This window comes from Gordionus sp. m RMFG-2023, chromosome 1, assembly GCF_954871325.1.
Source record: "Gordionus sp. m RMFG-2023 chromosome 1, tfGorSpeb1-WG-v2, whole genome shotgun sequence".
Taxonomy (NCBI): Eukaryota; Metazoa; Nematomorpha; class Gordioida; order Chordodea; family Parachordodidae; genus Gordionus; species Gordionus sp. m RMFG-2023.
The window spans coordinates 12,652,118-12,724,206 of NC_088775.1; the positions used below are offsets into that span (position 1 = coordinate 12,652,118).

Here is a 72,089-nt window from a genome sequence, read left to right on the forward strand (position 1 = left end):
GCTAGTTCTAAGAACGTTTTTCTCCAAGTTACAAATTGTAATCATAATAATTTATATAATAAAAAAAATTTAAGATATTCAATAACTAACTCACAATTTGTCTAATTTAGGGCAAAATAAATTAATAAGATCCAAAAGATGTTTAAAAGTAGGTAGAAAAATTGCTAAATGGGTATTAAGTTATTATTATGAATTCAATAAAAAACATGAGTAACTCCATAAAATACAAAAGTATTAGGACACTTGTATCTTTATATATTAGCTGTCGGCTTAGCCTAACTCTCACTTATATCAAAAAAATATTATAGGTGGATATGATCAAATAGAAATAAAAATACCCATTGCCCTTTCCGTTATGTTTATAAGTATGATTTTAACCGTATTGGTTCATGTTGTTGTTTATAAGTTATGGAATCACAAGAAGAACAAGTTTTTCTTTTAAATTTTTACATATGCCTACTTTTAAAATTGTATTATTTAAAATTGTCGCCTGTATTTAATTTTTAAAAGCTAAAATTATATAGTCACTCGATATACAAATACTATAATTTGCTATTGAAACAATTATATTTAAATTTTGCAATTTTTAGTAATTATAAAACTATTTCCTAAAAAGGATAAAAATTTTCCTTTCATATTTACAATTATCCATTTGATTAATTTATATATTTTTTTTGGTAAAGTGTTGTTCCTAGTGAAAATAATATTGAAATTGTCGAAAAAATCTTGACTCAAGATATGGAAGAAATATATCCATATCACGATTTACCTGAAGAAAAAGGACCACAGAATGATATGAAGGCCGACTGAGAATTCGGAATGCGTCTAAAAAATTCTTATCATGTGTGAAGGTCCTTACAAAAAATTATCATTTTTTATCAATTTTTGATTGAAATTCAAAAGGGCCCTGATGATTATCTTTTTTTTATTTTGAATACATCCCTTTAGAGCAACAATCAAAATGAGATAAAAAATATATGTATATTTATCGTGGAATTTAAATTTCGATTTGAAATTTTTATTTAAATTAGAAAGTAATTTTGTAAAATCAAGCCCAAAAAAAATATTAAATTAATTTAAAAAATTTAAATTTTTAAAATTTAAAAATACATATTTTAATATTAGAATTGTAGATGAGTAATTTGCTTTGACTCTAATTCATAAAAACAAACAAATATAATTTTGCGCGACATTATATAAAATTACATAAAATGATAAAAAAAATTGCAAAAAAATGGTATGCATATTGCAATTAATTTTCAAACTTTTAAATTATTGACATCAAAAAATATATTATAATGAACACCTCTATTGTAATGTCATGTATTATACATAACTTATATTGATACAGTATTTATTTAAAATTTGTAACTTTGTTGTACTTCCTAAAATTCTTCATTTCTATTTAAACAAACACAAAAAATATTATTTATTTATTCGAAGCAATAAAAAAGAGGGGCGCACAATATTTTTAAAACATTTTATCATAATTTCTGATGCTAAAAAAATGATAGTTAAAATTTTGACCAATTTATTTTTTTCTATAATATAAATAGGTAATACTTTAGAATGATATATAAATGATTTCATTGAATCAGGGGAGGAAGAAAAGTGATAAAAATAATTATATTTAGCAAACTTTTTTTATATATTAGACATTTAATAAAATTTGTCAATTTATAAATTATCAGACCAAAAAAATATATGCATATTATATTTAAAAATTACGATTCATATTCTGAACAAAGAATTCTTTTATATTATATAATATAATAAAATGTACATTTATAAATTTGTAATTATGATAGCTATCAAAAATTAATAAAAATATTTTAAGTTTAATAATAAAGAATGATAAAAATCGTCATTTTTGAAAAGTTTTAATAGTTTTCTACTGTTTTTTTAATAAATATTTGATCTTTCTAGACTGATAACCATTAGGAGTGTAAATTTACCCAGGAAAATATGAAAAGTAAAGTTTCTGGAAAATTTGGGGAAAATAACCGGAATCAAAGAAAAAATAGGAAAAATTCCTTTAAAAAAAATTCTACCAAATATTAAATTTTTTTTTCAAACTTCATAAAAATTAAGTTGACTTAATTATATCATGAATATAAATCTAATTTTAATTATTTTTGTCAGTATCTTCTTTTGAGGAAACTCCAAGTCAGATCTTGAACTATTTAACAATTAGCCAATCCTAGAGATTTCTGCGTAAAATGAATGTCCGCTCTTATGTAAGTAACAGGATCTCATTTTGAGATTTTAAATAAATATTTTAAATGTAATTTAGTAATTATATTTACGGTTGTTTCTGAAGATATTTTTGGATATTAATTTTTATTAACACAAATACTATTTATGGTTAAAGTAGCACTAGGACTCTTTGAATTAGTAGATTTATCATCAAGACTATCTTATAACATGAAAGCTCTTCTAATTTCATAAAATAAACAAAAAATTAAAAATTATTTCTAATATTGTGATCTTAAAAAAAAGTAAGGTTAAACGGCTCAATTTTTAAAAACAGTTAACCCAATATTTTTGCTATAAAATTTTGTGTTTGCCTGGAGATTTTACTTATAGATTGCAGAAAGGTTTGGCCATTTATTTAACGAAATCTAGAAGTTTTCGTAATATTTTTTTGCTATATTATTGATTAAAAATCGAGCCATTTATCAACACTACAAAAATGTTACCGTAAGAATTTTATATAAATTAAATTTAAAGAACCCGTTGCCCTTTTGAATATTCTGTAAAGTTTGATCATGTATCTTACTTTACAAATAAATACTAATTCTCCCGCAATTTGAAAATTTTGACCTGGCAACCCTGCTCTAATACAACTTTACATTTAGAGAGATGTGTAAATTTTGGTACTATTTTTTTTACATGAACACCTTTTGAAAAAAAAGTATAATTCTCCAGCGAATTCAAAATACTCGCGCCTCCTCACCATTTTAATTAGAAACGAATAAGGCAGGTTTTATTCATGAACTGCCTCTAGAATTGGGATAAGAAACTTCTGTAAATTTATTATATATAAACTAAAAATGCGATTTACATTTATTTAATAGATTTATAAAATTATTGATATAAGCGTTTTTATGAATAAAAATACAAAATACCCATATATCCTCATCACCCGTGTACGTTTCTATTATGATTTTATTTTTACGATAATTATTATAGATTTTCTTATAAATAATTATAAATTTTTTTAATATTATAATATGTACATTTATTACCTTATTTAACTGTACTTGTATCTTTGTGATTCGGAGTAATACAGACTTAAAATATGATTTCTTAAAACTTATTTACCCTCTTAGGGGGCCCGTTAAATTTATTATATTGGATAATTATTATTACAAAGAAGTTTAGTTTTTTTTTTCACGAACAACCTACTCAATAAGTTCTTAAAAAAATATATATATTTCAAGAAATTTAAAATTCCAATATATCTCACATTTCCTCCATTCACATATCCAATAATATACATTTTATTTAAAGAACCAATTGGGTTTTAATTTAATATTGATACAAACAATAAATTCTTAAAAAAATATAAATTTCAATACATATTCACATTTCCTCACATCTATTCACATATCTAATAATATAAGAAAAGTATTTTATTCAATTTTTTTTGAATATTCACAATTTAATAGTTTATTTGCCGTTTCTCTAATGTGTTGCTTTATATTAATCAACTCTTTTATGTATAAAATTTGAATTTAGAATACATATTTATAATGTATATAATATTGTACGTGTAATACGATTAGGCTTGATAATAAAAAAATATAGTATGCAATACACGAATCTACCCCTCGAATCTAGTTGGGTAGAGCTATGATAGTATTTCCATGAGTGAAAAGATCAATAGAGTACAGGCTTTGATTATGAAGCCCCAAACCGAGCTTTGATTTTATACTATTATAATCGATTAAATTTAATTATGTCAATCGATAAAGGAGCTAAGAAATTTTTTCGGGATCTTATACGAGATTCACATATATTTCAATAGTGGTTAAAGATGCAGTGCTCAAAGCATATCAGAGTGATATTGATCAAGAAAATAACTTGGTTCTATTATATAATTTGTTTGGTTTTAAGATGTTTATTTTATATATTTATAGAAGCTGGCTATCATCAAATAAACAATGTAAATTTATTTATATTTTATGATTGAAAAAATCGAAAGGATTTAGAGATCTTACCCCTTTGATCATGGCTTACTATGGTTTTTAAAATAGGAAATTTTTATTTTATCACTTTGTGTTTTGGATAAAATATTGTTCATAACAAGCTTGGCTTGTACAAAATTAACAGGGTTTGCAATAAATAAAATTTATTTGCAAAAAGGATTATGATTTATTGTCTTGTATCATTTTTTAATCTTATCAGATAATGACACTAAATTTTTGTGAGTTTTTTCAAGGCATTTTAGTAAAATGCCTTTTTTACAAATGGGATAAATAAATCTTCTTATTTTTAAAGTTCAAGGCTTCAAACATTACAATCCAAAAATGGAAATAATTCCATTGTTGAGCATTATATTATTTTATTTTAACTTTACAACATCTATGTTTAATGCTGCACTTGATTTGTTAATAAGACAGTTTATGTAATGGTGACTCGATGTAATATTTAAATCAAACCTCATTTTTACACCAAAACAAAAGGCGAAAGCGACCATTGTTTCAAGATGATATCGAGGATATATGTGAATTTTAGTATTTTAATTCTAGTCAAGTTTTTGAAGAAATGATGTTGGAAATATTAATATGATGACTATAAAGTGGGATATAATTTCCAACCCTGTAGGTTAAAATAATTTATTAACAAACCAATAAAATATATGTTATAAAGATAAATAAGAAAATATTATCCTCAAAAATCATGCAAAATGATCTAAAAAAATAAATAGAATATATAAAAAAAACCACTTTTTATAATCTTGTATAAAAAAATAAGTTAAAAAATAATAATGCAAAAATATTATATAAAAAAATAAATATAGAAAATCACCTTTAAATTCTTGAAACAACCAGGAATTCATTTTTAAAGATTTTTCCTGGCCACCTTTCGAAACAAATTTTTTTTAATGTCCCGATAAGCCCAACCGAAATTCTAAAATAATAATATATTTCGCAAAATTGATGATTATTATAGTTAAATATTTAAACCAATCCCGAATTATATTTAAAAAATTATAGGTCAGATACAGCCCAGAATGATTTTAAAAAAAAATAAGCTATTACCTTTTGAGTATTTGCAATGTAAATACAGGTGTCCTTTACTAATGACTATTCTTGCATACACTGCAGATGTGTGGGGTGATTATATTTTTCTTAGGACAAAGGCTAATTGAAATCCGGGGTTCTATCGGTGATAGATTATGGCCCAGGTGTTAAATTGGAATAGCATCTAGCCATAAGTAACCATTATAATTATGGACAAATTGAAGGTTGGTAAGTTCCTCGAGTATTTTATTAAATAGTGTTAATTTTGTAAAAATTAATTAAAATACATGGTAAGTTTTTTAAAATCTTTCAGAGACATCAATAGTATATATGTCATCTAATAAATATTTGTCATTTAAAGCTGCCGACATTATTTACATAAAAATTCAAGCTTCTAAGTGTTATTCATAGTTCTAACTTAAGAGGTAATTATCCGGTTTCTTAGAAATATAGTTGGATCTTTTTAAATAAGAAAAATCAACTTAAAAATTTCTAATACCAACATCGTCAAAACTTATTTCAGACTTTGATATTTGATTGTAGTTAATTTTGGGATATTAAATTTGCATCGAAATCTTTACATAGGGTAAAATTTAGAATATTATTTTGATCAGAGAAACTTTATTGTAAAGAAATTAGTAAAAATTATTATGAGCAATTACGAAATAATAATAAGATATTTCAATAAAATACATTTTTTCAATTCCCAAGGTATATTTGTTTAAATTAATCAAAATAAATATTTATTACCTTTGACTATCAATGTTTGAAATATAACTTCTAAAAGGAAGTTTTTTTGGAAATTGTGTTACAAGAAAAAATCAATATTCAACATCAAGCTCTTATAGCGATCTAAAATATTCTATTTAGAGTGTTGTTTTCTTGGAGATATATCAGAATGACCTGCGATATTTTACATTATTGGATTCATTATGACAGATGATTTTTTTTTTGCTTTGAAATAAATTATTTAATTACAAAAAATTTTTTTGCAATAATTTTTAAAATGATATGGATTTGGCTGATGTTATGAGAACCGCTAATATTTTTATATTAATACTTAAAAAACAAAATGATAATATCGACAAGAATTTTATAAGATTTGCGTAATTGATTCGTAAGCTCTTTCATCTAGACAAACAAATCGTTCAACTATTGAGGTGGACTTAATTGAGGATTACTATAAAATAACAAATTTTTCCATTTTTGGATATATTTTTTATTCAAATTAACGAACCATTTATGATATTTTAAAACTTGATTTACATATACCATTTTCTAGAAATCCCATTGTTGATATATTAAATCCTGGTTTTAAAAAAATGACTGTTTAACTTAATTTTAAAGGATATAAATGTTTCCGAAGACTAATCAATTTACAAATTTAAATCTTAGTATGAAAGATTAATTTTCATATCAAATTCTTGAGAACCAATGAAAACATTGGATACTTTATAATATATTTTTCAGTTTTTTCCAATATATTAGAATTACTCAATTGCAAAGAAGATTATTTTATTTATAAAATATATTTTGATTAACTTAAATTGCCAGATAATATATTTTTAAAGATAATGTATTGGAAAATAATAATTGCAAGAATTCCTTTTAAAAGGTAAATATTTATTACATTTTATATAGATTTAATTAAATTTTTATACATATACATATACAACAACATAGGCGTAGCCAGGATTTTCCTAAGGGGGGGGGGGAATTAAAAGGGGCGGGCCTTCGGCCGGATAGTCATAAAATAATTTTACAATATAGGAGGTTAATTTTAATAAAAAAATAAGCATGGAACAAATATGAAATATCTAGTTTATATAAAATATAATAAATTACTTGTATATACATTAATATAAAAGCATAGTAATAATTTATTCCAAACATGTATAAGTAATTTATTTATAAAAATAAGTAGACATATAGTTGACATTCCTTTTATTATATAGAATTAGTTACAAAATACTAGGTAAAATTTTACTTTTACAGACATATTTGACAGTTAGAGAATATATTACAGTTAATATTTTAACAAATTTTACTAATCTATGCTCTTGATAATAAATATTGCAACAATTTGCATTCAATTATTTAACGCCATCTATTTATTTTAAATAAAAAATGATATTAAAAATTTAACTTCATATTATTCATCCCACAATATCTTTAAAAGATATTTTCTGATGTCCTTATCAATATTTTTTACTCACTTTATAAAAAATTATATTTGAGATATTATATTATTTAGTAATTTTATGGATATATTATTAATAATTATAATACATTCACTTTTGTCTTAAGACTTATCTTTGGCTTATATTCCATTTCTTAAAAAGCATTCTTTGTTCACTTTTTTTATATACAAATGCTTTTTTCCAAAAATGTATAAATTATGATGAATAGTTTTATAAAATAATATCAACTTTTACATTCTTTCTTTCAAATTATTGTTTGATATATGCATATATTTTTGTTGTTCAGGGAGTGGAGGAAAGACTAAGGGGGATATTTTTAATTAGTTTAAAATGACATTCACAAAAAGTGATAAATTTTTGAAGGGGGGGGGGTTACCCTCGCCCCCCCCCTGGCTATGCCTATGTACAACAAGAAAATTTTTTTGCCCCTATCCCCCCCCCTTCCCATTATTCCTATCTGGTAACAAAGTTTTGTTGGCGTCCTTGCGAAAAAAATCCTACGCCATTACGCGAAATATCTCGCACAATTAATACTCTAGGCCATCGTGAACCAAAGTGATGAATGAATGAAATAATTTTAGTCATTTAAATAAATTATTAAATTTTCCTTTCAGATAATTATTTAGAGTAATATATTGTATAAATTCTTGGGTAAGTGAACTGGAGGGGAGAGGGGGGGGGGGTATTAACACAAAGTTATATTGTCAGGACAAATTTTTAAAGGAGGAGGATATTTTCACTTGTTATCCCATTACCTAGGGCAGTGGCCCCTACACTTTCTGAGCGAATGAAGCAGAATACCCACCTGAAAAGTACCTCTCCCCCTCTAAAAAATGATAATTATTTTATGACACCCATAAATTTAAAAAAAAAAATTTTATTGCATGAATTTTTAATATATAATATAAATAAAATGTAAAAAATATATAATTTATAAATATTATTTTTAAATTAATAATTTAGATAAATTAGAGGAAGAGAAAGCGAAAGAATTTATAATTTCATCAATATTTAATTGTTTAAATAAATTTTTTTCCATTGATAATATGGTTAAATTATTGAGAAATGAATCTTTCATGGTACTATGAAGTCTTGTTTTAATTAATTTAATTTTACTCATCACTCTTTCGGCAGTACATGAGGTTGTAGGAATGGTTAATAAATAATTATATGAAATTCTTAAATTAGGGAAAGCAGAAAAATTTAAAAGTAGACGATAAGGTAAAATAAATGAATAGTTTTTCCAATCTGAATCGTAAGTCCCTGAATTATCATCATCATGAGAAGAAGCTAAATAATGTATTGGTAAAAATATTTTAATTAAATATATTTACAATTCTCAGAATCTGACAAATCTTTAGATTCTTGAACATCTAGGTCATGAGTAATAGTATTTCGGCCATCTTATAAATATTTCTAAACTTCAACATTTCTTCAAAAATTTGAAGTAAAATTCACAAATATCCTCGATTTCTTTAATAATTGATTTTTCTGCCATTCCCTTTGGCGTAAAAAATGATATTTGATGTAAAAATATAATCGAATCATCATTAAATCTTTCGTTAAACTGCATATGTTATATTCATTAAAATTTAATAAAGCTAAAAAATTAATATTTATTACCAGTAGAGAGATAATAGAAATTTCTTGTTCTACTTTATCAAATCTCAGCTCTGTGTCTGCCTGTAAAAAATATAGCAGAGATAAAAAATAAGAGTAATTAAATGACCTCAGGTTCACTAATTTCAAGATCATTATCAGAATCATCAGACACTATGTTTTCTTCTAACACATTTTCTTTATTATTAGGACACTTTTAAAAGATAATTATATTAATTAAAAATATTTATTATACCAACAGCATTAAATTACCAATTTTTACTTCTTTTTCCATATAAATAACTAAATATTTAATAAAAAAATTACTTAGCTATTTGTCCAATTTTGAGTAACATTCTTAAAAGCTAGTATTTCAAAGCTTTTCTTTATATCTTTAAAATTAAACCCACCATGTCTTTTTCTAATGTGATCTATCCATTTATCATCTCTTATATTATGCAATCAATTTTTAATTAAGCATTTGTATTTTTTTGCTTAATATTTTTAGGCATATTTTAAAATTGGAAAAATAATTTATGACATAAAATCTCGGATAACAACCAAATTTACTAAACATCGATCAAAATTTCCGTCAATATATATTAAAATAAATATTAAGTTGGGGAAGGGGGGTCTTATTATTACATTTATAAACCAGAAATCACTTGATCATGATGGATGTAACAAAACAGTAAAAGAATTAAATAATAAAGAAAATTATAAAAAAAACCCCCACCCAAATTTACTGAAGCAGTTGCTTAGGACCCCCCCCTTCCCCCCATCCGTTATAGGGGCCACTGACGTAGGGCCTCTGCATTGTCTCCAGAGATTCACAAGGTTTTATAAATTTAACAATAACTTACTATTATATTAAGTTTACCGTGAATTTGGGCATTTTTTTATTTTTACTATTAAAATTTGTTATATAACTGGCATACTCCTTTCAAGCTTTTGTTTTTCTTATAATATGCTATTCTTATCTTTTTAAACATTAATTGACATTCATACACTATTTAAAACATATGCCTTGTCTGTCAAATTTGATATGGAGGTGACGGTTAAACAGGATTTAAACGCCGGATTTTATATTAATTTAGGCTCTGAAATGAAGCCGGACCTTAATATTGACCAAAAATTGCATTTGATAACTCGCAATTTGCAGGTAATCAATCTATTTTATATTATTTTTATAACCATAAGTAATATAGGTTTATATATTTTTAAACAGTAAATTTTGTTATTTTGATTCAAATTTATTGCATCATGCCTTAGTTTTATATTTGATAACAAATTATATGGTTTATATATAATAAAAATTCAATTTATAATTATTTTAAGTTATTTGAATTCATATTCAACTTGTTTTTGATTGAATACATTATATATACTGATTAAATTAATTAATAAGTTTTATTAATTTTAATTATATCATAAAAAAATAACTAATTATAGATAGAAATATTTATTATCTTTCTTATTCATAAAATTTACAATTTATTAAACTAAATGTTTGTATTCTCAATTTTTCTTTAAAATCACTATTTATTTTTATACTTTAAAAATCCATGGAAAAGTTCTAAAATAATTAATAAATTTTATAAAATTTTATCTTATTAGTAAAAAAGGATAAAGCAGAATTTGTATCAGGGTTTTTTCTAGACATGTTAGAATTTTTAAAGGGATTGGATTGGATCCATGTTTAGTCACATAGTCCTAAAGATAAGTTGGCTTGATTTTTTGTAATGTTATCAATTCAGATTTAATTAGCTATTAGATCATAAATACATTATTCTATTTTATTTGTATTTTAACAGTATGAATAGCATAATTATTTATTTAAAATATGAATAATGTAAAAAATATTCACTGAATAATAGGCTTTTTTTATTGATCCAAAATTTTATATGACTATGAAGAACCGAATTTGAAGGAAGAAAGATTTATATATTTTTTCTGTATAATGAATTATTTGAGCCATCATTTTGTAGGGTACTTGATCCACAAATTTCTATGATACAATTCTGTTATTCATATAACCAATCTGATATTTATATTGATTTTTATTTTCTCTCCATCATTTAAACCTATATATTAGAAAATAAATGTTTTATATGCAAAAAAAATAACAAATACCAAACTATGAGCAAAATAAGGAATTAAAATATTCTCATACCTAAGCTATATTTAATGTATTATCACTATTAATTAAGCATTTTCTTAAAACTCATCTCAGTTAAAGTATGGACAATGTTTATGGCCAAATATGATGCTACATATTTTTAAATTCTTTTCTTTGAAATTACATAACAAAAAAATTATTTTATTCTTTTTCTTTTAACTTTGGAACACTCTACATTTAATTAAATTCCTTGAATTTGCAAAATTTATGAGATGACTTATTTTACATATTGTTAAAAATGGTAATAGGACAGGAAATAAAACCCCTACTTAAAAATTTTAAACAAAAATTTTTTTTATATCAAATTTGATGCTTAAATAACACTTTTTGAAATTCTCACATATAACATAGGATTTCTTCTACCAGATCTTTTTCAAATCAAAAATTGAAGATTGGTGGGGAATTATTACGGATGCTTTATCAAAATAATAAATGGGGGTTGGGTAATATAAGAGCGGGGAAGGGAGTAGAGGGCTCAGTATGTTTTTCATTTTTTTCTATTTTTTGGAATATAGAATGTATCTATAAATGACTGATATGAATTATTGGGTAATCTACAACCAGAATCATACTCAGAAATCTTTTCTTGGCAAATTTTATAGGAAATATTCATAAAAAAATTAATTAAATAGGAAAACTTTTTAAGATCTATAAGAAGGTATCCAATTTTTAAAAATGGATAACAAAAATGTAAGGCCAAACCTTAGTTAACATATTATTATGTCTTTCAACGATAACCACCACCAATGACAAATGAATGTGATCAGTGCCTTTTCATCATTATTAGAAAATTTTATATAAAATAATAAAAAAAATTTTGTAACATAATACTGCATTCATTCCAATCTGGCACGATTTAACTGTTGATTGATTTTTAAAAAGTCTGTTTTGTTCAAATCATATTAATATTAATTTTATCTTTAATTACATTCACGATGATTATCTAAGAATAATTGTTTTTAATAAGGAAAAATTGATCTCATAGGCAGATTTTTAAAATCGATCAGCTGTTAAATCATGCTGGATCGGATCCCACTATATGCTGCCTAAATATACCCAAAAAATATCAAATCGGATCAGTTTTTTTTAAAATGGTTTATCCGATTTTTTTAATAACTATAAATGTTAACCCCGATTCGATATTTATCATTGGAATCCTGAGTTTTTAATGATCTGAACGACTATACATATGATATAAATTTTAACTATTTATTTCTATAAAAAAATGGTTTAATTCTTATGAATTTGTTTAAAAGGAAGTCTTGGGGGAAGATAAAATTAAAGAAATTTTATCGAAGAGAGATTTGAAGATCTACTGGGGAACAGCAACAACAGGAAAGCCACATGTCGCTTATTTTGTCCCACTTGTCAAAATCGCTGATTTTTTAAAAGCGGATTGCGAAGTAAAAATTAATGCCCAACTTTGGTTTTTTCTTTTAAATAAATCACACATTTTAAGTTCAAAAATGTGTGCACGCTCTCTTGATTGCATTTCATGATTGCCAATTTATCATTAGCTCACCTGAATATTGCTAATTAACATTGGGTTTGTTTAACATTTATATCTCGCTGAAATTCTTTACACCTAGTGGATATCGATTTAATCTCTGAGCTTAAAAGACTCGACCTAAAATCAGACTTATTCTGAATCAATTTTTTTTAAAGTGAGAAAGAAATAATATATAATGTTAATCCCAATTTTAGCATATTGTTTAAATTGAATTTACAAAAATTTGAAAATTGATCAATACTTTAGGGTTTATATATTCATATTTTATCTTACCAGTTAAAGTAATTTTCACTACCAATTCATTTTAATATGACATACAGGTGACCATACTATTCGCCGATTTACACGCATATCTCGACAACCTTAAGGCTCCTTGGGAATTGCTCGCTCACAGGGCCACCTACTACGCGTTTCTTATCAAAGAAATGCTTAAATCGATTAATGTACCGGTCGAAAAATTGAAATTTATTAAAGGAACCGATTATCAACTGTCCAAGTAATAAAAAAACTAGAATAAATTTACTTTAAAAAAAGTTTTTTTAGACTATTAAACATCTCAAGGAAAATGTATAATTTTTTTTTTTGAAAAATAATATTTTAATAGAGAGTACACGTTAGACGTTTACAAAATGCTATCTCTCGTTTCCGAACACGACGCTAAAAAGGCAGGATCAGAGGTTGTTAAACAAGTTGAGCATCCTTTGCTTAGCGGATTAGTTTATCCCTTGTTGCAGGTTCATGATTTATTTAATCTATTTGGAGATGGTAAAACGTCACCCGTCTTTCATTTTTTTTTACTAACGTCCCAAATGCGCTACAACTCCTGAGATAGTCTTATAAAGCGGACACCTATATCTTAAAATTTACATTTTGTTGTATGTATGATATGTTTTTTTTCAAAACTTTTTTAAAGAATATTTTAAAATTATATTTAATAGTCCATTTTCAAAATTCGTCGTTTTAGAAGGCTCGGGCTAATGCTTCAAAAATGTTTAAATTCATTTATAAATAAGATTCCTCATCTCATATGCATGATTTCACTAAAAAAAACCCGTGAATGGTCTAGGAGAATTGGGCTATATTTTTTAAAAGTATAGTATATTTATATATGTTAGCTTCAATTTTTTTCCGGCTATTTGTTATTTTTTCAACTTTAAATAATTTTTCAGCGCGTTTTTTTAAATTTAAAAATCCGATTTTACCGGAAATTTCGATCTATATTCGTTCTTCCTTAAATTTTTTATATAAAATTGCTAATGGCAATTATCTGAAATACATAGGGTAGATATTCTAAACATGCTGGAATACATTTAAAGGTAGAATCAGAATTTTAAAATTTAAAGAACGCGCTCAAATAAAATGATTTAATGATGTGAAAGTAACACGTTGACGGGGAAAACACTGACTCTAAACGTATATATATGTCACTTGTAGGAATATTTGTCGACCAAGTAGCCTTGTAGCATTAAGTCAAATTAAAACATGCTTAATTATTTTTTAAATGAAAATAATCTTAAAGGGGAAACTGTATTGTTCTTTTTTTTTAATAGGCTTTAGATGAACATTACCTAGGAGTGGACGCTCAATTTGGCGGGGTTGACCAAAGAAAAATTTTCACCTTTGCCGAAAAGGTCTATTTTTTTTTCATTTTTGATTTAAAATTTAAATGAGCTTTTGTTAAACTTAAATTTATATTTAGTATCTACCTTCCTTGGGTTACGCCAAAAATAGCCATTTGATGAATCCGATGGGTAATTATTAAATTATTTATAAACCATTCAAAATTTTATCGATCAAATTAAACACCATTTTAATCTCTTTTTGGGGTAAATTGGTAAGAAGGAACACTATTCATAGACCTCACATGGTTTATAAATTTTATGAGTTACACGAAGAGATCTTCGCCAAAATCCATTCTAGATATTTTTAGATCCAGACCCGGAGTGGGCCAACTTCTTTTAAATGTAGTTAGGAATCTCGAAATTATAAGAGTCATAAACATGTCATGTACCGTATGGTAGCTAGTAAATAAGTCTAGAATTCGATTATTATTACGACATTTTTTTATAACATGAATATATATTTTAATAAAAATCCACGTTTCTTTTTGTTTTATTCACTCCGTTTTTATTTTTACTTTTCCTCCTCACCTCCCTATTATAATTTTTTTTCCTATTGATCAATTAATGATTACAAGTTCCCGGTCTCACTGGCACCAAAATGAGTTCCTCGGAAGAAGAAAGCAAGATTGACATCTTAGACACGCCTCAAGCTATAAAATCGAAAATCAAGAAAGCCTTTTGCGAACCGGGCAATATAGAAAATAATGGAATACTTTCGTTTCTCGATTTTGTCATTTTTCCGCTATCCTCCGACGGAAGTATTTTTTCCCATATTTTATTAAATTTTGGAGCCATAACATGATTTGTCATTTTATCTTGCTGGATAGACTAGTTTTTTTATATGCGGTGAAACCTAACCCCTCTTTATATTGACCAGCCAGTTCCCAGCTAAACTCCTGATTTATAAAATAAATGATCTTAATCTAAATTTTAAACATAATTAATTGCCTTTATATATTTATTTTTTAAATTATAGACTACCCTTTTAAAAAAACTTTTGACCATTTTATATCAGTAATAAAAAAATTGACCTATGGAAAAGGTTCATCTAAAAGATTGGCTCACATTGTTTGTATACAACTCTACTTAGTCTTAGGCTTATTAAAAAATTAATTCGAATCGAATAGTGTATTATTCTTCAAATCCTTTGTTAGTAGGTTCACAGATATTTCATTGAACCCGAACCTGTACCCTTTATTTAGAAGGAGGGTTCACAGTCCTGATTCAAATTCGTTCGAAAGAATGGATAACGAATAATTTATTATTCGATTCGAAATCCGTTTTTGAATAGCCCTATTTCTAGTCTTTAGATTTAAATTTATGCATATAATTTATGAAAGTTTATTCAAAAAAGGATATTATAATTAGTATTGTTATAGTATAAACGATACAAATCTTAAATTGTCATTTTATATAATATGTGGCGCTGGTGAGATTGGTATTAGGATTATATTTTATTTTTTAAAAATTAATTTTGCTTGAAAACATATAAAACTATTATATTCAAATTGGGAAAGGACATATTTATCTTTTTATTTTCATTATAATGATAATTCAACTACTTAAAATATCATTTTGTCATATGATATTTATAAAAAAAATTGTATTTTAAAATAAAAGAGTCGACACTTAAAATCTAAATATTTAGGAAGGACAATTTTTCCTAGTTATTTACCTATTTTAAGAATTAAATTTATTTTAAAGATATTTTAAATAGTAGGGCTGATGGCTCTCTAAGGATACTATTTTAATCATGAGCAGGAGTTAGAACCTTATAATGATCAGGCGACGATATTTATACGACTTACACAATTAATGTTGTTAAACGGCTCGTTTTGAGCCGATTTTTAAAAACGGCTACACAGTATTTTATCCAGAAAAATATTACGCAAGCCTTAAAATTTTGTTCATGGTAGGAGATAAGGTCTAGACATATAGTATCGAAATTTCGAGGCTTAGTTAATATTTTTCTGGCGAAAATATTGAGCCGTTTAACAACATTATACACAATAATACTTGGTTAATATTTTTTTTACATTTTAGCTTTTACCGTTCAACGGTCCGCTAAAAATGGCGGTGATATAACTTACAGCGACTTTCAAAGCGTGCGAAACGATTTTGAAAACCAAGTTTAAAAAAATATATATTATTGCAACGAAGAAATAATAAAAATTATTCTGAAAATTATTATATTTGTATATGTAAAAATTATAGACATAGTTTAGGATTTTATAATAAATGATAATTAATTTTAAGAATGAGCTCTGATAAGTAAATAATTTTCTAAAAAAAACAATTAATTTTATATCTTAAAATATAATTACATTTGAAAAAGTGACTAATTCAAATTAAACATCATTTAATTTCCTGTTTTATTAACTAAATTCGAAACGAAATTAACTGCTCTACTAGAAATGAAGGAAGATAAATTTGTATTGTAATGAATAAGTATTTATTTGACTATTGGATGTTTATGCATATATTGATTTCAAAATTATGCAAATTAAACATGATTTAATTTCCTGTTTTATTAACTAAATTCGAAACGAAATCAAGTGCTCTACTAGGAACGAAGGAAGATAAATTTGTATTGTAATGAATAAGTATTTATTTGGCTATTGGATGTTTATGCGTATATTGATTTCAAAATGATGAATCATGAGGTTATTACAATTGAGATGTTATTAGAACTTTACAGACTCTCACTGTAGAAATATTTATTTTTACCGGTTGTGTCTTGTGAACTAATATATTGCTAATGTTAATGTGATAATATAAATGAAATTCCAAAGTAATATTTTTAGATGAGATTAAATAATCTGTTTTGCATCTATGATATTACAATCTATAGTATTAAATTCATCTTCCACAATACAATCGTCGTCTTTCTCTGCTGAAATAATACCTTTTTTCGATAGTTGCCATGATATAAGAAAATAAGAAAACATAATCACCAAATCCCATAAATTAAAATATTTGAAGAATGAGAAGAAATTATATTCCTTCTTTTTATTAGATTTATTCTGTTTTCCGTTAACCAATACAATCAGGCATTTCCATTTAATACATTTTTATTATAAAAATAATTGACCAACTTGGATATTATATTGATGTAAAAAAAATCAATATGGAGCTTCATAAAATTAATCTAAGAAAAAGATAGGTAATAATAAATATGAAAAAGATGGAACGTGTTCTTTCTGCTATCTATTTTAGCACGTAGGAGCATGTTTAAAATATTGCAGCCATTGTTTTATACTATGAATGAATGAATCAAATATATTTTCCAATATGTTTTTTACCATATAGCTTCTTCATCCCGCCGACCTTAAAGCGGCCTTCCAAAACAGGCTTATTGATATGTTAAAACCCATCAGAAAAGCCTTTGAATCACCAGAACTCAAGAAATTAATGCAATTAGCCTACGGGAATGCGACGGATGTCGATGAGTTGAAATTTCAAATTTGTGAGTAAAATAATTATGATCTTCTGCGCACATATATCCGTTTTCGGTTTTAACGTTTCCATTTCTGGATTTTCGGTCAGGATTTTCGCTAAAATATATTATGTAAGCTTCGAGATTTGGCAAATAGAGGTCCAAACCTTTCTATCATCTATGAGTAAAAATTCAACTACAAAATATTATTTTATCTAAAATCTTAATCGAGCCTTTTTTAAAAATCGACCCAAATAAACAACACCCCAGTGCAATTTTTTTTTAATTCTGAAATCATCTGGTGGCCAATTATTTCGCATAAATCGCTAAAAAATATAATAAATTAAACCTTATTTTCTTATGATTTTTTTTGGAGGGGTGAGGCAGTATATTTTAAAATAACAAAAGTTTTATTATGAGTTCTAGACAATATTTTTATGATTATGATTAAAATTATCGATTTTTTTAAAAAAAATAATGTTGCATCTTTAAATTGCTATATTTTTTTATATAGCTAATGGTTTTACCATAATCGACCAAAGCAAACCAGATTCCGAAAATAATGACATCATACCATCTAAATTGGATTTAAGAGTTGGTCAAATTGTTTCCGTTGAAAATGTAAATATAATAGTTTTTAAAAAATTAGCAATTTTTTCTTATTAAATCTCATGCTATATTCCCATCACTTTGGACCTTCGTTTAGTCTCCAGGCATCTTAAGCCTTGGCAAAAACGTACATAAGATACTCAAAGGGAGGTATGGGCTATGAAAGTGCCTCAATAAAAATTACCATTATTTATTGTATACAAATCTGACTAGGTCCATGGCAGAAACTGTAGAGGTGCTCAAAGGGAGTTATGGGGTATGAAAAAGCTTAAAAAACTAAATATATAAATTTAACTAGGCCTTGGCCATAACGTGAAAAAGTTCTCAAAGGGAGGTATGGACTATGAAAGTGCCTTAAAAAATTTATTTTAATTGTATATAAATCTGACCATACAATATTCGTTTTTTATAAACTTCATTTCCATTGTGATTGGGATATCTGCAAAATCCAAATTTTTTGGCCAGAGCCTGCCTGTCATTCAAATTTTAAAGAAAAGGTATATGGGGAAAAATATCTCAAACCCAAAATGTTTATTTTATTCTCTATTTTTAATGCTACATAAAAAATTTAAAATATTCAAGCAATAACTTGATAATTCAATGATAAAGTAAATATTTATTTCCACCTCCCGATTTTTTTTTAAAAAACTTAGGCGGAAAAAAGTTGAATAAGAAGGAAATAGTAACTTTCATATTTTCAGGGTACTGACCGCGCCTATATTTTATGATGTTTACCGCCGGGCTGATGGCCCGGTCTTTTGGGGATTCTATCACTGGGGTAGGCCATTAAATATTATATAATATCGTCTAAAGATCATGAGATGGAATAAAAAAGCATTTTTGACATCATTACCCCTCCCTTCCAATTAACCTTTTAATTTTTTTAGTTAAAGTTAAAAATTTTTCAAAAAAAACTCATTGACCAAAGTACTATTTTAAATCGCTCAAATTTAATTTAGGCATGATGAGCCCATCTTCGCCTTTTCTTATTTATTTAATTATTCGCGCGTCTATTTTTTTAAAAAAATCGTAAACACTTAAATCTTAACTCGATTTAATTTAAAAGCACCCTGAATCCGAAAATCATCTGTACGTGACCAAAGTCGATCTAGGTGAGCCAGAAACCCGCACTATAATCAGTGGACTAGCAGAATCATTTAGCAAAGAGGAATTGATACATAAGTTAGATTTTATGTTTTAAATAATAGATCCTGTTGTAATATAGCCAAATTCATAGTGTAAATCATCTCCCATTGATTAATCACATATTGCTTACCTGAACTGACTAATATTTGTTAAAATACATTTTAAGCATCATTCATTTTAAAACAGTTATTGACGCCATTTTGGCTTATCATATAAGAATTTTTTTAAATCAAAATAATGAAAACCTTTAATTTTTTTTTGAAAAAAAAGTTTTCATAAAATTATAAGCAAAATTTGTTTGGATATGGAAAACAAAAATGGCGTCATCAACTGTTTTGCATTTATGCAAAATGAATGAATCATAAGTCTAGGTAATTGAAGGGATTTAAGACAGAATTAGATTATATCACAAGAATTCTATTTGGTTAAACGATAAGTAGAATGAAAAATAATAATATGTCTATATTATAATTTATCGTTTGTTTTTATATAACAAGAAAATAAATTATGTATCTTTTTATCACCGCAAACACTTGTTATCATTTAAAATTAATGTACTATTAATGCTTAAATTTATAATAGTATATTAATAAATATGCTACATGCATCGGTTAAAATAAAATAAAAACATTAAATATATATGTTATGGGGAAAGTTGAAGGTATTGAATATTATAAAGATAACTATAGCATCCAATAACAATTTATATTACATGTGGCAAGGGGTTGAGATATTAAGATTTGTAACGATGACATTATGTTATAACAATTAATATCAACAATTCATAAAAAGAGGAGGCTGGTCAATATAGCTCTCCTTCCTAGTCTTTCATAATTACAATTTTAATTTAAAAAACTATAAATTACACTTTATTCATTCATTTTATAATTTTAGTTTGTAAATTTTCAATAATGGGTTAACATAAAATATTACATTACAAAAGGAAATTTTAATCCAAATAAATGTAATTATTTATTATTTAATCAAAATTATATATTACATTATACTAAAAATTAAAATATTTAATGTAAAAGTTAATAAAAGAAAAGAAAAAGTAGAATAATATGTATTTTTTTCGATCAGCAGATCTTCGTCTTAGTGCAAGCTGGTGGGGAAGGAGCTTGTAAATTCCTGCTCTCGCATGATTTGGTAAGATGAAGATCTGCTGATTGAAAACATTTGTATTACACATTATTTTACTCTTCTTTGGCACCAGCTTAATGCAAGCTGGTGGGGAAGGAACCTGTATATTCTTGCGCTCACATGGTATGGTGCTATGAAAATCTGCTGATTGTAAAAATTTGTATTACACATTAATTTACCTTTTCTTTTCTTTCATTAACTTTTACCTTAAATATAACAATTTTTAATGTATAATGTAATTAATATATAATTTTGGTATTATATAGTTAATTACATTTATTTGGATTAATATTTCCTTTTGTAAGTTATATTTTAAGTTAACCCATTATTGGGAATTACGAAAGACTAGGATAGAGAGCTATATTGACCCCCCCCCCCTCTTTATGAATTGTTAGTATATTAATTATTGTTATAAGATGTCATCTTTATAAAGGTAATAGGAAAAAAAACCCCGGAAAAAAACCCCCGGAAAAAAACCCCATGGAAAAAAAAATTTAAAAAAAAAGAAAATCATTATTTTTTAAAAAAAATTTATGTCAATTTTTTCAATTTTTTTTCTCAATTTATTATTTTCTTTCCATTTTTGCTTTAAGTCATTGTTAATCTTTATTTTTCTGACCTTTTCTCAATTTTCACTTAATTTTTTTAGTATAACCTAGAAATAATTAATATTGATAAATAATTTTATAAGCGAATGCCACATTCATTAACAGCTATTAAACTCCAAAAAAAATACAAAATACTTACGAAAAAATATTCGAAGTAATAATGTCTAAATGTCAAGAACGGGATTTATTTCCTAATCCATTATATATATACATGGATTTCGAAAAGTCTGCTATGAGCGCGGTTAAAACTGTCATTGGTACGATTATTAATATTTATTTTTTCAATTAGGGGATCACATTATAATCAGAGGATGCTTTTACCATTTGTGTCAAAGTACCTATAGAAAAATCCAAAAACTAGGTCTGGAAAGCCAATACAGAACCGATGAAGCCCTAAGCTTCTTTTGTGACATGATGGACGGCTTAGCACTTGTTCCTTTATGTGATATGGACAATGCAATGGCATTCCTTAGATCGGTTACTCCGAGCAATGGTAAGGATATTCTTGAATATCTCGATAAAAATTACATCAATGGAGTTTCAAGGGAGGTCACAAGAAGCAATTCTCAATCCCAGATAGGTCGAATTGGGCCTCGATTTCCTCCAGAAACTTGAATCAGAGCACTCTATCCAACGATTAACTCATAAATAATCAATGCGAAGGTTCGAATCATCGTTTTTCTAATCTGGTTGGAAATAAACTCCCATCAATCTGGGTACTGATTAAAAAAATGAAATGCGAGGTGGCTGCCGATGAAACCAAACTTGAACGATGGCGTGTAGGTAGTTGGATCGAAAACAAATCGCAGTGTTTAAACAAGAAAAAATGCTGATGTTCAAATTGTACTGGGAAAAAAAATATCCCAGTAAAAACCCATGTATTACTTATTTTCGTAAAAATTTTCGCTCTAGTAATAAATACAATACCCTTAATTACTATATTAAGTAGACAAAATTTGCAATAAGATCTTGTTTATTTTATTGGTAAATCATTATTATATTTATAATTTATTATTAAATTATATTTTTATAATATTTTTTTCTAAAATACTAATTTGTCTATACCTTATTAAATCCAAACAAAAATATACCGATAATATTAGATCTTAAGTAAATTCGAAAAAAAATTTCGGGGTTTTTTTTCCTGGGGGTTTTTTCCGGGATTCCTTTATAAATCTTCAACACCATCAACTTTCTCCATGTAACATACATTTTTTAATATTTTTTTTATTTTAACCGATGCATATAGCATATTTTTTAATATATTATATTTAACCATTAATAGTACATTAATTTTAAATGGATAATATGATTTTTTTAATATTATCTAACACTTATATAAAATCAAATGATAAATTATTATATAGACACATTATTTTTCATTTACTTATCGTTTAACTCAATAAAATTCTTGTGATATAATCTAATTCTGATCTTAAATCTTTTAAGTAATATTATGTCATTGATTATTTTAAAAAAATGTTATAAAATCTCCCAATTTACTTTTCACTTTGTAAACTATGATAATAACAATATTCAGTCCTTCTTTTTATTGATTTAGTGTTGTTAATTTCTTGTGTAACTAGTTACTTTTTATAATATTCATATATATTAATATTATTCAAATAATTTATTTTATTTTTAATATGTTATATTATAATAAATAAATTAATTTTAAATTAAACTTATTAATTTAAAATTTTGATATATATGATTTTGTATGTGGGTTTTTTTATATAGTTAATATTGATAAATGAATCAGACAAATACAGAATTATAGCCGTATTCTGTATTTTGATAGGGAGAAAGCGCCATTACGTGGGTGTTTGCCTCATGTATTTTATTGGTAGGTCCACCTTTGTAGGCCTTTAGCTAAGTTATGCAATTTGTTTTTTTTTCACTTTTTTCTAAAAATTAAGAATTATAGTCATTATTTAACACAACTATTAACTTTTACTTATTTTTTTTCAAATTTTTGTTTATAGTGTGAAATATTGAATTTGGGGAGAGAGGGGGTGGTGGTGTGTTGAAAGAAATATTTATTCGCTTAAGATAATATTTAAGTGAACAGACAAATTTCCCCTTTTCCCTCCTTGGCTACAGAATTTAATTAATATTAGCGTTAAGTGTTTCCTATGTAGTATTGTTAAACGGCTCGATTTAGGTCTATTTTTTAAAAAGGCACGATTAAGATTTTAGCCAACATAAGCCTGAAGATTTTGCTCATAGATGGGAGAAATGTTTGGACTTCTATATAGCAAATTTCAAGACTTAAATAATATTATTTTGGCTAAAATCTTAATCATGCCGTTTCAACCTAAAAGATATATGTCATATGGCATTTATTTTCTACAAATAAAATCACATATTTATATTTTACATAAAAAGCTCAACATAAAATTGATAAATTTAGATATATTTAAAAAAAAAATTCAAACCAACTCAGTCCGAACCCGATTTTTTTTTAAAAATAAGCCCGGCCCGAATCCTGTTAGGATCGATCGGACTGGTTCTACTTTTGCAGATCTCTAAATTAAAGCATTATATATGATATTCAGTTATTTTATTTCGGGGTAAATATATTCTATTCTCCAGATTTTTTTTTCATCGTAATTATATTTGCATATAAATAAATTGTATATTTTCTTTTAAATACCATTGATTAAGATTTGTAAATCGTATTTTTTATATAAAATTTAAAAAAAAGATGCTTTCTATAGTGATTTATAAAGTAACTAGTTATTTTTGAAATATAACTAGTTACATCTAAAAATATGTATATTAACTGTAACTAGTTACATTTTTATGATTGTAACTAGTTAAGTTTTAAAAGTAACTTTTAACAACACAATTTAAATCAATTTTTTGGGTTTAATTATATTCTAAATAGAGATATAAATTTACAAGTAAAATGGTAATTACATTTAATCATAAAGAATGCAAAAATATATTTTTAAATGGCATGGAATTTTATTAATAATCACTGTTTATAAGATAATATAATATTTGAATATGTTAAAATATACCTTCGAATTCGAAAAACTGATTTAAATTTAGATTTAATTCAAAAGAATTGAATATGGTTTAAGCTTTATCGGACAAAGTTATTCATTGGACATTTTAAGAAGAAAAAAATTTTCTTTATCTTTCAAATGTTATTTATATTAAAAAAAATATTTAAATCAGGAAAGTTATCGTTTTATGCAACCTCAAACCGGCGAAACTTAAAGGCATCCAGTCCTTCGGAATGATCCTTTGTGCCACTGAGTGAAAATTTTTAAATCTTTTACATCATGATCAATTCTTGTTGGGTCTATTCCTTTTTTTTAAATAAAAAAATTAAATCACTTCTTATTTTAAAATATTATTACAAAAATAAAATAGATATCCGAATTAATTAATAATTTTTTAAGTTAAAATTAAAATAAAAGCAGAATCTTTAGTGTTGTTAAACGGCTCTATTTCGTTATATTTCTTTATTAAAAATATGCATATAGAGAAGTTAGCTGTAGCCCAGTTAAAATTAAAGAAACATTTTTGACTCAAAGCCGATCCTTATTGTAGAGACAGAGAGGATTATCAAAAATAAATACATTTCTTATTTATTAAAATTTTTTTACAAAAAACAAAGTCAGGACAAGAAGAAGGAACTTTTGGAAGCGCCCACTTTTTGCGAGGCAGGTCATAAAATAGTATTTGAAGACTACGAACTCAATCAACCCGATGCCGAATTGAAACCTAAAAAAAGAATTTGGGAAAAAATACAGGTTTTTAAAAAAAAATTGAGTCATATTTCTTTTTTAAAACAGTTTTAAGTAATAAATTTTAAGACATTACTTAAAATATTGAACTATTAAGTGTACTTTACTGAGAGGCTATCCTGTTTACATATATATATACATATATACCCTATTTAAATAAGGTTGACCTTAAGACCGATGATCAATATTACGTAAATTGGAAAGGACATATGATGCTCACCCCCGGTGGAACCAAAATCATGACATCACAATTAAAAAATGCCACTATATCATAACAAAAAGAGCGCGTCTTTTTATTGTGTAATCAAAATTTTGTTGAAGGGATTTGTGTAAAACTTCTTATTTTTAAAAATGGAGGATAATTTATAATAATTTTTCCATTGCTAATTTTGAAACTATTGTAAAGAGTTATAATTTTCATCGATTGCATTGTTTGAGTTAGTATTTGTTTTCCAATACATAATTTTTAATATTTTTTTATACGTCAAGCTCAAAACCATTTACAAAAAAATCGTCATTTAAGGATTTTCTTTTCTGGATACATACATACCTAGTGGAAATGTTTTTTATTATTAAATTTTACATGGCTATGGGGTTAATTATTTTAACCGAACTATCTTTAATATATTATGATAGGGTGGATAGGCATGCCTTCAAATGAAATAATCAATTTATAACTCAATTGGTTCTAATCAAATTACTGACGCATCTCTCTCCTATTATTTTTTTTACCTTTTAAAAAAATTCAATTTGGTTAAATATTTTTATGTTCTTGCTATTTGTAAATTTAGAAATATACTTACATATAAGCGGGTATTTATTTATATTTGTTTAAAATATTAAAAATAATAATATAAATGGATTTTTAAAAAAATCAGGGACCCATAACACGTTTCGGCTAAAAAAAATTTCCCATTCCACATTTTGTAACTTTCTGATGCTTTCCTAAAAATTTTTTTATTTATATTTAATATACCATTTTTATTAATTAATCCTTATCTATTATAATAATCCTCAAAAAACATCAATCAAATTTCAATAGTGTCTTTTAAAAAATATTTCTCCAATAAAAATGATTATAACATATTCGTTCCAATGGTAATCATTATACCAACTCAAATCTTCTATCTTCATAAGGTTAAGTTTTTTATAGTTATTCTTTTAGTCTTATTATTTTTTAAATAATCAATTCATACTACGAAAATAAACTTATATACTCAACCCAAGATGCCTCATCAGAAGACGTTAAGATATTGGGCTACAGGCTAATTTTTTATAACTATAGATCTAACAAATTTTATTTAGATAAATTATCAATAAAAAAATATCTATCAAATCAAGAAATTTATTTTAGCCACTTGCATTTTAGACGATTATTATAATAAAAAGGTTATATAAGTAAATATTTTCATTTATATCATTCTCAGTTTTTTGATGAGATCACGAATACCAAGGAAAATAAGAGAGGACATGGGGCTGAATAAAGGAGAGTTTTAATGTCACATAGGAATAATATCGAGATCTTTATATAAAACCATACAATCAGTTAAAATAACTCTTAATTCCATTTACATAATACTTGAAAACGTTTTAAAGAATCATACTGGATAGATTGATTATTTTTTAAATTCTAAGATTTTTTATGTAAATAGATTAATATATATAATCAAGGTCCGTGAAGTTGTAGAAACGAATTAAGGATCAATTACCAAAACCTATGCCATTATTTAGAGTCTTAATTGATCTTCAAACCAGACATCAGCGGAATCAAAGGTTATTGAGTTATAAGAAAAATAATGAGAGTGCGAAGATTTGCAGCTGTAGGAATGATTTGAGGATCAATTACCGAAATTTATACCATTATATAGCCCGTTAATTGATCTTCTATCCGGAAAGCAGTGGAATGAACCGTTACTGAGTTATGAGCAAAATAAGAAAGTGTTTGCACTTTGCCAAAACCGAAAATATAAAAGATCACGATCTGAAACTTGGCAATTATTTAGGCTTTAATTTGTGCGTTAATAATTTCCAAACCGGATAACGATATCACTAACCGCAACCGAGGTATGACTTGTTTTTAAAGCGTGAAGTTGTAGGAATTTTTTTAAAAAGTGAGGATCAATTACCAAAAACTATACCAAATTATGGTGCGTTAATTGATCCTCCAGAATCTTTAAATCGCATATCAACGGAATAAACCGTTCGTGAGTTATAAGCAAAATAGAAAGGTTTTGGCATCTTGCCAAAATTAAAAATTTGATCAATCATTTTTTTAGTTATAGCCAATATTTAGTACCATAATTGATCATCCGTATTCTTCAAACGGAATGTCAAAAAAATTAAAGGCTATTGAGTTATAAGCAAAATAATGAGAGTGCGAAGATTTGCAGCTGTAGGAACGATTTGAGGATCAATTACCGAAACTTATACCATTGTATAGCCCGTTAATTGATCCTAATTGATCTTCTATCCGGAAAGCAGCGGAATGAACCGTTACTGAGTTATGAGCAAAATAAGAAAGTGTTGGCACTTTGCCAAAACCGAAAATATAAAAGATCACGATCTTTAATTTGTCAATTATTTAGGCTTTAATTTGTGCGTTAATAATTTCCAAACCGGATAACGATATCACTAACCGCAACCGAGTTATGACCTGTTTTAAAGCGTGAAGTTGTTTTTTTAAAAAGTGAGGACAAAAACTATACCAAATCGTGGTGCGTTAATTGATCCTCCAGAATCTCTAAACCGCATATCAACGGAATAAACCGTTCGTGAGTTATAAGCAAAATAGAAAGGTTTTGGCATCTTGCCAAAATTAAAAATTTGAGCAATCATTTTTTTAGTTATAGCCAATATTTAGTACCTTAATAGATCATCCGTATTCTTCACACGGAATGTCAAAAAAATTAAAGGCTATTGAGTTATAAGCAAAATAATGAGAGTGCGAAGATTTGCAGATGTAGGAACGATTTGAGGATCAATTACCGAAACTTATACCATTGTATAGCCCGTTAATTGATCTTCTATCCGGAAAGCAGCGGAATGAACCGTTACTGAGTTATGAGCAAAATAAGAAAGTGTTTGCACTTTGCCAAAACCGAAAATATAAAAGATCACGATCTGAAACTTGGGAATTATTTAGGCTTTAATTTGTGCGTTAATAATTTCCAAACCGGATAACGATATCACTAACCGCAACCGAGTTATGACCTGTTTTTAAAGCGTGAAGTTGTAGGAATTTTTTTTAAAAGTGAGGATCAATTAATGAAATTTATGCCAAAGTGTAGAGCGTTAATTGATCCTCCAGAATCTTTAAACCGCATACCAACGGAATAAACCGCTCGTGAGTTATGGGCAAAATAAAAAAGTGTTAGCACTTTGCCAAAACCAACCTAAAATAAATAAAATCATAATCTGAAACTTGGCAATTATGTAGTATTTAATATGTACATTAATAATCTGCAAACCGCGTATCCGTATCACCAACCGTGACCGAGTTATAACGGTTTTAAAAACGTGAAGTTGGCGGAATTTTTTTTTAAAGTGAGGATCAATTACCGAAATTCATGCCAAAGTGTAGAGCGTTAATTGATCCCACAGAATCTTTAAACTGCATACCAAGGGAATAAACCGGTGTGAGTTATGGGCAAAATTGAAAGGTTTTCGCATTTTGCCAAAATTTAAAATTCGAGCAATCATTTTTTAGTTATTTAGTGTTTTAATTGATCCTCCGAATCCTTCAAACGGAATGTCAAAAAAATTAGGAAAGTGAGTTATCAACAATAAATATTTCAAGGTCAAATTTCGACCCGACAAATTATGGATATTATTAAATTTTATCGATTTAAAAGGCCAATGATAAAGCTAGAAAGCTTATTATATTTATAAAAGTATATTCCTTTTTTATTGATAGATCTTAACTATTTTAAAAAATATTAGAAGAGTGTAAGTAAACTTGAATTACAAGTAGCTATCTAGAAAAATTAGGTATTATTTAATTTAGCCAAGTATATCGGCCTTTATGGCTTTTGTAGTTATATTTTAATCTGTCGAAGATTTTTTATGTAATATAATAGTGAAGGAATGGTGAATAATATTATGTACGAATAGTAATATATAAATCAGAAAAAGCAACAACAGTATAATTTGTTTTAATCACGATATATATTTATTGGTTCCACGTCATTACAGAGAAAACAATTACGGAGAAACTTTTACAGAGAAAACAATTAAAGATAATGTCGTTTAAAGAGAAAACAATTAAAGAGAATGTCGTTTAAAGAGAATTTTTTTATAGAGAATTATTTTATAGAGAATGTATTTTACAGAGAAACTTTTACAGAGAAAACAATTAAAGAGAATGTCGTTTAAAGAGAATTTTTTTATAGAAAATTATTTTATAGAGAATGTTTTTACAGAGAATGATTTTATAGAGAATTATTTTATAGAGAATGTTTTTACAGAGAATGATTTTATAGAGAATTTTTTATAAAATTTTATTTAAAGAATATGATTATATTATAAAAAATGTTAATCTATATAATATATAACATTTTTGTATAAATTTGTGTAATTATTACTTAGGGTGTGCATATTGTTTTTCTACTGGCCATATACTATGTGTTAACTTTTATTATAAATATTAAATATTTCTATATGTATGAAATACTTACAAAAGACCAATCTTACATCTCAATTTACCATCATTTATTTAATACATTAATATCTTAATTATCTTTTTGCTAAACTTTCTTAAATTTGTTCATCATTTGAAATAAAGTGAGTTTTTTAGAAAGATTGCTAAACTTTCTTAAATTTGTTCATCATTTGAAATAAAGTGAGTTTTTTAGAAAGAGATACTAATTTTGAAAGAAATCGGTCCAATAGATAAAATTTAATTTTTTTATATCATTATATTTGGTAGCATTAAAATAGAGTAAAATTGACACAATGCAAAACTCTATTTTTGAATTTCAGAAAGTTTTATAATCTTATATCATGTTTAAATAAAATTTTCGAAGGTTACAAATGTTAAATTATAGATGTGACACACGATCGTACACCTCTATGTGGTTATCAAAATATTTTTATGGCAGTAAAAGTGTTTATCAATTGAAAACAATCTATGTTATGTTATTCTATATAAACGACATTCTCTATCAGTGTTTTCTCTATAAAAGTTTCTCCGTAATTGTTTTCTCTATAAAAGTTTCTCCGTAATTGTTTTCTCGATAAAAGTTTCTCTATAATTGTTTATTTTGTAAATGTTTGTCACTAAAGACCATTTTAGAATATTTTAAGTAATAATTTAATTATTTTTTTAAGTAATAATTTAATTATTTTCTTTTTAAATTTTGATAAATTTTTTTTAAATTATGGCTGAATTTATTTTAAGTAGTCGAAACAATAAGTTACTACTTCTTGATTTTTACTTATTTCAAAAGGAAAAAACATCTAACCAAACAACCTATTGGAGATGTATTCAATTCAATGTGGACGAATGCAGTGGACGTGCAAGAACTAAGAACGGAATCCCTATATTCCACAATCATAAACATAACCATGTACCAGACATTGCAGATATTGAAGCAAGAAGAGAGCTAAATAGAATTAAACAAGTGGCTTCTAGTTCCCAATCTCTGCCCAATAATATAATAGCCGATATATCTAGCAATATATCCATAGCCGCCACTGGTAAAATGCCCAGTTGTTCCTTAATTAAAAGGACAATTCAAAGGAAAAGACGCCAAGTAGGAAGAGCGCCTGCCGTTCCTGTAAGCCTGATTGACTTGGTCATACCAATCGAATATCAATTATCCAATAATAATGAACAATTTTTACTTTATGATAGTGGTCATCATGATCACCGATGCATAATATTTTCTACCATTAAAAATTTACAATTTTTATCAACATGCGATAAATGGTATGCAGATGGCACATTCAAAACATGCCCCCCTCTCTTCCAGCAAATATACACCATCCACGGGATGAAACATAAAACCATTATTCCCGCTATTTATGTTCTGATGGCATCACGTCGCCAACAAGATTACCTTAATATTTTCAATCAAATTAAAAATTTCCAAATTTTTTTAAATCCAAAAGTTATTATGATTGATTTTGAATTAGCAGCCTTATCTGCTTTTAAACAGTCATTTCCAATGACTGCAATGCGCGGGTGTCTGTTCCATATGTCGCAATGCATATGGCGCACGGTCCAGAAAAATCCCCGCATTTGCAATGCATACAAAAGCGAAACTAATTTTGCTATGTATATAAAGATGCTAATGTCACTGGCATATGTCCCAGTTGGGGACGTAATTCACGGATTTGAGGAATTATGTGCCTCCATATTCTATCAAGAAAATAGGGCTATTCTCGCCCCCTTGATAGAATATTTTGAAGAGACATGGATTGGGAAAATGATAGCGATGGAGAGGAGGTCTCCAATATTTGGTATTTCCCTATGGAATTGTTATGAATCGACACTAGCTAGTGAACCGAATACAAATAATTCTGTAGAGGGCTGGCATCGGAGTTTTTCGTCTCATATAAGTTCCCATCATCCAACAATCTGGAAATTTATAAAGAGTTAGTAATTATATTGTATTTTAAATTTTAAAAATCTTTTCATTTATAGCTCTCAAAGACGAAGATAGCCTTAATAGTTATAAATTGGAACAATATTCTTTAGGACTATTAGCTCCAGTGTCAAAAAAAGAATATCGAGAAAGATCCAAAAGGATTCTTCTAATTGTTGAAGATTTCCATTCAAGAACCATGATGGATTATTTAGGGGCTTTATCCCACAATTTAAATTTAAATGTTTAATTTAATAATATAATTGTATTTTTTTATATTGGTATATTATTTATACTATGTTTATTTGGATTTATTATGAATAAAAATTTATTTGATATTTCGAAATGAACATTGCTAACCTCTTATTTGGTATTTTATCTAGGCTTATAATAACTTCATATACAAATGGTATTCTATTCTCTAATTTGGAATTCACAAAATATAAGAAGCGCTCTATATAACATTTTTTTCTTATTTATCATCATTTTAAGATTATCTAAGGTTTATGATATTAAATCACCGATAAATTACACCAAAAGCTCAATAATTATAGTTTTCTCTATAAAAATTTCGCTAGTTATTTATGAAAAATAGTAGTGACTAGTTATATTAAAAAAAAGAAAACTAGTAACTGTAACTAGTTATATTTCTCCAAATTTAGCTACTAACTTAACTAATTACAGTTACATTTCCAAAGTAACTTTTAACAACATTATATAAGGTAATTATAATATTTAATATTATTTCAAATACTAAAAAATTTTTTCCTTGAAATAATTACACAAATTTTTTAAAAAATAATCATATTCTTTATAAAAAATTCTCTATAATAGTTTTCTCTATAAAATAATTCTCTTTAAACATAAAAAATTCTCTATAATAGTTTTCTCTATAAAATAATTCTCTTTAAACGACATTCTCTTTAATTGTTTTCTCTGTAAAAGTTTCTCTGTAAAATACATTCTCTATAAAATAATTCTCTATAAAAAAATTCTCTTTAAACGACATTCTCTTTAATTGTTTTCTCTGTAAAAGTTTCTCTGTAAAATACATTCTCTATTAAATAATTCTCTATAAAAAAATTCTCTTTAAACGACATTCTCTTTAATTGTTTTCTCTGTAAAAGTTTCTCTGTAAATGTTTTCTCTGTAATGGTTTCTCTGTAATGACGCGATACCATATTTATTATAAGCGTGGGGGTGTTGTTTTCTAATTAATTAATGTTGTTGTGATTAATATCATTTTTTATAATATTAATAAATATCCTAGAAATTATTTTTTTATTAATTATAATGTTTAATTAATTTTAAATATTAACCAGATGTGTTAATAAATCAATTTTTTTCATTAACTAAAATTCTTTTAAAAATCATAAATAAATATTCCATCGTAATTAAATTTGGTAAAATTTTTAAATTTTATTTTTAAATTATATGTACATTTAGTACAGGGGAACGTTAGGACACTCTGATTATAATTTGAGCTATTATTTATAAGACTGGAAATTTGAGCTTAACATAGATAATTACGTCATACATGATTAGCTAAAAAAGTTTTGAAAAATATTTAGTATTTTAATTTTTACAGAAATAGTTTTGGCATACCAAAATTAATATAAAATATTTGCCTTTATCGTTTCAAAAATCATAATAAATAGATTTTAAGAAAGTTTAAACCTATTTCCCTTTGGAATCAATAAACATGAATTAATATGATTTTGGTTGATATTTATAAAGTTAGTGGGCTCGGTCATAGTTGGTCATAGTATAGTTGGGATACGCCATTTTAGCTCATTTTATAATTTTATTATTAATTTAGTATTTTGAATAATGAATAATTAAATACTTATCTTTCACTATGTTTATGATTAAATGAAATTTTTTTTTTACAATTTTTTTTTTCTCAAAATAAAAATTTTGCTAAAAATTTTTTTATATAGTTATTGATTATGAATTACACTATCAATAAAATCATATGTGTCATATCTAGTCTTACTGGATTATTGATTTTAAATTTATTTAGACCTCTATTTCACGAGTGTCCCAACTATCACATATGTGTGTCCCAACGTACACAGAGTCTGTCATGGTTGGGGCGAAAAAAAATTTTTTTTTGAGAGGAGAGGATAAATTTTCTAAAAAATATAATCTTTCTAAAATATATATTCATTATTTCAAATAGCCAATACTTCTGGGATTCAGAAGATGTTTTAATTATTCAGATTAGTCTTAATATTAAAATTATTAAGGTTTGAACGAAAAGTGTCCCAACCATCCCCGCTCTATTATCATTCAATAAGCAGGCATATTAGTTAATCTTGTTAAACGGCTCGTTTTGAGAACATTATATTTATTATAACTATATATAATCATTATAACCATATCTATTGACGAATATAATAATTCATTTTAGGCCCGACTTGTTTTTTAAAAAATATTTATCAGGCCCGGCACGGGTATTTTAAAAAATAATTTCAGGCCCGGCCCGGGTATACTTTAAAAATTTAAAATATAGGGCCGGGCCTGCAGTCTCTGATTGATATATATTTCTAAATTAAATTATTTTTGTATAAGAATAGAAATATATGCCCAATTATTTAAGATAAGTATGATATTGGTAAGTCTAGAATTACTTTATTTTGTTCCGGATTCATAAATTCATACCATTTTGCACTAATTTAGTTATATCAAATATTAATTATGTTATGTCATTTTAGCTCGGAAAATTTGGCGCTGCGTCAATTCGGCGCAGTGACTATTCACAGTTGCAATTTATTATAAATTTATTAGTATTAAAAAGTATGAATAAATAGAAGTCATTATGAATGTTATTTTTAATAATATCTTTTGGGAGTCCTAGGCCCAATTTTCGATACAAAGTGCCGTCATAATAACAATATATTATTCTATATATTTAACAATATATCATAAAGATTATGGGGACGCCAGGGAGACAGTCATCGGTGCCCCTTCCAATTTTGAAATCTCTTTTTTCTAAGAATAAATTAGAAATAGAAAAAAATATTAATAGATCATCCGCCCAAATATGGAAAGATTTAAGTAAAGAATTATCAGCTATGATGAGCCCAAAACTACTCTACAATTATGCGAAAACAGAAATAATTGTTTGGATATTTTGGAAATACATAAAGAAGTAAATATATCATTATTTATATTTAATATAATTTCTGGTGAAAATTAAATAAAGTGAATTTTGTGTCACTTATTTTAAAACAAAGGTAATTATTTTAACTGCTCACACTGTATTTAATGAATACGCCCTAATTTTAAACATTAAATTAATGAAACCTTTCATTTTGGCTTATAAATCAAAATATATTAAATAATTTATTGTCTTATGTAAATTTAAAAAAATAGAGTAATTTCTTGTTACGTAAAGAATAACACCCCCCCCCCCCCCCCACACAGATAATGTAAATCTTAGTAACAAAGTTAGTAAATAAATAATTGCTAAAGTAGACCGGGTAACTAGCCTGAACCAAGGGCGGGCTCAAAAATAAATATTGTCGGGACTAATAAATTTTTGCCGCAACGATATTTTGACATAAAAGTAAGGGATATAGAGCGCAATTTTTTCAAAATCATCATTAATGTAATTCTATTGCATTATTATATAGAATTGATATACATATATTGTAATAAATACTTTTTTATTTTAATAAATAGAATAAAATAAATCATGTTTGTAAGGTTAATCTAATTGATCCGACTATCCCTAATTCTACTAATCCCTAGTTATTAATATAATTAATACCTTTTAAAAATATAGTAAAATAGTCTTCACTAACAAAAAATATATTTATATTATATTTTGACAATAAGAGGTATGACGTTTCTTGCTTTTGTAACCGCAGAAATATTTGTATTTGGACCCAAGTCTGGTGCTTAAAAAATTTAAGGCTGGGGCTCGGCCCGTTATAAAGTGTGGTTACCATACATATTTTACAATATTTATTTTTTATGTAATATACTACGACTTTATTTTAATATAGGAAGTTATGATTGGTACCCTTCAGCATCCCATCAAGCTAAAATCGCACTACATAAACCCTGTCTACGTTGACGCTTCCAATGACTTCATCGTACTACTGGGGTTATGATAATATATCGTTACAGATGCAGCGCTGCACTTAATGCACTCTATTGCGCATATAAATTAGTGATCAAGCCAAAGAGATATCCCTCTTCGGATTCAAAGCCAGTCGAAATAATAACAACCTGACGATTGGATGAAATCTCAATCAATTCCACATATCTCCTATGGTCGAAAAATTTTAACAACATTAATTAATTAGAACACAACACCCCCACGCTTATAATAAATATATATCGTGATTAAAACAAATTATACTGTTGCTTTTTCTGATTTATATATTACTATTCGTACATAATATTATTCACCATTCCTTCACTATTATATTACATAAAAAATCTTCGACAGATTAAAATATAACTACAAAAGCCATAAAGGCCGATATACTTGGCTAAATTAAATAATACCTAATTTTTCTAGATAGCTACTTGTAATTCAAGTTTACTTACACTCTTCTAATATTTTTTAAAATAGTTAAGATCTATCAATAAAAAAGGAATATACTTTTATAAATATAATAGGCTTTCTAGCTTTATCATTGGCCTTTTAAATCGATAAAATTTAATAATATCCATAATTTGTCGGGTCGAAATTTGACCTTGAAATATTTATTGTTGATAACTCACTTTCCTTTAATTTTTTTGACATTCCGTTTGAAGGATTCGGAGGATCAATTAAAACACTAAATAACTAAAAAATGATTGCTCGAATTTTAAATTTTGGCAAAATGCGAAAACCTTTCAATTTTGCCCATAACTCACGAACGGTTTATTCCCTTGGTATGCAGTTTAAAGATTCTGTGGGATCAATTAACGCTCTACACTTTGGCATAAATTTCGGTAATTGATCCTCACTTTAAAAAAAAAATTCCGCCAACTTCACGTTTTTAAAACCGTTATAACTCGGTCACGGTTGGTGATACGGATACGCGGTTTGCAGATTATTAATGTACATATTAAATACTACATAATTGCCAAGTTTCAGATTATGATTTTATTTATTTTAGGTTGGTTTTGGCAAAGTGCCAACACTTTTTTATTTTGCCCATAACTCACGAGCGGTTTATTCCGTTGGTATGCGGTTTAAATATTCTGGAGGATCAATTAACGCTCTACACTTTGGCATAAATTTCAGTAATTGATCCTCATTTTTAAAAAAAATTATTACAACTTCACGCTATAAAAACAGGTTATAACTCTGTTGCGGTTAGTGATATCGATATCCGGTTTGGAAATTATTAACGCACAAATTAAAGCCTAAATAATTGACAAATTTCAGATCGTGATCTTTTATATTTTTGGTTTTGGCAAAGTGCCAACACTTTCTTATTTTGCTCATAACTCAGTAACGATTCATTCCGCTGCTTTCCGGATAGAAGATCAATTAGGATCAATTAACGGGCTATACAATGATATAAGTTTCGGTAATTGATCCCCAAATCGTTCCTACAGCTTAAATATTTCCGCCAACTTAACGTTTTTAAAACGGTTATAACTCGGTATTGGTTAGTGATATCGATATCCGGTTTGGTGATTGTTAATGTACGTATTGAATACTACATAATTGCCAAGTTTCAAAACATGATACTTTTTATTTTTGGTTTTGGCAAAGTGCCAATACTTTTTTGTTTTGCTTATAAATCTCGAACGGTTCATTCCGTTGATATGCAGTTTAAAGATTCTGGAGGACCAATTAACGCACCACACTTTGGCATAATTTTTAGTATCCCTTTTTAAAAAAATTCCTACAACTTCACGCTATAAAAACAGGTCATAACTCAGTTGCGGTTAGTGATATCGATAGGTTTAGAAATTATTAATGCACAAATTAAAGCCTAAATAATTGCCAAGTTTCAGATCGTGATCTTTTATATTTTCGGATTTGGCTAAGTGCCAACACTTTCTTATTTTGCTCATAACTCAGTAACGATTCATTCCGCTGCTTTCCGGATAGAAGATCAATTAACGGGCTATACAATGATATAAGTTTCGGTAATTGATCCCCAAATCGTTCCTACAGTTTAAATATTTCCGCAAACTTAACGTTTTTAAAACGGTTATAACTCGGTATTGGTTAGTGATATCGATATCCGGTTTGGTGATTGTTAATGTACGTATTGAATACTACATAATTGCCAAGTTTCAAAACATGATCCTTTTTATTTTCGGTTTTGGCAAAGTGCCAATACTTTTTTGTTTTGCTTATAAATCTCGAACGGTTCATTCCGTTGATATGCAGTTTAAAGATTCTGGAGGATCAATTAACGCACCACACTTTGGCATAATTTTTAGTTTTTCATTTAAAACAATATATTAAATTTTCGGATTTGGGATTAAGAAAAATTTTTGAAACTTATAATGGGCTTGGGTTTGAATTTTTTTTAAATATGAACTTAGCCTGGATTTTTATTGCTGACCTGGGCTACCGTGAAGGTCTCTAATTTCATTAACTGAATTATATCATTTCTCATCTGACTTTATTTGAATTAAAGGAATGGGCAAACCACAGATGCCTTTGCAAAAAAATTGCTGGATTCAAGAAATTGTTGGACACTAGGAAATAAAGAAAGCCATTGTTAAGTGTATGTATGGAGGAAATATTAATCCATTTTTATTTTGGCATAAATAACAAAAAAAATAGCCGGTTGTGACCTTGCCTTAAATTTACATATATTCTAGGGATTTTTTAAGAACCCGTTATCAAGAATATAAGTTACTAGCTGATAGCCCGTCAAGAATGACAGCGAATCAGAATTTTCTTTATTCAATGATGGGTGAATAATGATTTTAGTTGATGAAGGATTAATCAGAAATTTTCCTATCTTATGAGGTGTTATATGGAAATTTTTATTTAGATAAGGTGTTTTTCTAAAATTTTCCATAACTTTTATAAATATGTTAATGTCTTGCGAAAATTTATATTATTTAGATAAGGGATTATTCTAAAATTTTCCATACTTTTTTAAAATATGTTAATCTCTAGCAAGAATATATATTTTTTTGATTATAAATTACTAGATTTTTGATAGTGCACATAAATTAAAATTATCAAATATATACTTCAATATTTTATAAAAATAATGGAAAATTTTTGAATAACACCTCATAAAATAGGAAAATTTCTGATTCCCCGTCATTCTTGACGGACTATCAGCTAGTTAATAGAAATAATTAAGACATTCTCAAAAAAATTATCTATTATTTTGGGTAAATTTAAGTGTCAAATAAAACCTAGCAACAGTAACTTGGTAAATAATTAACCATTGAAATTTAAAACATATTTTCTATTATAATATTAATTTTGTAATGGTTTAAATTTGGAAAAAAAAGTTTAATAATCTTAAAATTACATAATATTGTAATGTGTAACGAACTGGAATCAAGGAAAGAAAAAGGTATATTTATTTATGAATGAGCCATTTTAAATACTATATTTATAATTTTATTAAGTAATAAATTAAATTAAAATTCTCAGATCATTTTTCACGTTAAAAAATTTGTCAGGCCCGTTCCCGAAAGAAATTTTTTTTTATTTGTCCCGAAAAGCCCAACCCGAAATAAAAATTATTTGTCCGCCCAGCCCGAATTTATTCAAATACAGAATAATTTAATTTTTTTTTATTGTAAAAAAAATATTCTACAAATAAAAAAATAAGCGTCTTGTTTCTTGCAAAAATTTTAAAATATATCAATTTGACAAAATGTAATATATTTAAAAATCTAAGCCCATCTGGCCCGAAATTTTTTTAAAAAATGTTAGACCAAACCCAGCCCGAACCGGAATTATTTTTTTAAATAGACTCGGCCCGAAAGGTACGGGCCAGCCGTTTACATGTCTCTGCTCTCAATGTGCTGTTTCGCTTTATATGAACCACCTTTCTATTATAATCAAATTTGTGCACCCTCTTTTTAATTTTTGTAAAATTAAGTGGCTAAACGAAACAGCATTGGGTTTATATGTCCTTTATGGATAATTTTACAAATTAATCCCTAGCAGAAATTTTCAGGGGAATTTCGAAAATATTTGCTATAAAAAATATTTAACATACAAAATGATAGGGGTAATATTTTTTTATTGCTGAAAAAAATTCCAGTTATTAACTTAGGGTTAAATTGATATGATTTGGTGTTAATTTATCCTATTAGTTTTGCTTTTCACCAAAACCATGTATGGTATAAGCTTAAGAGTCCGCAATTGTTAAATGGCTGCTTACCTTCTCCAAACCAGTCCTTGATAAATATCTCAGTCGACACCAATTCATGCTAAGTATTGCGTGATTAGCTTACATTCGGTAAGGGATAGGGCATGATTTAGGGTAAGGTGGAAATGATTAATTATAAATAAAATATTATCTAAATTTAGTAGGCGCCATTTATAATTTCACTGCTAGGAAATCCATCCAGTTAAATTTTTTATTATTAGTAATATCGACATTTATTTATAATGTTAAAATTACTATTATACTTAATAATCAGCAGCGTCTTGCCGAAACTCTGGCGGTCCAGGGCAAAAAATGATTCGGCAGCCCTTATATAAATTCGTTTGAAAATATTTCGTATCCTGACAAAAACTAAATATGGTTTAAAAAATTCATAAATATGAATAACGCATATAAAAAGGTTAATATAGGTCAGTGCAATCTATCGACGATGCAATGTTATCTTCGATTGAAATAAGGAATATATTTACGAGGCGGTTTTGCGCCATGCAGGACCTTAAGTAATCCTAATTGTTTGAGCTTTGGAGCAGTTAGGTTCAGCCGATGAGACTATAATTGGAATAGTTAGAATAATCCTAAAAACAATGTATATATTATATATGGCAGAGCTTTATTTAACCTATTATTGTAAATATAGCATAAGATTTCTAAAGGACATTTATGGTCTGCTTACACAATTAAAATTTTTATTTCAGTCAATAACTCTAGTACATTAATATCGCTTTCTAAACGAATATTGATCCGTTAATAATATTTAATCAACTATGATATTCATTTAGTTTTATTTAAGGCGCATTATCAATACAAGTATATCGAATAAATGCAAACCCAAATGGATCCTTGAAAAATTTTAAGGATGTCTCTTGTTTCAATTAAATTTTTATACTTAATGCTGTTTAACCAATATTTCGAGTTGCTTTGCGTTTAGTGACATTGTTATTTTTATTTTTCAGGCTGTTTATTTGAGGCTAAATAGAGGGCTAAACAGTCGGATGTTTAGTAATAAATAGAACTAGGACATGGCCTAACTGCTGAAAACGTTCATCAACGAAATCTTCGCTTGATCGAGGAGTACATTTTTAAAAAATCCAATCAAACCAATGGGTTCATTATCGATATCGATTATTTCTTGCATTTCAGATGTGGCACATGTATCTTTTTAAAAGAGTCGATTTTTGAAAATTAATTTTTGTAAAGTGCAAATTAAGGCACTTTACTAACATGTTTCAAAATTTGGGACCCGTATTTTAAATTTTGGAAAAAGGTGACCAATTTCATAATTTACTTATTGGTAGTTTGTGATTTAAAGAATATTATTGCAGAAATTAGGCATTAAATATTTGAACAAATTACATAATTTTTACAATTTTGCAAGGTGTCAACTTGTTTTTCTTGAATCGACTTATATCTGGCTAAGAAGATATGAATGCATAAATAAGGCACTAAATTTTGGCATAATTTAAAAATTTGTGTTTCAAATCATTCTGCCAATTTTGGCATATAATGTATATTTGAACAGCAAAAACCTAAAAATGTATAAAAATGAGAAGATATTTATCATTTGGGTGGCACAAGTTCAAGCAACTTTATGCTAAGCAATGTGAATCCTTTAGATCACTCAAATATATTATTAAAATGACATTCGGATTGTAGTATTATTACTTATTTAAAATTTTCTCGGTTCATATAGTATGTGTATGTGTCATGACAAAAAATAGTTTCTCTCCTTGTAATAAACATAATTAATGTCATTAAACAGTTTAAAATTTAGTATAAAATAAATTGATTCATATATTCTGCTCTTTATATAAATAATATATAATTACATTTTTTTAATTTAATTCAGATTTATTTAATTTTGATATAAATTCAAATATACAATTTAAAGATGAAGATTCCCTAAATTTTTCAATAAAATTTTCGCCACTTTCAGAGCATAAAGCTATATTGGGGTCTAAGGGAATCGATCCTATATAAATTTAAAAAATAAACTATCAATAAAAATTAATATTCACCTAAAAACGGTATATTTGCATATTCAGCTAATTTCTGCCCTCCACCTTGTGAAAATATATCTGAGCATTCCTATGAAATATGAAAATTATTTTTATTATAAGGAATGCATTTACAAAATATTATATATTACTTTACAATGGGGACAAATATATCCAGACATATTTTCAAAGAGACCTAGAATTGGAATTTTTAATTTTCTACAAAATGTGATTTCCCTTCTTACATCGTTCACAGATATAAGCTAAAATATTATATAAAAATGAATATAATATAAAAATTTTTTTAATAAAAGTTGAAACTTTTATTCTATAAGATGCTAGATTCAGGATATAAATGTAGGTGTTTAAATAAATTTATGACTTAGCAACAAGTCCTGGTTAAATTGATTGGGAGATCTGACATGAAAAGACAGTAAATTTGAAGGAGACATGATTAATCATGTCACACTTGATACATATTATAACTGATGATTTTATGGAATTCTGGAAAATAATCTGATTTTATCAGAAACACATTCTCAGATGTCAGTATAGTTTATGGATTGGTTTTGTATGAATATCGGATAAAAATTGTGAAAAATTTGTGGATTATGCTATATATAACCACAAACTTTTATAGATTTAAAAATAATTTAGATATTTCAAAAAAATAATGAATTTTGTCAACCCAGTTTAGAGGGTATTAAGAGGCACAATATATATATATAATATACTGCATTGATAATTGGTTTAAACACCAAGAATAATAGAAGATAAATAAAATTAGATATAGGCCTGTAGTTTTAAATATGAAATGGTTAGGACCTCTATTCCCCTCCCCTCCCATTCTAATAAATAAATATATCAATAAAAAAACTCAAATTAGTAAAATTATATGATTTGACTTTTAGATAATCTTGAACTTTTAAAAAATTAAGGATTTAAAATACCAGGCTACTTTTAAGTAGAACCCTCTAACTAGGGTTGTTAAGCCTGATTTGCATCAAATTTTAAAATCTGTTCAAGATTTTAGCCAGAATAATATTATGGAGACTTTGTTCATAGATGGCAGAAGGGTTTATACCTTTATTTGCCAAATCTTGAGGCTTATATAAATAAATTCTAGCTAAAATCATAAGTCCATTTTAAAAATTCACTCGAATTGGGCACTTTAACAACCCTAACTCTAACATAAGGTTATAATCAATTGTGTATTGAAATCTAATCAGAAAATATTAGTCAAATATTTTTTATATATTTTTTTAAATTTACTTGAGGTGTTGTTATAAGAATGGCACCTTCCGGATTATAGGGTGCAATATTTTCAATCACAGATATATGTTCATCCGAGGTACCAGGTGGTGTATCAATTATTAAATAATCTAATTCTTCCCAATAAACATTGTTGATAAATTGTTTGATCATAGCTTTTACAATATTAATATTTTTATCATTTAAAAAAAACAATAAGGAAAAAATTTAATTACAAATATATCTGAATTTTTAAATAATAATTAGATAATTAACAATATTTGTTTAAATTTAGCCATAGTATTCTATAATTGGCATATAAAAAGTTTATTAATAAGAATACCATTCTTTTTAGGACCCCTCCATATAACAGGGTCTTTATCACTTGGAAGTAGAAAAGCCATTGACATTACACATAATGTTTTTTGATCATCTACATACACAGGTACCCATCTAAAATATCATAACACCTAATTTTATTATACAAAATACCCCTGTGAACATTGATATATAGTTTTGTCACTTAGGTTCATCATCCTTGGTATGCTGGGTCCACATAAATCAATATCTAGTATTCCTACCTAAAATAAATTATTTAAAAAATTAATTACATATACCATACCTTGTATTGATTTTTATTTAAAGTGAGGGCTAATTGCAAAGCAACGGTGCTTTTACCAACACCTCCCTTCCCTGATAAAACTAAAATAACATGCTTAATTTTTTCCATATGGAGAATTCATTCATTTATTCATTACCACATAACCCACCAGGAGTTAGGCGTACACCAAGTATATTCACTAGTATATAGATCCTATACATGATGTATATCCGTTTTATTATAGTGGACGGTACCACTATATGTAGCAAGCTAGCAAAGTGAAGAAGGGAGAAGTACGAAAGTGGTGATGTATTAGTTCCGTTACCGGCAGAATAGTGTTAAGAAATATAATGTCATGTAATAATGTACCTGAATCCTGATATGGTTATTCAGTGAGGCAACAAAAAAAACAATAATAACTCTTATATCTTGGTGAGTATTGAGAGTTAAAGTTAAGTTTGCATGATGAGTCCCTTCTTTGTTTGTTGTTCGGTGTGTCGATATCGCGTGTCCTGTAGACCTTGTACGCGCTGTGCAAAAGATATTTGGGTTCGTCGGTGTTATTGCGTTATTATTATCCATTATTCTATTTGTTGTTGTAGCTGTTGTCGTTATTGTCGCCGATATCGTGTGTCCAGATGAAAAAGTCGTGGGTTCATATGAGGAAAGTTGCGTTGTCCAGATTATTATCATCATCAAACATGCTTTGTTCTAGCCATTGCAAGAAAAGAAAAAGAACAGAAACGGTTCCTATTTTAATTTAGGCCATATTTTAGCATGTATTTTAGATGTTCTTTAGGTGTTTGTTGTTCTTGCTGAGTGCCATGAAATCTGCAAACGAGAGGTTGCATGTCCATATATTTCAAACATTTCGCCAACCAATAGTATTTAGGGGTACTTTTCATCCTACCGTCAGGAACCATTTCATGGACGAGACTATTTCCTGCGAGTGTCTTAATCTGTGGCCTAGTAATTCTAATCTCCTCATGGGAATGAGTCGATTGATTGGTAGAATGTCGCATCTATTCCAGAGCGTTGAATTTGAGGTGTTGTATGGGTAATATGTTTTGATGATTCTTCTTAGGCATTTGTTTATAAATGTTTGAGTTGCGTTGGAATTTGTAGTCGCGTTTTGTTTAAGCATTCGGTCGAAATCAAGGCCGACTCTTCACAGCGAAAATAATTTTTAAAATATAAGCCGCAAATGTGTTCATTTTTATATATTTATTATATTTTTTATGAATTATTTATATATTTTTATAAAATATATTACTGTTAGCAGCCAAAAGTTTCTTTTAATTTTTACCGAACTACGCGGTTCAGACTAAAGCCTGATTCAATGCTCATGGGCTTAGTTTGTAGATGAAGAATACTAATCTTTATACATAAGATTATTCCTGTTAATCGAGATTTTTATTTAACTTAAATTGTTTTTATAGCCTTTAACTATGTATTTCGTTTAAATTGTTTTTTTTATAATACATATATATATATATACCTTATTTTATATTTATTTTTAGTATCATTTTTAGTTTTGGAATAAATTTGTTATAAATAAAAAATTACCACCGTTTTCTTTCACCACCGTTATCATTATATAACATGGTGCCCCGCTTTAAATGATAACTCACGCACAATGATATATAAAAAAGTCTCATATATATTGTGCATATGCCGATAAATAAAAAAAATAAAAAATTTTTTTTTGGAATTATGTAATAAATTATAAAAATTATTCGATATAAAGGACACACACAAGGTAAAAAAAAAATTAATGTGACTTCACAACGACAATATATATCTTTATGCTAATGTAAATAAAGTTTTAAAATAAAAATTTGCAATTTGGATAAAAATAAAATTGAATACATAATAGTGACAATATTTATCTTTGCTAATTTAAATAAAGTTTTTAAAATAAAAATCTGCAATATGGATGATAAAATTAGCATATCCTCCAACAGGGAAGTTAAGTTCCCAAAGTTGGAGGGATGCTTGACGGACATATATTTGGAGAGACTTGACGGTTATTTCTCTCAAACAATTTTATCCGACTCAGTAAAAATTGAAACATTGATGAGCAATTTATCTGATGACCTATACGATAAAATTAAGTCATTATGTACTAAGGAAGATATCAAAGATTATAAAATTATTAATAAAAAATTAAAATTTTTATTACCCAGTCAAGATGTTTGGATATTGACTGTGAAGTTTAACCTTGTTTCACAAGGTGTTAAGAAATCTTTTTTGGATTGGTTTTTTATAAGTTGAGTAGACAATGTAATTTTATTAATGATGATCGCATAAAAGAAAAATTGAGAACATCTAGTTTAAATGACAATATAAAAAATAAATTTAATAAAAATATTAACTACACATTAGACGAAATCAATAAACTTATTAATGTGAATCCAAATTGACTAGCGAACCAATTAACAAAGTAAATGTCAAATTACATTTGAGATGTGACGCCCAACCTAAAATAATACCATAAGACGTATACCCTATTCAAAGATTGATCTTGTGGGCGAAGAACTAAATAGATGGATACACGAAAAAATTATTGAGCCTGTAAATGATGTGCGATGGGCAAGTCCTATAACCGCCGTATACAAAGATGATGGGAGCATCAGGCTTTGCGCAAATTTTATACCCAATTCCACGTATAAATGATCTTATAGCTAAACTTTCAGAAGGAAAAAAATTTACCAAACTCGATTTCAAAAATGCTTTTCTACAAGTTCCGATCGATAAAAATAGCAGAAAATTTTTGACTATATCTACACATAAGGGATACTACCAATTTACCAGACTTCCTTTTGGGTTGAAAACTTCATCTGCTATATTCCAAAAAATCATGGATCAAATTTTCGGTGATATGAAAGATGTCATATTTTATATTGATGACTTATTAATAACTGGAAATAACGATGAAGCACATTTAAACAACATCAAAAAGGTATTTGAGAGAATATTATCGTACGGGTTAGTACCTAACTTCGCCAAAAGTTTATTTTTTAAAAATAAAGTTAGGTTCCTGGGTCACGATATAGATGACAAGGGGATCCATGCTAACCATGATAAAATTGAAGCAATAATTAATATGCCAGAACTAAAATCAGCTGCTGAATTGTCAACATTTCTGGGAATGGCTGGTTATTATAGAAAATTTTTGAATAACTTCGCTGATATTGCTGATCCGTTGTATAAAATGGTCAACAAAGAAAGATGGGAATGGAACTTAGAACATTCCAGAAGTTTTAATGATTTAAAGAAGTTAATTAGTCTCCCGCCAGCACTGACGTATTTTAATCCGAAATTACCTATTGGGATTGCGACTAATGCATCTAAATCTGGATTAGGGGCTGTTGTACTATTTCACACAGAGAAAGATGGCAAAGAAAAACCCATTGCTTTTGCGTCTAGAACCTTAGCAAAATCTGAAATAAATTACACAAATATTGAGCGTGAGGCTCTTGCCATAATGTTCGCAATTAAAAGATTTCAAGTATATTTGGTTGGGACTAAATTTACTATCATCATGGACCATAAACAATTAGTCTACTTTTACTAAGGGACTCAAGGACAATAGTACCATGTCCTTAAGGTTACAAAAGTGGAATATCACTTTGGGGGGTTACGACTTTAACATAATGTACAAAGCAGATAAATACAATGTTGTTCCTGACTGCCTCTCGATATTGCCACAAGAATGTCATGATAAAGTTGTTGAAAATATCACTATAATAAATGACTATGGGGATTTACCTATCAATTTCAATCAAATTCGTGATGAAACTTTGAAAGATATTGAATTAAAACAAGTCATAAATGATATTAAGAACAACAGGCCTATGAAGAATGATATCTATAAAAACATTGAATTGGAATTAAGTATAATTAAGGATTGTCTTTACAAAAGCAACAAAATCATACCATTTGAAAGGGCACACATAGACTATGTGGGTCCGTTCTTCACAAGAAATTGGTTGACAATAGTCGATGCTTACAGTGAGTTTCCAATCATTGTTCCTGTTAAAAATATTACGACTGATGTTACATTAAAAGAAATTTTTAAAACTATTTTGTTATATGGAATACCCGAAACTATAGTTACCGATAACGGCACTAACTTCGCAAGTAGTGATTTTAAAAAATTTTGCAGTGATTATGGTATCAAACATGTGCTCACATCTGGTTATCATCAGCAATCCAATGGCTAGGTAGAACGCATGGTAAGAACGCAAAACACATATGATTAGGAATATCAAAATTGACTTAGATATCGCACTTGACAAATTTTTATTTAATTACAGAAATACGCGTAATGACACTACAGGAGTTACACCGTCTAAGAGAATGTTTAACCATGATATTAGAGGTAAATGGGACTTATTGAGACCGTTGGAGGAGAAGGAGAATAAAATAAACGTTACTTTACCACAAAATAGAACCTTTAATGTAGGAGATTTTGTTTGGTATAAAGTACAAACGATTGACACGTGGGACAAAGGGACAATTAATTTGAAGGAAAGCGACACTATGTTCCAAGTCTATACAGAAAAAGGTATTACAAGGAAACACCTGGACCAATTAAGAAAGAGAGAATGCTATAACACATTTGCATACCATGACTCTACTAAGAAGGACGGAAGTGAGGACAAAAATAAAACTAATGATAAAAATATTGTAATACCGACTCCTAGACCGATACGAAGTAGACAAAAACCTGTTTATCTAAAATATTATATAACTTAAAATATTAAAACATGTAAAAATAAATTAAATACTAAAACACAAAAAATTAAATTAAATACTAAAACGCGAAAAAATAAACTGGAAAACGCAAAATAAAAATAAAAACGCTAAAAAATAAAAAATAAAAACGCTAAAAGTATTATCTAACAATCTTGTTGATTTATCATCCTTTTATTATTCTAATATCCAAATTTGATCAATTCTCTGATTATTCATATATCCCAACATCCTATTTGAAAATAATAATGATAATAACAAATTTAAAAAATGATAATAACAACCACTGGGATATGAAGCTTACGATTTAAACACGATAAAGACAACATATGCAACAACTTGACAATCAAAATGATGAATCATTTGGACGACAAGCTTGCTATGACAGCTCAGATGGATTATGGGAAGGCTTTTCAGAAGAAGGGGAATATTAATCGAGATTTTTATTTAACTTAAATTGTTTTTATAGCCTTTAACTATGTATTTCGTTTAAATTGTTTTTTTTATAATACATTATGTATATATACATATATACCTTATTTTATATTTATTTTTAGTATCATTTTTAGTTTTGGAATAAATTTGTTATAGTTAAAAAATTACCACCGTTATCTTTCACCACCGTTATCACTATATAACAATTCCTATTTACTTAATTAATGATGCTCATTCTTTTGCACATAATAATACTCAAAATACTACAAGTTTTTATAAAAAAATTAATTTAACATTTTTATAGGTATCATTAAATTGTGAGAGATATTTAGAGAAAAAGGGACCATATTCAACCGATCCACTCAGAACTTATAAAAATAATCCTTTAGATATTAAATGAGAGATTAGAAATCATGTACAAGGAGCAAGATCATTGATTTTACTAGTGATTATAACCAACAAGAACGAATCTTCTTTATTTAGATTGCCTTGGATATTAGTTTTTAACACTGATATGCCGCGCCTAGTTTCTATTAATATGGTAGAAAATAACATTGATGACAGAAAAACGGGTTAATGATGCTTACTACCAAGTGAATGTATGGAAATATTCTAAATACCAACCTAATTTGCTAAATACCGACCAAAATTTATTAAAATTTAATAAGACCCTTATTATTTAATATATTAATACGGAATCACGTGGTCGAGTCCGGCCTCCTATATATTATCCCCCCAAGGATGGAACCACCAAGTTAGAATAAGAAAAAAAACATGACCATTCCCGGGATTCAAACCCGGGACCATGGGATCAGTAAGCCAAGCTCTTGCCTACTAGGCCATAGAAGCTTCCCAAAAATCACGATTTTTCAAATATATATTATAAATATATTTGGTAGTGCCCATCCAAATGAAAAATGAACAAAATTCAAATTTGATAGGTAGTACCTTAAGGTAGTAAGCATCATTAACCAGAAAAACGCCACCGATGTTAATATCTATGAATAGAGAATTGCAATTAAAAATAAAGGAGATAATTGAGTGCATGTATCCGATATTTTGCAGTGAAAATTATTTGGAGGATTCTGCTTTCCCAAGGCTTTGCCGTAAGGAGAGCACCGTTCCCTCTTCTTCAACCGATATCGCAAATTTTTTCAAAAGAACAATCTATTTTTTGGATGTATTAAAAAGTTGACGCCACCCGGGATGCTTCGACGCCTACAAATGTGCTCCAACTTACTAGCTTTTCTCGTAATTGATTATCATGAAATATTCACTAAAATTCTTCATGGTAAGATTTCTTTTTTACATCGATTGACGAGCAACAAGATTCGTTGGCTTGGACTACAGGAAAGCAAACTACTTTTGAAGAAATTAAACAATATTGGCAAATGGAGAGACATTAATGACATATTCGGATGATTTGCCAATTGTATTTGGAACGGAAGCGTCAGATATGGGTCTTGGTATACTTTTATTACACATTTGCCGAGTGGAATAAATAAATAAACCAATAACATGATCATCCAGGACGATGTGGATTCAGGGAAACATTACTATCCAATAGCTAAAGAAGCTCGCACTTTGTTGTTTGAGATAGAGAAGTTATACTTTTATATTTATGGGAGAAGATTTCGTTTGATCACAGATCATAAGCCATTAGAAAGTTTGTTTGACGAAAAAAAGAGATCTTTCTGTTATATCTTAATATCTTATATTCTTTAAAAGGTTATAATTTGTATATTATATTTGTCAGGGGCGTCGCTAGCCTTTACAATCTCAGGGGGCTCAACAAAAAAAAATTATGGAGGGCTTCGCCCCCATACCCACATTTGCCGGCCTTCGGCCCGCTTTTTTGCTAACTCTGAATAATTATTCTGAATTTCATATTTTGTCATTTATTATATTATGCATACAAAATAAACTAGCATATAAATAATTAAAACAATAAAAGACATTTCTAAAAATATTATTTTTTAATACAAAATCTATTTATTACAGTATAAAATATTTTTGATTGCTGATATAAAAAAATTTTGCGTCTAAAAAATTACAAGTGATAAAAAAGGTTAATTAATTCATACACATGCCTCAATTTATAATGGTTTTTAAAAACTACATATTCTAAAATTAGCAACTTACATAACAAAAGGTCAAGAAACTAATATAACACTCTGTTACCATTTTTAGACAATGTTTTATAGAATGGACTAATAAGGAAAAATTTATAGGCCTAACCAAATCAACAGTTCTTAGAGAAGAGAATATAAACGACCAATCCAAATCAAAAACTATATGGTGGTTAGAGCTTCCTCTTAAATGACATAATGGAAGCTAGATAAGTAATTGAGAAAAAAATTGTGAGATATTAAATTTCTAAAAGATTATCTTCCATTTTTAATGATATATAAACAACTATACTGTTGACCATTATTGCTTATAAAATATGCAATCATATGCTCTCCGCAGCTGTAATAATAATCTTAAGTTACATAGCCCCACAAATAATAGATGCTGGTTAATTTGCAGTCATAGCCATGACACTCCTATATTAACTTATATCAGAATTTATCATGCTAGATAAATTGATAAAACAAAAACACTAAAAATCTTTAGAAGAAATTATGCAAATGTATTGAAGCCTTAAGTTATTTACAAGACAGGGATGCCATATAAGTGAAACATTTTGCAACTATAAAATAAGAACCAGAGTAATATGATAAAAGAAATTAATTAAGATTTTATATATTATTGTCGCACCATCTCTAGTTAGTATATTATATCTTAAAATAGTAGTAGTTTGTAATAATAACAAAATTATATTAGTATTAAAAATTTAACTCAATACTGTTTTTTAAATAAGAAAAAAAATAGCTTTCCTAAAAACACGTAAAAAAGAGAAGAAAAGTTATCTAATTTATTACATCCATTCTGGGATAAATAATAAGATGTTTTTTAAAAATATTTTAGATGCCGTTAAATATTTAAATTTTATAACCAATTATATTTAATAGAGGATTATAAACTATATGTTTACTTACTTTTTATAAATAAATCTCTTATACTTATTTGGATTTGGACCTTGAAAATAATTTTCAGAAGAGGCATGGTAATTAAATTTAAATATCAATAATATAGTTGATTATTGATTTTGAACTCGGCTAATTACAAAATTAAATTTGTTAATTTTTAATTAATATTTTTTTAATTAGGGTTATATAATAATTTAAATAATAAAAGTCAATAAAGCTTCAACTGTTAGTGCTAAATTAATATTTAGTGAGTGATATTAATATTCCATTTTTAATACAGAATTTGATTGCAAGATGACATAGTGAAAATATAATTTATAAGTATCGGCGCGTACGCAGGAATTTGGTTTGAGGGGAGGGGGGATAATAAATTTTTTAAAGAAATATTATTGTTATTTAAAAATATCAAGCATAAATTTATTAGGACTAATAACTAATACACAATTTTAAATTATAAATTATAAAAAAATAATATATATAAACCGGCACATAAAAAACTATAAAATAAATGTGAACTAAAAAATATAAAGTGAATATAACCACCATATGAATCACTTAATTGACCCAAAATAGAAATTTGAATTTTTTGAGCCTTTAAAATTTATATATAAAGTAAAAAAATTTAATTTTGGAAATATAAATATTAATACACAAAAAGTTTCTTAGGAATAATTGTATTTTTTATTATATTTACAATGTAAAATCTAATCTTCATAAGGATTGAGCTAATTTTTCAATTACTCATCCTTGCTTGGCGTCAAATGCCTTTAAATATTTATAAGATCCAAACCATTCAATCCACTCAGAAGTTGTACTTCTTAGGTATTTTCAGAAAACTGCAATTTTTTAAATACACCCGGGCAGGGCCCAAAATTTTTTAAAAAAAAAACACCTGGACAGGGCCGGAAATTTTTTAAGAAAAACACCCGGGCCGGGCCTGATTTTTTTAAAAAAAATTATCCGGGCCCGGCTATATATTTTAAAACCAAATATTTGAAATTAGCTATCAGGGCCCGAAATTTTTTTTAAAATAAAACACCCGAGCCGGGCCTGATTTTTTAAAAAAAACACCCGGGCCGGGCCCGATTTTTTTTAAAAAAATTATCCGGGCCCGGCTATATATTTTAAAACCAAATATTTGAAATTAGCTATAAAAATCAAAAATAAGTATAATTTCTTTAAAAAAAACCCAGGCGGGCCGAAAAAAAATTTTGAAAAAAAATCCAGGCCGTGCCCTGCAAATTGTATCTCTGCAGGGCTCTGTTATTCAGAGAATGTTCTCTCATTAGTTTACTAATGGGGAGTTGCTAATATATATAATCATTTTAATACATTGGGAATAAAATCTAAAATGTGTTTGAAATTATACAAAGCATCCATAGCATTTTTTGGGACTATATTTTAGTTAATCTTTTAAACATAGTTATTCAGCTAATAAGGCATCAAACAAATATTATTTTTTTTTATATCACCATCTGAAAAAGATTGGGAAGACTTTTGTGGTAGTAATATCTGCAGATTGGTAAGTGCTGCATGATGAATTAAAAACCATTCATTTATTTGGATTATAGTTTTATAATACTTTTCTACTGATCTTATACTAATGTTTTGACGATGAGCTTGCCTTGATGCAAATCGAGTGAGATCAATATTAAACACGTATAGCTCTCCTTTTGACTCAACAATGACATATAAAATTGAAATTCTTCATCAACATTAGCCCTAATTTCCTTAAGTTCTAATAAAATGCTCTCGGCTATTCTCATCTTCTTAATCAAGTCAATGCCATGTTTTTGAAAAGTATTACATAAAATAGTTGTATAATTAAATGATACATTCTAATGAGAAAAAAAATTGAAATAAGTATTGAATCCAATAATTTTCTTGCTTCTGAGGAAATATTTCTTTCAGGCCATTGTGATATTTCAGTAATAGCATTAATATTCGTTTCTTCTAACTCCATAAAAGCTGTTACTGCTTGATGGCGGAGACTCCATCTCGTTGGACAAGCTTACACTTTTTTTCTCCCTGTTGGACTCAGAAAATTATTATTTGACTAGAAATATGAAAATGGTAGATAAATATTACGCCACTAGAAATTTGAAAATAATAGGTAAATATTACGCCAATGTAAACTTGAAAATAATAGGTAAATATTACGCCAATGAAAACTTAAAATCGAAATTAATTGATAAAATAACTTAATAGATGAATGGGATAAATAAATGTAATTAAATGTATATTTAATATGAGATTGGAATAAATATTAACAAATATAAATTAATATAAACATTAATATTTTTGAAAAATATATCCGGCATCTGCATTTTTTGGCTTTGGGGGGGAAGGGGGTTGTCCCCCTGCCCCCCCCCGCTGCGTACGCCAATGATTAGTATTAATCTAATCTAATAATTAAATTAGTATTCATTTAAATTATAAAATTAAATCTATATATTACTCAATAGAATTATAAAAGAAATCATTCAGTGAGCAATCAAAAAAATTTATTTTTAGTTCAAGGGGATATTAAGGAGCCATTAAAAAAATTTTTGCTTCAGGGGGCTATTCAAATTTTTCAGGGAGCTCGAGCCCCTGCTCCCCCCCCCTAGCGACGCCACTAATATTTGTAATAGAATATTATAACTTTCCTACATTTAATATTATATTATCGAGGTTAATCAAATTGCATATCATTAGAAGTTAAATTTGATAATTATATAAAAGTATATATACAAAAGAATTACAAATTAAATTCATTATTGTTTTTAAACTTTAATCGTTATAATACTTTCTTTATCCAATAATCGTCTAACAAGATGGGCTTTGAGGATGTTTAATGATTTTGACATTACTTTTAGGGTTGGCAGAGAAAATGTTATAATTACCTATTAAGAATATAGAATAAAGCGATAGGTTAAACTAGCTAATTATATTCGTCCTAATGATTTAGTGATACGATGTAGTCTCAATTTCTCTAATTCATAATGGGAAAGTTGATCAAAAAAAAAGAAAAGTACCAAAGACTTAAGTAAAGTAAATCAAAGAGGAAAAAATCTAATTTAAAAAAAGATAAGATCAAAAAGAGAAAAAGTGTTCGATCAAAAAAGAAAAAAATGTTGCACCGAAAAGTAAAAGTTTAAATAAAAAAAGATGGATTTTTTTTCATATTTTTAAAATATTTATCTTTTAGGAAATAAATTTATCGTTTAGTAATGATAGTAATTTTAAAAATAAATAAGTTATATAATCCAGACCAGATATCTATGAGCTCAGAAACCCTAACCGAAAATGACAGAATTAATCCGTTCGGTGTTGACCATAAAACAAAAAATTACAAGTGCCGGCCAGGCTGAATTTATTTTCCGCAATTGCAATGAGATAGAGATGAATGAAAGAATGATCAAAAATGACAAAAAAAATAGAGAATATAAAAAAAGATGATAGTAAAAATAAATAAATAATTTTTTTAAAAAAGAAAATTATATATTAGGGGGTTCGCTAAAAGACAAAAAATATTAATCAAAGATGGAAAAAGAAATATTATGAAAATTGAAAAAAAATGATAAAAATAGATTAAAAAGTAAAAATTGAAGAGAGATGACAAAAAAGTTAGAAAAAACTAAAAAGAAAATTTAAAGTAACCGAAAATTATAGAAAATGACATTTTAGGATTATTAAAACGACATCGAATTTAAAAACAATTTAAAAGCAATATAATAAATACCAGTTTTCCTTTTTTGAATGGCAATTTTTCGTCGAATCTTTTTCTTTTCATATGGTGCTTTAACATTTTTGATCGGACCTTTTCCTTTTTTGTTCGGGTTTTTGCACTTTTTATTTTTTATCCTTTTTTGATCAGATTTTTCCACTTTTGATTGGACCTGTTCTTTATTTTTGATCGGGAACTTTCCCTTTTTGAATGGGAAATTGTATAATAGATGCCTCTTATTTAACTCAAAATAAAGTTAAGTTAAATTTATTGGTTTTGTTAAAGCCCATCTCATCAAATGATGTGATACACAGATTGATAAATTATGCATTTAAGAGTGTACATGCGTAACAGCTGAAGTGTACACAGTGGCATAGTGAGGATTTTCCAATTGGGGTTGGGGGGAGGTTTTAAAGAAAATTTTGCCCTTTTCCCACCAGCCTTCGGCCGACTCCATACTATAAAGAATTTTTATATGTTTTTGATATGATGGCTTTATAATTAAAGTTGACTGAACAATCACTAATTCGAAAATATGGCAATGTTTTGTGCTTAATTAGTATCTGCCTTTAACCAGTATAATAACCAGTATAAAGGAAAAAATATATAAGTAACAAGATTTTGGTCAACCTTAAGATTAAAAAGTGACTGAAAGTATTATTCAGTAAATTTTATCAATGTTTATATCATAATTGTATATTAATTTAATTCGTTTGATAGAGAGTATAAAGAAAAAAGAAAATTAACAGTATAGACGTGCTAAAATGGAAAATATAAAAAACTGTATATCTGATGTGCGCTTATATAATGCCTGATAATTACTTTCAATTCCTCGCTCAAATATGAGAACCACGAAAAGAAACTGCGTTATAAACAAAGTGAATACTATGACGCCACGCTCTAAACGTGAAGTGAGCCAAGCTTTTGGAAACACTAATTCTGAAACTTATATTAAACCTTTAATTAGGGCTTTATTAGTATATTTATTGCTTTTAGTTGGTCTAATGAGGAAAAGAATTATTGATAAAAAATAAATAATTGGGAAGGGAATATAGAAATTCTAACTATCTGGTTAGCTTTAATATTTAGTGCCTCATTAATTATTTAATCAATCTCGCTAGTCATAAAAAAGTAATCGAATTATGAGTCAAAAACTATGATACCACGTCTTAAGCGTAAAGTTCGCTAAATATCTGGAAGCATTATCTCGAAAATTTATGTCAATAATTATTAAGTATTTCATGGTGCTTTACTGCTTCAACAAAATATTTCTGACAAAATAAAAAAATTAACAAAATTGGCATCATGCAAGAAGGAAAATTATAGAAGCAATGAACAATATGTAATACATGATTAGTACTTACTAGTTAATCTATCAGTTTTTTTTTCAGCCAATTAATAAAAACCAGTTATAAGCGAAATAAAAATTATGACAAGTCTTAGGCTGAATAAATATCGAATTTTAAATAATAAAAAATCAATTTGGTTTAAATACATTATAAGGTTTCTCTTTCCCCGATTCAAGATATTTTTAAATCTTATGATTCTATGATCTTCATAGATGTTATTTTTTCTCTTCAGTTTGTTTAATAAATATAGAAGTAATTATAATCTTATTAAACCAGATAAAACGAAGATTCTAGAAGTACAAAAGCAATTTGAAAATTTTTTTTTTTCATTTTAGCTTTCACCTTTTCTGGTGGTAAGCTTTTCCAATATCTCTTTCCACTTTATTACTCATGCTATCTATTTTTATCTTTAATTTATATTTCTGTATTCTTATCGATTCCATTTGGATTTCCCACCGGAGTATCGCTATCGAGGCCATTGTATCTTGATTTGAAACCGAAGTATCAATTGACAGATAACCCACCGGAGTATTCCTCACACCGAAGTATCAATATCAACAGATATCCATCCCACTGTTCTTATCGATTACATTGGATTGAACGGCCCCAGAGGTCAGCATTAACTTTGCACTGGCCAAGAGATCGTTATCATCCTTGAATGACCCATGAATTAAGCTGGACATCTTATTTGGTTTATTGGACAAGTATCCTAGCACCCGGCTGTCCAAGCCTGTCGATGATCGGGGTGGTATTTCTCAGCTCAGAAATTCATCTTACCATATGCCTATACACATCCATCATAGAAGAAAACCCTGAAAATATTTAGTTCCTTACCAGGATTGAACCTGGGACCTTCGGTTTCCAAGCATACATCCTACACCACTACGCCAGCGATAAAAAGCAATTTGAAAAATTAAATAAACTAAATATCTAAAATAAGTTTTACTATTATCATTATAAAATATCCTATCATTATTTTAAAATATGAGACGTGATGTGGTTAAAACTTTGATATTTTTATTTTATATTTAATAGCGACATAAGTAGTCAAATAGACTTGTGGCATATCAATGCTTATCATTTGTTGAAATAGGATAAATTAATGATGGAGTAACAAATTTGACAAGAATTTTGCAAGATAATTTAAAATTTATTTTAAAAATATAAAAATAATCAAATACATCATAATTATTATTTATTAAAAACATAAAAATGGTAGTTTTTTTAAATTTTAAGCATTTACTATCCCTATCCCCCCCCCCCATGTAAACGCCCCTGGTGTACACTTTTAATTAATGAATTGCCAATCTAATGTATATATATTGGGATCTCAATATATATCATCATAATGTCAATAATTTGGTTATTAACAAGTTCACATTACAAATTCAAAATTTTATTTTGTTATTCAATCATATTTGAAATTAATCGTATTAATAAAAAAAATTTTTAAATATAAAACAATCTAACAACCAAAACATTTACATATTTTTCCACATAATTTTTTTGGAGGTTCCTTTTGAACAGATATTTTATCGCGAACGTCAGGTGTCTTCGCAAATTTTACGCGTGGATTTCTAAATTTAAAAATAAATATGTATATAACATATTCAGCAAGAATAAATGTATAGCAATTAACGTTCTATATTTTATGAAATTCATTTATGGGGTGTAGTTAGCATATAGCGTCTGAAAGAGAAAATGGGGGGGGGGGGTAAGAACTTATCTTCCAAATTTTTAAAGGGGGTGGTCAGGAGGATATGTGGTATACATCGAATGGGGGTCAAATTTATTGGGGAGTTACCAATTATATTTTTGGATGAAATAGGGCAAAATATATTTTATTTAATAAGCGTGGAAATTTTTTTAATGAGAGTCTATAGTGAATTTTATTTCTGTCATGTAGACACTGATAGTATAGACCATGCATTTGAGATTCCATAAAATGGTTAAATTTTATGGACTTAACCATTATTTCTTTGATTATTATATTCTATAGCTATTTTTATCCCAAGTCACAATTTATTTTCCAAAAAGATTTTTTTGACAATGTTCAAACAAGATATTGATCAAATTTTGCCTAAAATTCTATATCTTTTATAAATAAATACTTTGTGATTTTTATGTACAAAAAATTTTCACTATAAAATCACATATTTCTTTTTCTTAAAAAAAAAATCGATTTATTTAAAAATCTCGTCTGTCAGGTTTTTGATATTTTGAAAGATTTTTTGTTCAAAATTTTTGTCAAAAAAATCTTCGAAAAATCTTTTCAAAGATATTTTTTTCAACCTCTTTATATTAATATAATAAAAGATGGTATATGGGCTTGAGCTGTATAAAAATAATATGCTTCAGCCCCGACTATTTATTAATAATTGGACAAATATTATATAACATAGAAACATTTATATATTATAAATTAATTTCAAAAATTAATTTTTGTGATTAGCAAATCTTATAACAGTGAAAAGCCTTTTAATCGTCTGCCAATTCAATATACCTTAATTATTCATCCGTTATTCCGTAGTTATTATCAATAATTTTAAACTCTGGAGAATACGGTAAAGGTACATTCATTAGAAAAATTCTTGACATATTATCAAATAGTAAGGAAACGGTTCGCGACATTAGAAGAAGATTGGTAAGAAAAAAATTCTCAAGCAAACGATTCTCCTCGCAAAAAATTCAGCTCAAGAGAAAAAGGCTTCGCGGATAAAAATAAGCATTCACGCCTTAATGAGTTGCATGCAAGTATAATCCTAAAATTGATAGGATATGCGCATGCAATAGAAGATTGGTGCGGTACATTTATTCATCCTGTAATTGCATAATATTAGCTAAATGTTTTTATATAGTTATTCCGAAGGCAAACCTATTAAGCCTCCAAAAGCTAAAAAAAAACTTAATTTCCCTAAGGAAAGAAGTGATCTTAATTCATTCTCCACCAACCAGAATTTACCCTGCATTTGCTAGCGCGAATTCGCGGGCTAAATATAAAAAATATGCTGTATTTGTATTCTTCATCGCCAATTCGCGCTAACTGTGAATGAGGGGTTATACGTTTGTTCGTTTCAAAGGAAATGTCACTCAATTTTCGCATAATAAAAACAACCTAATTTATATTAGTGGTCTGCAAATGGCAAAATTAGACTTGGCCTGGTTCAGATTTATTTTCTTTCTGACAGGTTACAATTTTTACCGGGTTTTTAAAATCTAGAAATATATTCCAATCAATAATGATTGATTTGGGTTTTAGGATTTTCTTAGATAAACACAAAATGTAGAGAGCGTCGGATATCCTCAATATTTGCCCGTTCGACCTATTAATTATTTCTGGTCCCAAAAAATTTACAGAAGTATCCCGGACATTGCAGATTTTGAATTTGTATATATATTTGATTTTTGATTTCATTTAAGTATAATTTGTAATTAATAATAATAAAAATTGATTATATTTTAATTACAGGGAATTCAATCTACACTCTCCCCCTAAACTAGTGATTACATCATCCCCTTATTCCCTAGAATATTTACCCCTCCCATAATACTCCCTCCATCTAAAAAAATTAGCAAGACCATAATCTCCTCCTACCCCACTTAACCTCCTTTTCTTTTTTATATTCATTGAAGATGGTGAGTCATACCCCCTTCTCATAGGCATATCCTGAATCATGGTAAGGGGGTGAGGAGTAGTTTTACGCCATGAATTTTATTGAGGGCCTATAGGTTCAATTATTGTAGAACTTAAGCTACATTAATTAGATAAAATAAAAATTTGGGGTTTTCACTTTTTTTTTAAATTGTAGTCATTATTTTAATTTATTAAATTTTACTAATTTTTCTTTCAAATTCTTCTTTATAGTGATATATTGTATTAATATTTGTTTGGGGAAGAGAGAGGTGTAGGGGGAAATATTTATTACAAATAATATTTACGAAAACAGGATAAATTTGCGATACCCCCCCCCCCCCTCTAGGTTACAAGCCTGTATATGAGATATTTCTAAGAGTAGAAATTAAAAATATAAGAGGGGAAAACTTTCTTTTGCTTTGTTCTCATAACTAATGTTCTTCTTTTTTTATCTCGGACTGGAACTAATGTAATTTGTTAAAAGTATAATTTCTTCATAGCCTTGCAAAATAAATTGATTTTTGTGAAAAAATTTTAAAACATTTTTATAATCCTGGTTATTTAGCTTTTCCATATACACATTATCCCGGGCACGTTTGGTTTGATTTAAAATGAATCAGTTAGACAGACCTCGTGGCGTGTCCTGGTTCGACTCATTATAAACAAGTGGTTATTTAGCTGGCTATATATCTACGATTAAACAGCCTAAAAATAAGAGAAGAAAAAACAAAAAACCCTATTGGTCCTTCATAACTAGTTGTAGCACTGGTCGGAATCCTATCCTCACCGCCAACATCTGCAGCATCTAAGTATACAATTTTCGTAGATGTGTTTTCCCTCATCTTACGCTTTTCGAAGTAATCCCTATAATTTTCATCTTTCCTAATCAAATCAAACCGTACCCCCCGATCATCGATCATTGCCTCTCGATGCCCAGTAGGTGGTAACAAATACTTGATGTCACGTTCGGGCCACACAAGGTCAAATGATATATTTTCATTTGGAGTGGAATTTTGTGGAGTTATACTAGGCGGCAAGTTTATCATTCTTTGCATATATTTTGCATCATGTGGTTTGCTGCCCTGTTGAGCATAGGTCATAGACACTGACCCTTCTGGTGAAGATGGAAGCTTGCCTGACCAGTCGAAGTTAAAGTCATATTCCCACCCGTAAAAGTAAATTAACTCTTCAAGCAAACGTCGCAAATAGGCATAATCCGGTGTTTCCACAAAATCTAATCCCCTGGCGTAACGCAGAAATATTTTAAATTCATCCGGCCAACCATGACACAGCTCGTCGGGCGATGTATCTCTTTTCATCTCAGCTATTTTGCGGTATTTTTGTTTGGATGAATCTGTTTTGATCAGTTTGAGTCCTTGCCAAGGCAGTGAGCCTTTTAAAAAGTATAAAAACATGTATGCCAGACCCTCTAGATCATCCCTCCTACTTTGCTCCAATCCAAAATGGGTATTGACAGACATGTATCTGGCCGTCCCAGTCAAAGGTTTTTGTTCTCTAAATTTTATATGCTTGCCTTTATATAGATATATATAATATTATTCGTTTGGACCAGAAACAGAACCAGGAATTCTCAAACCCGGAAATCTAAAAACCAGAACCCGAAACTCTCGGTAAAGGAAATTCAGAAAGCAGAGGTTGCAAGCAGGGCTTCGAAACTTTAGATAGCAGTTCGGTTTATTTCGGTTTTTAGTTTAAAAAGGTTTGGTTCAATTTTGGTTTTTTTTTGAAGAAATTTATGTTGGTTCGGTTTAGAATTTATAACAGTTCTTTTCAATTCGTTTCGGTTTTTATAAATTTGATTTTTTAAAAATATTAATCATAAACCTTATATATATTTATATTAGAGAAAAGTCTTTTTAATTTGATAATTTCTTATCTAATTAAATAGTAATTTGCATAATCTCTACTAAATTAAGTATATAAAATAAAAACAATAAACTTGGTATTGATTGATTTGAAGATAATGGCGATTTATTTGTAAAAAATTTTAATTTGAAAAGAAATCAGGAATTTAAATTGCCCCCTAAGGAAAATTCAATTTCAAATTTAGGTTAATAATTTCTAATTAATTATTTAAAAAAGATGTCATGAACCGGTTAAAACCGGTTCAAAAATATTTATTACAATTCGGTTTGCTCTTTTTATATTTTCTTTATAAATACTGTTGCGGTTAAGAAAATTATAACGGTTCGTTCCAGTTTCACAATTCAATTCGGTTTAAAGCCCTGCTTGCATCTCTCTGGGCCAAAAATCTAAAAACCAGAGTCTGGAACCCACTTTTTAACTTTACACAAAATTCATTTTGCATTTTCCAGGAAACGGTTTCAAAATCAGTTCTAGAGTTACAAGAAAATTCTAGAATTCTAAAGAATTACAGCAAAATTCGAGAATCCTCGGAATCGCATTAGATTTAAAAATCAAAACTAGAACCCATTTTAATTTTAAATTTTAGGAAAACCGGATTCGGAATCCTTTCTATTCAAGTTTCAAAATTCTGCTATTATTAATTGTTTTTTATTTTTTAGTTTCGTGAAAGATTAAATACCATTTTTATCGATGTATTCCTTGGCCAATCCAAAGTCGACCACCCAAATTATTCCTTCTGTGCCATTCGATCTCTTACCTATCAAGAAATTCTCCGGTTTTATATCCCTGTAAACCAGCCCATAATAATGTATATACTCTATACGGGTGATTAGCTGGATAGCTAACATGAGAACAGTTTTAAGCGTAAATTTCTTGTTGCAATACTGAAAAAGGTCTTGTAAACTGGGTCCCAGCAAATCCATCACCATAACTTTGTACTCCTGACACGTTCCGAAGTAATATACCCTAGGAAAACCTTCGGCATACCCCTCATTGTCGCCGTGCAGCCGACAATACAAATCGTATTCGCGTTTAAGTTGAGGTATCTCTGCATCATTAGGTTCTATCTTTACCGCGAGCGTTTCGTTGGTAATTATGTTTCGGCAGTACCTCAACTCTCCGAAAGTTCCCGATCCGATATGCTTTGCTATGCGATAACGATTATTGTCTATTCCAATAATAATCCCTTCCAAATTGTGCTTGGTGGAGGAAAGTCTTTCTTCATAGTCCGCTTTTAGGTAAGAATTGGAATCTTTAGCTGGATTCATTATACATTATGTCAAGTTACCTCATAATTTGGAGAAAAATAATCTATTATTTTAAATAAAAAGTTAAGCATTAAAGTTGGAATTTAAATAAATACTCTATTATTAAATTTTACATGCGTATCGAATTAAAAGAGTTATATGATTATTAGTACTTATTTATATATAAGTAAATAATTCAACAATCATTCGTTAAGATTTTAATATTTTTATAATATTGTTATACTTTTTAAGGTAGTCAATCATAATTAAAGACTTGTTTGATATGGCAAGTTTTTGATTCCATTTTATATTGTCTCTTAAAATGATATGAGCAGGTAATTCTTTCTTTCTTTCTTTCTTTCTTTCTTTCTTTCTTTCTTTCTTTCTTTCTTTCTTTCTTTCTTTCTTTCTTTCTTTCTTTCTTCTCTTAAATCTTTAACAGTGTGAACGTCACTAGTTTTAATATCATTATTCCCAATAATCTTTTTTAAAATGATCCTTTTAAAATTAGACTACACTTAGTTTCATTCAGAATAAACATGGTTTTATAAAAAATATGTAGGTTTATAATATATAAAGTTTTAATAATTTACTCACCCCTCTCTATCGCATAGGGGAGGCTGTGGCTTGAACCATGAAGGTTGTTGCAAAATCTTATAAGTCCATTTTTTCACTACTACCTATCCTCTCCCACCAATTTCACCTTATGTCATACTCCCCATTCCCCCCCCCACCCATAGTAGAAGAATCTGTTTTTTTAAATTGATATTTATAGAAGAATACAATAATATTTGCCAAAAAAAAATTAAAACGATTTGTGATAATTTCATATCATAAACATTTAGGACATATAAAAACTTGTTTTTGTAATATCTAATTTAAATTTGATATATAAGTAGTCCACAAGTTCAAGGAACAGAACAATACCTATTTATAAGGGTCTTAAACATTGAATTGTCGAGTCATTGTATGGGCTCTGCTACAAAATTTTCCTTAATGGCTGTTTCTATCATAGCAGTACCGCCACTAGGAGAGAGGAGTGGGGGTGTGCAGGTGCTAAAGCCCCCTGAAGGACTTGAAGAGCCTTCTCAAAATTTTGAAATTTTTTCTTATACCACTAAAAAAAAATAAGTAAGTTAGCTAAAAAAAAAAGAAGGTAATTTTAGATAGATAAGCTAAAAAAAGAAGGTTATTTTGAAAATAATTTAAAAAATTTTTTGAGCCTGAGATTGTAAAGGCTAGTGACGCTCCTGTATCTGAGATAAAATCCTACAAATTTTAAGTGTTAGGCGGAAATAGTTAAGAAAATTTAAAATTAAAAATCGCAACATTTTATTTTTTTCTTCGGACCCCGCCACATTCCCATGACGGGCCCCTTAAATGCGATACGTTACTAGCTTCCATCATCAAAATTTAAAAAAACATAAATGTTAATTCTTGATGGATTGTCATCTTTAGGGAAGACTTTCATTTATCTATTTATCTTTTCTATGTATTTAATATGCCCTTTGCACATAACTTAAATTAGATATGCGAAACTTACTTCTAACAATACTTTTATTTTATTTCAACCAAAAACACGATGATGGTAGAACTGTATTCTATTACGGGAGGCGGGACGGGCAACGCTGGCATACCCTTTATAGAGCTGAAACTTTAATCAGGATATCTTTAAAAAAATTTTATTAAAAAATAAATATTCTTTTTTTTAATATAAGACAATATTACATATTTTTTTAAAAAGAACATTTAAAAAATAAAATATCACGAATCAAGGAACATTATTTTTTAAAAACATTTATTTTATACCACTATAAAAAATTGGATGAAAAAAATTCAAAAAGTATATTGTATAATCAAATCATAGTAAAGTGCAAGGCGACGTGGTTTCGTACCAGACTCCTGATTTATTGCTGCACCTTCTAAATTGTTTTTAAGCCAATTATGATTCTTACTTATAAAAGCTTGAGCCATTTGATCGTTGACAGATCTCCGCTGATATTTGTTCTCAACTATATCTGCCTTTTTTTGAACATCGACTTTATTGATTTTATAGTCATTATTATCAAGATTTGCCATTTATATCTTCACTGGGTTTATTGTTTGCTGTAAATAAATTTATAATTCAATTCATGAAAAAATTAAAACTAATCTAACTTTTCTTCTTCTTATTTTAGGTTCTGAAGTCTCTGAATAGTGATTTTTTATTTAGGAAGAAATATGAATAAGTAAACGTATTTTAAAGATATCATCAGCAAAAAGGGTGTCCAGGCAGCTTATCTGAATAGAATTTAGAAAAAAACAATAATGAAGGCGAGCTAAGGACGCAGCTGTAGTAATCGGAATTTAAAAATATTTTTTCTTTCTAAATATAAGGATTCGGGTTTTGGGCCACTGGTTGTTTTGAAATTTTTTAACCCACCTTCCTAATGTTTAAAAATTATTTAATGGCTGATTTAGCTTTTAATATATATATTAAACATATATAATATGCAATGTTATGAAATAAAACTCCTATTTCTAATAAATTGAAGCCTGTTCTGCTCATTTAGCCTTAAAAATATTAAAAAGTCACCCACCCACGTCTGCCCATTACTTGAAATTTTTAACCCGCCGCCATCCGCCTAATGTTGAAAGTATTTTAGAAAACCCGACCACGCTTTCCGAAATAGGGGCGGGCGAGGGCGGGTGGGCTAAAACCCCACCCATTGCAGACCTCTAATGTAAACAATGATAAATCATTTATTTATATAGAAAAATTATTCTCATCTTTTTCTAAAAACTTTTCTATTGTGTAGAAATTAAAAACCCAGCTATTCATGATCAATATAAATTTTCAGAATTTTTAAATTTTTTTATTGAGCTTTAAAACTATTATATACATTCTTAAAAATTATAAATTTTATCATATTTTTAATTAATTTGGTAACTTGTTTTATAAAAATTAATCAATTCAAATTATGAATGTTCCCAATTAATATATAAATATATTTTCTTAAATATTAACCGATTTAAAAAATTTAACTGAAGATCCATTTTATCGGATTTGATTGTTATTAATAATATAAGCCGATAATCGATACTTTCGATCTAATAAAATATATCGGTACATCCCCTACTTATTGCATATTTGGCAGAATATTATATTTCACTTAGAATCCCCATTTCCTTAATTACTTAAATCAACGATCCCAGGAACAGTTGCATTTAAACAAGGTCTGTATTATGTGTTAATCTTAAATCAGAAGTAAGGTGGGGTTTATCAGCAGCCTCCCTCAGATATATTAAAATAGATTATTGTCGCTAAATTTAATAATAATGAAAAATATTAAGAAGGCTCAGCCCATATCTAAAAAAGCATTTTAATCCCAGGTTCAGTCAGTGGTATCAAGAAAATATAGGCCAGGTCTATTAAAAAGTTAAAACTTGGGCATTGCGCATAGTCTTCAAAAAAGGGCATAGGAAGAGTAATATGAAGAATATACATATCAATCCGCGACAAAATGTATAACCAAGAAATGATAATGCCAAAAACAACATGTGTTTAAACTTAATTCGTATATCGTGAATGGATAAACTTGGATAATTGGAGATATAAGGACAAACGTTAAGTTAAAAATTATATGTAAAATGTTATGGAGTGTTTATTTAATTATTAATCAGAGTTTAAAACGCTCCTCAAAATAAAAATTACCAAAGATTTTAAATATTCTTAAGATTTATTAAAAGTAGTAGATTATTTTGAGAATTCTCAAATAAGATTCCGGATTAAATTTTACTTAAAATTCAAAAATCTTTTCTAAAATCTATTTAAAAAATTCTAAAAAATTTTGAAACTTTCAGAAATTTTAAAATTTTAATTATGTTAAATTCTTGAAATTTTAAAAATTTTATAGTTATATTTTGGACTAGTTTCTATTTTTATATTAAAAAAAAGGCTTACTTCTCTTTTTTGTTAAAGTTTCAAAAGTTTGCGAATTTAATTTTTTATATTTTTGGCCTCGCCTTAAAAAAAATCCACTTCTATAATTTTCAGTATTTTTTTGGGCAATATTTTTTTTCTAAATGTCTATTGAGGCATGTATAACAACTTAATTTATAAAAAAATTTTAATTATATTTCAATATTATTTAATTACATTGAATTAGTGTTGTTAAACCGCTCAATTTTTTAAAAGAGCTAATCTAATATTTTAACATAAAATATTAGGCAAGCCTAATGATTTTGCTCGTAAGTAATGGAAAGGTTAGGACATCTATTAACCCAAATCTCGAATGTTACATAATATTTTTGGCCTATTGCGTTATCTGTTTTTAAAAATCGAGCGGTTTATAACAACACCACATTAGATTATAAATATCTACTCAACGAATTTTTTATAAGTTTATAACTCCAAATCTGGCCTCTTCAAAAACATAAATCAAAATCTATAAAAATTAGTCAAGTCCATGAAAAAATTGGAAATGAAATTCGGCCGGGCTTATTAATAATAATTTTATCTTGGGCCAGTCACGCGTAGTTACTTATATTTCATAATAAAATAGAATTGCTTAAGGATCATTAAATTTGCAAAGTATTTTTTGTTGATATATAAATTCAATGCATATAACAATTTGGAATAAGATAATGGAATAAATATTTTGAGTTATCTTCCCTATAAGCTTACTTTCCCAAATGAAATTCGGGCAGTGGGCTACAACTCCCGGGCTGAGCCTAAATCCAAAAAAGATTTTGCCATTGAGCCGCAGGCGAGCTAGCGTTTTAAAATTTTGATTTTGCAGGTTACCTTAGCGTAAAGAAGGAGGAGTGAATTGGAGGGCTAACTAACTCAGGATGAGGTTTATCTAGAGGGACCCAGGAGAAAATAAAAAGGGATGGTTCGTGAATTTTAAAATCAATTAGTCAATTTAGATTCTTTTTTAAAATTTATTGGAAATGAATTCATAAATTTAAAAAAATATATAATATAAATAGTTTTTTTATTTTTTATATTTTTATATTTAAAAATATTTAATTTTTTTAAATTTTGTAATTCAAGTTTTGATTGTTGACACTTGAAATAAAGAATAATTAAAATTTACAAGTATACCGTGGTGATGGTGCTATTGAATATCATCATTTTTTAATATTATATTAATGAAATATAGATATCATAATTACAGTTTTTACTATTGTTTTATAAAATAAATTGTCATTTAATTTGTAATGTAATATCTAAATACACTTTATTAAAAAAAAAATTTAATATTGAAGGAGAAGAATTATAAATGAATAATAATAATTTGATACTTATGCACTTCTCAGGAAAAATTTAAAAATAAAAAATTGATCATCAATAATTGTACAATTATAATAACATAAATTGTTTAATTAACTAAATTATCACTTGACAGAAGTCATTATGATGGTGGATGAATGTGTTATTTATTTTTTTAATTATTGTCATGAATTTTATTTTATTTTTTCTTCAAGTTTAAATTTAACCGAATCTTGAAAAAGGCAAATTAAAATATTCATATATTATAGTCTAACAACAACGACTTATAACGATTAACAACATAAGGGATCATATAATAATTTCTTGCTCAAATTATTTATATTCAGTTTAACCTCATTTTAGCTCTTGCGAACCAAATTTCAATGTCCAGACAAAAATCCCATTCCCACAATGTTCGAAAGATAGGATTCAATATAAAGTTTAAGTAATAATTTAGGACATAGCGAGTAAAACTCGCTACACTACTAACCAAATATCTTGCCCAACGTCGAGTTGGCTCTATTTAATTTATCAAAAATAAATAATACTCTTAAAAATAAAAAAAAGGAAATATTTTCAGGACTCAAAATTAGTAGGCAAGACGGGGAGTGGTATAATTCCGGGGTTGCTGCGATCCTTAAATGTTTATTCTCGAAATAGTATATAAATAACTAGATTCTGGTTCCCTAATGTGCGTTCGGTTTTGCTTTAGGTTGTGGTTCCTATAATAAAAGGGGGTTTTACATTGTTTTCTTTTAACGATTTGGTAAAAAGGACTTACTGACTAAGTAAAAAGAGTATGCTTCCCTCCCCCGAGATTGCCCTGACCCAAGGTATCCGCCATTAGAGGTCCTGTTTATATCAATATGTCGGCCCTAAAACATAACTTAACTTTGAGAGCTAGTTTCTAAAAATAATATGGAAGGGGAAAAAAAATTCTAAGAAAGTTAATTTCATGTTTTTTATTGCTCGGGTTGTATTTATTTTGATTTATTTTTAAAGAAATAAATTAAAAAACCAAAGCAATTACTATTACAGTATAATATAATAAATGTTCAAAATTTTTATTTAAATCCGCGATTCAAGATATTAGAAGAATTAGAAAAAAAATAAACATGTTCAAATATGGTTGAAAATATAAGTACGAAATTTTAAAATGTATTTTTTAAAAAATTTTGAAAGGTGTTAATTTTGTTTTTTTCCCCATAGAAATGAGTAATGTTTTATATATGCTTGATGAATGAAGATGGAGATGATTCCTTAAACATTATATGATTGTTGTATTGTTTAATTATATAACTAAGTATATATTTATAATTATTATAATAGTTAATTTTACTTTTAAACTGTATTTTTTTAAAAAACTTTAAAAAAGTAAAAATTCTTAAATTTAAAAAAAATAACATTTATTTACTTTTTGTATTATTTTTTTATTTTTTCCTACCACCGTGGTAGCCATATAGAGGAATTGTTTGACCGAGAGCCGATTTTTTCAAAGTATGTGACATTCTTCCAAATATTTACGAAATTTTTTGAAATTCGTAAGAGAATTTGCGAGTATGATTCTATAAAGGCCTCTAGAATCAATTTATTTTATTCAATATCAGCCCGAAGTTTTTTTTAAATATATATATATATATATATGAATGGGTATTTTATGCTGTAAATCTTTTGTTTTTCAATGACAAAATTAAAATATTTGATGATTTTTTTTGTTTTAATTTAATTCTAAAATATTTAATATAACTCTTTATAAAATTGATGTCACTCAGTTTAGAATTTCAATGAATAAAATTTTGTCAATAAATGGGTAATAATATGGAATAAATATACCTGTCATGCCATCTCCTTCAAATGTAAATTTCTGGTTATTATTAGATTTCCTACTATCTAATAAAATTCTGATCAATGACGCCCTTAACTCAAGGACAATGCCGTGGTAAGTGGCCTGGTTTAAACAATTTATCTAAGTCTTAAGACATAAGAAAAGAAAATCTAAAATTAGTTTTAAAAAAAAGAAAAGGAAATGAAATGGAAATTAGGAAAAAAATGATAATGAAACTTAGCAAGCAAAAAGAAATTTATAAAAAGGAAATATAAATTTAATAAACTAGACAAGAACCTGAATTTAGTGATTCTGTCTAATTTTATGGCTTCTTCCGCTCCCCAATTTGCATGGACTTGCTGGGACAGGGGGCGGCGGGTAATAACTTTAAAAAATATTCTAAAAAATAAGGGAATTCATCAAAAAAGGTGTATATTCATATATTCCTGAAGAAAAAAATCAAAATATATGGGAGCTCTCAAATTTTAAGAGAATTGGCTTGCTTTTCTACCAGCTTCCCTAACTATTTCCTTATTTAATGTTAGAATTGATTTTTATTCTAATCTAAAAGCTTAAGATAAAATAAAATTTTGACAGCTGCCACATCAAAAATTTTAAAATATACGCCTTTAAAATAAAAATGATTATTATTTATAAATTATTTGCTATTATGAAATATATGTATATATTTTCAAATAAATCAAAATATAATCTCCTCCAAATATTTTAGCTTGTTTAATCATAAAATGTTGATCGTGAGGGAATAAATTTGCGAAAATCACCAAATTTTATATTTTTCTTATTTATTTTGAAACTTAAAAATAAATTATATTATCAATAAATTTAAATGGCATAAAAATTTGAAATTCAAAATTTGACCATTCTAATCCTATGCTTTTTTTTTAAAAAAAAACTTAATTTTTTGCGGTATTATCAATAGTATATGATGCAAAATCATTTTTTAAACCCTCAAAATCCATGGATATTTAAGCCAACTTTAAACGATTACTCTGAAAATTGTGGCAATACTATACATAATCATATTCATAATAACAATTATAAGAATCTTTGTAAAGACAAAAAACCCTTATCGTGGAAGTATCCTCATTCACGTAGCTCCAATCATAATC

The 72,089-nt window shown here is 27.4% G+C and overlaps 4 protein-coding genes across 4 annotated transcripts; 2 read left to right on the top strand and 2 right to left on the bottom strand.

Annotated features, from left to right (window-relative positions):
* Window positions 1-10,064: 10,064 nt before the first annotated feature.
* Window positions 10,065-26,125, top strand: LOC135922612 (tyrosine--tRNA ligase, cytoplasmic-like). Its single transcript, XM_065457018.1, has 14 exons — window positions 10,065-10,211; window positions 12,485-12,631; window positions 13,059-13,234; window positions 13,343-13,472; window positions 14,289-14,369; window positions 14,438-14,489; window positions 14,936-15,118; window positions 16,404-16,489; window positions 17,670-17,826; window positions 18,311-18,417; window positions 19,472-19,587; window positions 24,489-24,569; window positions 24,934-25,069; window positions 25,225-26,125. Exons 1-14 carry the CDS (start codon window positions 10,095-10,097, stop codon window positions 25,336-25,338), a joined length of 1,683 nt encoding a protein of 560 aa, XP_065313090.1. The 5' UTR covers window positions 10,065-10,094; the 3' UTR covers window positions 25,339-26,125.
* A 4,313-nt stretch (window positions 26,126-30,438) lies between these two features.
* On the top strand, window positions 30,439-35,901 carry LOC135931741 (uncharacterized). The gene is made up of 4 exons (XM_065469025.1): window positions 30,439-31,657; window positions 31,707-31,891; window positions 35,661-35,761; window positions 35,829-35,901. The coding sequence occupies exons 1-4, from the start codon at window positions 30,439-30,441 to the stop codon at window positions 35,899-35,901; spliced, it is 1,578 nt and encodes a 525-aa protein (XP_065325097.1).
* Window positions 35,902-41,784: 5,883 nt separating this feature from the next.
* On the bottom strand, window positions 41,785-44,002 carry LOC135931591 (cytosolic Fe-S cluster assembly factor NUBP2 homolog). Its single transcript, XM_065468822.1, has 7 exons — window positions 43,848-44,002; window positions 43,718-43,806; window positions 43,569-43,678; window positions 43,247-43,401; window positions 42,127-42,237; window positions 41,996-42,065; window positions 41,785-41,949 (listed from the first exon to the last, which is right to left on the bottom strand). The coding sequence occupies exons 1-7, from the start codon at window positions 43,953-43,955 to the stop codon at window positions 41,813-41,815; spliced, it is 780 nt and encodes a 259-aa protein (XP_065324894.1). The 5' UTR covers window positions 43,956-44,002; the 3' UTR covers window positions 41,785-41,812.
* Window positions 44,003-56,091: 12,089 nt separating this feature from the next.
* LOC135931752 (casein kinase I-like) lies at window positions 56,092-63,898 on the bottom strand. The gene is made up of 3 exons (XM_065469043.1): window positions 63,310-63,898; window positions 61,479-62,277; window positions 56,092-56,218 (listed from the first exon to the last, which is right to left on the bottom strand). Exons 1-3 carry the CDS (start codon window positions 63,896-63,898, stop codon window positions 56,092-56,094), a joined length of 1,515 nt encoding a protein of 504 aa, XP_065325115.1.
* Between the last annotated feature and the right edge of the window lie 8,191 nt (window positions 63,899-72,089).

Excerpts from the sequence above, each read along its gene's own strand:
- LOC135931591 (XM_065468822.1), bottom strand. The coding sequence starts at position 43,955 with ATGGAAAAAATTAAGCATGTTATTTTAGTTTTATCAGGGAAGGGAGGT. Across the intron at positions 43,679-43,717 it reads ATATATCAATGTTCACAGGG|ATGGGTACCTGTGTATGTAG; the intron begins GTATTTTGTATA and ends ATGATATTTTAG. Across the intron at positions 42,238-43,246 it reads TTCTTATAACAACACCTCAA|CTTATATCTGTGAACGATGT; the intron begins GTAAATTTAAAA and ends ATAATATTTTAG.
- LOC135922612 (XM_065457018.1), top strand. The coding sequence starts at position 10,095 with ATGGAGGTGACGGTTAAACAGGATTTAAACGCCGGATTTTATATTAAT. Across the intron at positions 12,632-13,058 it reads TTTTAAAAGCGGATTGCGAA|GTGACCATACTATTCGCCGA; the intron begins GTAAAAATTAAT and ends TATGACATACAG. Across the intron at positions 13,235-13,342 it reads ACCGATTATCAACTGTCCAA|AGAGTACACGTTAGACGTTT; the intron begins GTAATAAAAAAA and ends ATATTTTAATAG.
- LOC135931752 (XM_065469043.1), bottom strand. The coding sequence starts at position 63,898 with ATGAATCCAGCTAAAGATTCCAATTCTTACCTAAAAGCGGACTATGAA. Across the intron at positions 62,278-63,309 it reads GGAATACATCGATAAAAATG|GCAAGCATATAAAATTTAGA; the intron begins GTATTTAATCTT and ends ATCTATATAAAG. Across the intron at positions 56,219-61,478 it reads AGTTATGAAGGACCAATAGG|TATGGAGTCGGCCGAAGGCT; the intron begins GTTTTTTGTTTT and ends AATTCTTTATAG.
- LOC135931741 (XM_065469025.1), top strand. The coding sequence starts at position 30,439 with ATGGCTGAATTTATTTTAAGTAGTCGAAACAATAAGTTACTACTTCTT. Across the intron at positions 31,658-31,706 it reads AATCTGGAAATTTATAAAGA|CTCTCAAAGACGAAGATAGC; the intron begins GTTAGTAATTAT and ends TTTCATTTATAG. Across the intron at positions 31,892-35,660 it reads CCCACAATTTAAATTTAAAT|GAAGTTATGATTGGTACCCT; the intron begins GTTTAATTTAAT and ends ATTTTAATATAG.